General features: G+C 55.2%; 3 protein-coding genes and 1 long non-coding RNA gene across 4 annotated transcripts; 1 reads left to right on the forward strand and 3 right to left on the reverse strand.

Annotated features, from left to right (window-relative positions):
• Nucleotides 1-8215: 8215 nt before the first annotated feature.
• On the forward strand, nt 8216-11198 carry LOC133356995 (unconventional myosin-VI-like). The gene is made up of 2 exons (XM_061574741.1): nt 8216-8857; nt 9522-11198. The coding sequence occupies exons 1-2, from the start codon at nt 8644-8646 to the stop codon at nt 9719-9721; spliced, it is 414 nt and encodes a 137-aa protein (XP_061430725.1). The 5' UTR covers nt 8216-8643; the 3' UTR covers nt 9722-11198.
• Nucleotides 8754-11708, reverse strand: LOC133357001 (uncharacterized). The gene is made up of 3 exons (XR_009756920.1): nt 11561-11708; nt 10090-10254; nt 8754-8890 (listed from the first exon to the last, which is right to left on the reverse strand). It is a non-coding gene; the product is annotated as an uncharacterized LOC133357001 (long non-coding RNA).
• A 19881-nt stretch (nt 11709-31589) lies between these two features.
• On the reverse strand, nt 31590-40778 carry LOC133356957 (mRNA decay activator protein ZFP36L3-like). The gene is made up of 3 exons (XM_061574680.1): nt 38012-40778; nt 36706-37027; nt 31590-33161 (listed from the first exon to the last, which is right to left on the reverse strand). Exons 1-3 carry the CDS (start codon nt 38846-38848, stop codon nt 32953-32955), a joined length of 1368 nt encoding a protein of 455 aa, XP_061430664.1. The 5' UTR covers nt 38849-40778; the 3' UTR covers nt 31590-32952.
• A 1253-nt stretch (nt 40779-42031) lies between these two features.
• LOC133357023 (uncharacterized) lies at nt 42032-49132 on the reverse strand. The gene is made up of 4 exons (XM_061574763.1): nt 48657-49132; nt 48131-48187; nt 46293-46525; nt 42032-42088 (listed from the first exon to the last, which is right to left on the reverse strand). Exons 1-4 carry the CDS (start codon nt 49033-49035, stop codon nt 42032-42034), a joined length of 726 nt encoding a protein of 241 aa, XP_061430747.1. The 5' UTR covers nt 49036-49132.
• Between the last annotated feature and the right edge of the window lie 21406 nt (nt 49133-70538).

Here is a 70538-nt window from a genome sequence, read left to right on the forward strand (position 1 = left end):
GAGCCCAATGTGTAGTGTGCAGTAGTGTAGTAGTGTATAATGTAGTGGAGTGTATAGGGGTGTAGTGTATAGTAGAGTAGTGCCTCCATAGAGCCCACTGTTATCGCTTATCGACCATTCCCCTGTTAATGATGGGCTGTTGTAGCTACAGTAAATATTATTTAATGCTATGATTAACCGTGTTTCTTTTAACGGTACGTGTTTATAATGTTGTTAGTATCCTTATGTATTAATATCCATTGTTTACATATTATGAAGTTCCTTTTTTTGGGTGAAAAAGTGTAACTTTCGATGCTATTGGAATTAATTAAGCCTCAGAAGTGGATTTCCCATACTCTCTTAACGACCGAATCACTTAATCAGCGGTTTCGTGGAATCAATTGCCGTCGTTAAGAGGGCGTTTCTGCTGGACGTTTATTTTAATTTTGACCGGGGCGACACACTCGGGAGACCTGTGGATGGCTCTCATTTGCAAAGAGAGACCTAGGGCCATGAGTTTGTCAGTCTGTGGGGGGGGGGGGGGGGGGGGGGGGCAATGATCGATCGCTTCTAGATGTTAACTACATCGTCTGGTGTACAGGAGGTCGTGGGTTCGATCCCGACCCTTTTACCCCTGCTGTATATTTGGAGTTTGCGGTCACTCTCTTAATCATCATCATCATCATCACGGTGGCTAGGAGATGTTAACAACCTCGTCTGCTATGCATTAGGTCGTCGGTTCGATCTTAACCTCTGGCGCCTGTTGTATATTTGGAGTTTGCGTGTCTCTCTCTCTAATCATCATCATCATCATGATGGCTAGGAGATGTTAACTCCCCCGCCTGGTATGTAGGATGTCGTGGGTTCGATCCTGACCTCTGGCGCCTGCTATATATTTGGAATTTGCATGTCTCTCTCCCCGTGGTCGCGTGGATTTTTCTCCGGGTCCTCCGGCTTTTAAACCTCAAAAAGTATTTGGCTGCTGTAGATTTCCACGTGATGACGATAAGCCACTTTGTTGAGCTATCATTTCTGGTGGCCAGGTCACTTTTCTTTCGAACATGTGTCATTTTTCAACGGTGGCAAAGTTTTCCATCAACTCTTGCGAATGACAGTCACAGGCATCTTTTGACGTCCCCGCCGCGAGCCAAGCGGATGACGCGTTGGTGCATGCCCCGTTACTAAGTTAATGGCGCGCAACCGCAGCGTTAACCGGGGCTGCCTGCTGGAATTCGAACGGCGAACCGCTACAAAGAGCGGCGAATGCGCTACCTGCCGCTGCTGGGGCCAACGCGTCACCGCGTCACCATCGGGTCGTTGTGTGTGTGTGTTTGTGGTGCCGGCATTTGTGTGTGTGTGTGTGTGTGTTAGCGGTGCGGGCATTTGTGTGTGTGTGTTAGTGGTGTGGTCATGTATGTGTGGTGCCGGCATTTGTGTGAGTGTGTGTATGTTAGTGGTCTGGGTATTTGTGTGTTTGTGTGTTTTTTAGCGGTGTAGGCATTTGTGTGTGTGTGTGTGTTGGTTAGCAGGGCGGGTATTTGTGTGTATGTGTTAGTGGTGTGGGTATGTGTGTTTGTGGTGCCGACATTTTTGTGTGTGTATGTATGTTAGTGGTCTGGGCATTTGTGTGTGTGTGTGTTTTTTAGCAGTGTGGGCATTTGTGTGAGTGTGTTAGTGGTGTGGGCATGTGTGTGAGTGTGTGTGTTGGTTAGCGGTGTGGGCATGTGTGTCTATGTGTGTGTGTTAGTGGTCGGGCATTTGTGTGTGTGTGTTAGTGGTGTGGACATGTGTGTGTATTAGCGCTGCGGACATGTGTGTGTGTTAACGCTGCGGGCATGTGTGTGTGTGTTAGCGGTGCGGGCATGTGTGTGTGTATGTATTAGCGGTCAGGTATTTGTATGTGTGTGTTAGTTGTGGCTGGGTGTTTGCGTACGTATGCTGTACGATTTGTTTGTGTCACTTAGCGTGCGTTGTGTTCGTGGCTGCATGCATGCGTACGTGTCAGCGTGAGTATATTCATGGCTAAGGTAGCTTGTTTGTGTTTTTGTGTAATTGGCTCCGTGGATGGATGTGTGCTTGTGTGTACGTGCGTAAATATTGTACACACAGATATATATACACACACGCACACGCAGGGTGCAGTGCTAGCACAGGGGTTCGCATGCTGCGCTACGAACGCGACGACCCGAGTTCGATTCCCGCTCACCGCTAACACCGGTGACGATTATCTGAATTGGTCCTTGGCCTCTCCTAGGTCAACTCAGCTTCAAATGAGTACCTGGTGCGGTGTGTAAACGTCGCCACTGGGGAGACAAAGGCGGCCGCGTGTGGTGATGGCCACCCACCCCACCGTGTGCCATGCCGTCTACATCGGTGCTATTCGCTAACAGCACTTGCCCCAACAGTCTGTTGAGGCTATACGGGGTATTTTTGTCTTTTTAGATACTGTACACACGGATGTATACACACACACGCAGGGTGGAGTGGTAGCATAGGGGTTAGCGTGCTGCGCTACGAACCCGGCGACCCGAATTTGATTCTCACTCACCGCTAACACCAGTGACGATTATGATTTGAACCGGTCCTGGGCCTCTCTAGGTCGACCCAGCCTCAAATGAGTACCTGGTGCGGTGTGTAAACATCGCCACTCGGGAGACAAAGGCGGCCGCTCGTGGCGATGGCCACCCACCCCCTCGTGTACCACAGTGCTGACCTTCATAGGTGTTCTTCGCTAACAACACTTGCCCCAAAGCTTATTCAGGCTACACGGGGGAGGTGGTGGGGAGGGTGGGGGGATCTTTGTCTTGTTTTGATTGCACACTCCTCTGAACAAGCTCCGAATCGCCCACCTTCAGCGCCCGCAAAACCCAGAGCCAATCATCTGCCGTCACTCACTCGGCCGCGGAAATCCCAGCTCAACAAACGCAGCGGCGCACGGGCCACGGCCGTGGCTTTGCCGTCGCGTAATTGCTCGCGACGCGATGTCAAATTTGACGATGCTGACGGTTGTTGCGATGTTGGGGCGGCAGGGCGACAGGGTGGCAGGAGGCATTGCCGCGGTCACAAGGGAAGGGGGGCCTGGGTTTGATATTCTGCCTTGGGTGCTGCCCTGTGTGGAGTTTTGTTTGTTCTCTCTCAACCCTGTCGTGTGTGGATTCCCTCTGAGGTCTCCGGTTCGCCCCCCATAGCAAAGAGCAAAGATAAAGATCCTCCGTATAGCCTTAACCGACTGATGGGGCAAGTGCTGTTAGTGAGTAGCGCCTATAAAGGTCGGCACGGCGCACGAGAGGGTGGGTGGCCAGCACCACGCTCGGCCTCCTTGGTCTCACCAGTGGCGATGTTTGCACACCAGGTACTGATTTGAGCCTGAGTCGACCTAGGGGAGGCCCAGGATCGGTTTAGATTTAATCGTCACCGGTGTTGATCGTGAGCGGAAATCGAACTCGGGTCGCCGAGTGTGCATAGCGCAGTGCGCCAAACGCTACGCCACCGCTCCCCACGCGCGCACGCACGCACGCACACGCAGCGTAACAGATATTGGCCCAAAACATCCCCGATGCCAAGGCAATTACCCGCAAGTTACTCAATTGGGATTAAGCGTAGCAACTGAATCCCAACCGCTATTTTTTTTTCGGTAAGCTCCCCAACACGGTGGGGGGAGGGGGGCGGGAATTTGTGACCAACCATCAATTGCATGCGGCGCCTGTTTTTTTAAGCAACGGCGAGAAAAATCCCAGAGGTGTAACCCCACGGAGGACAGGGGGGCGCGGGGGCGAGTGGGCGATGGAGAAGAACAAACTGGCCCACGGAGAGAACGGCGTCCTGGGCTGGGAATCGAACTCCCCCGTGGATGGGCCCTGCGTTTGTGCCATGCCACCGACAAAGCGACGGTTCGCGCCGCCGTACCGCCGGCAAACCCCTCCCCCCCCCAACCTGCCCCCCCCCCCACCGTCCTTCCCCATCTCTCACAGAGTCTCCGTGCGTGCGTGCGCGCGCACGGGGAGAAGAGGGAAAGGCGTCGGCTTCTCTCGCCCAAGGGGGCGTTCGAGGTCGGCCTGTGGGTCGGTGGGTGTCCGGTCGTTAGGGGAGAGCGCCCGCGAGCTCACACAGGCCCCGGGGTGGGGGGGCGGGAGTGGGGATTAAAGGCAGAGCGGATAGCCCCCCGATTTAGACGCATGTGCTGTGCGGGGTCGGGGCAAAGGTCGTGTTTGCTCAGCGGGGTGAGTGTGTGCGCGCGTGCGCTTGGGAGTGTGGGGTATTGTTGTTGTTATTTCCCAAACCCACTCCCCCCCCCACAGTGTTATCCCCACCGTGCTTCTTGCGTGGTCACGAGATGAAGGATCCGTTCGCCACGTCGCAGATATTTTTTGTGTTTACGTGACAAACCTCACTAATTGGCTGTGTCGGGTGGTGGCGGGTTTCACGACACGTGCATCTTTACACGATCTCACCCCGGAAAGAACCATCTTTTTTCGAGAGATTTTCGTGTTGTTGGTTCACAACCTCTTCTGTATGGCACCCCCACCCCCCTCCAATCACGACTCGTGCTCCCTATGTGTGCCCCCCCCCCTCCCGCCCACCCTCCCACTGGTCACCACAATAACCCGCAGATCACAAGTCCACGCCACTGGCCAATGCGGTGTTAGTCAGGCATTTCGCCTGGTATACAGGAGGCCGTGGGTTCAATCTCAACCTTGACGCCTGCTGCTGTATATTTGGAGCTTGAGTGTCTCTATCATGATCATCACGGTGGTGAGATGTTAACTACCTCGCCTGGTATGCAGGAGGTCGTGGGTTCTATCTGTGGTCGCGTGGATTCATCTCTGGATCCTCTGGGTTTTCCCTCCACGTTTAGAATCACCATTTGTCAATAGCCAATGTCGCTTCTGAGAAAAGAGATACAATGTAGCTGAGCTACAATGTAGCCGAGTGGGCCTTACCTGTTTAGGAGAAAATAGTATTATTACGATGATTGAGTGTAGTACAGCAAGTAAGCACGAATCAATATCCCGCCGAGTCTCCACACGTGGGGGGTGATGTTACGGGGGGGTGGGGGGGGGAGGCATCGACCGTCCGCGACGATGCCGGCAGCGCGTCCCAACCCGCTCGCCCCTCCCGTCGTTATTTAACTCTCGTCTCCGACGCGGAAGGGGTGCTCGCACTCATCTCAATCAAGCCGGAGAGAGGAGAAGGGGTGGGGGGGGGCAGCGGGGTGGGGTGGGGGCAGGGGGGGGGTTGTAGGGCAATTAGTGTGAAAATAACCATTGATTATAACCGCGCTCCAACGTAATTGATTACGTCTACCGATCTGCGTGTACAGAGCCCTAATTATATTGTTGCCAATGCTCTTCACAGGCAGTCTCGGTGGTGAGATGTTAACTCCCTCGCCTGGTGTGCAGGCGGTCGTGGGTTCGATCCCAACCCCCGAGGCCTGTTGTGTCGCTGTGCGTTGCTCCGCGCGCAATGTCCGACGTTTTGCTCTACGGTGCTGGCGAGCTTTTTCCTGAGTTGGGGCGCCGTGGTGGTGAGATGTTAACTCCCTGACCTGGTATGCAGGAGGTCGCGGGTTCGATCCTGACCCCGACGCCTGCTGCTGTATATTCGGAGTTTGCATGTCGCGTGGATTTTTCTCTGGGACCTTTGGTGTTTCCCTCCAACATTCAGAATCAGTGTAACACGCTGAGACTATTTGGCTGATGTAAATTTCCACGTGATGGTGTATATTTTAAAAGATATATTTAGTTTATTTCATATATTTTGTATTTCAATCGTTCTGGCCTCCTGATACTGAACTCCCTAGGGGGTTCGATTCTGCAGTCTTTGAGAGATGTTTTGGTTGAGACAGAGGGGGGGTGGTGGGAGGAGGGGGGTATTGGTGGATCACATACTGATGGAGCCAGAGCAGTGGTGACGATGTCGCATGGAGGAATAGCAAAACATACTTTGCTAAGAGTGTGATGTGAAGTTTTGACATCCAGTCAAACACCTTCTGGACCTTCTGGAGATGCGGAGGGAATCTCAGAGGTGGTTTCCGGGGAAACGCGGACAGATGGAGTCTTCGTGAGCTGGAATATGCACGCACACGCACACACACACACACGCACGCAGTACAGCAAGTAGGCCACCGACTCCCTCAAACAGCAAGCAGCGGGATCAGTTTTTCATAACAAAGATAGGGATTCTCTGTGTCGCCCACACAGACTGTTTGGCAAGCGCTTTTAGCGAGCGTCTATGTGTTGCCATCACCACGCCGGGGTTGGCTTCGTCTCCCCAGTGCTGATGTGTACATATTCTACTGGGTACTCATTTGAGGCCGAGTCTACCAAGAGGAGGCCCGGGACCGGCCCAGACAATCGTCACCGGCGTTGGCGGCCGTGACCGGGAATCGAACTCGGGCCGCCGGTTTTCACAGCCGGGGCGCGCGCTCACCTCGGCACGCGCCGTTGCTTCCCCGCGCATGCACGTACACATCACGTCCGGCCGGACAAGACTCACGCGATCAATTACCCAAATAATTGATTGTATCATAATGACCCGATCAAGTGCGGTTACGTGGGGGGGGGGGGGGGGGGGGGGAGCATCTAATCCGTCATTCAATTAATCAAGTTAATCACCCGAGCGCTATCTCTACGGTGGGAGACGGGACCTCTTCTGGCCTTTTATCGCGAGCGCACCATTGCCGAGCCTGGCTGCTCGCACGGAGCGGGAAGGGTACACGGCCTCAAGAGATGGGGAGAGTTCAAATCCCGGCGGGGTCAAACTGACTCTGCCCCCCGGTCACCTGTCGTGTAATCATCGTCGTCGTCCAGAGGTCGCAAACAGGTTTTGATTCCCTACCCGTACCCGGCCGCACCAGGGTCGCAAATGGGGTACCCGTTCCCTACACGTACCCGTACCCTACCCGAAATGAGTGACAAACGGCTACTCACCAGTGACTCACGGCCTACCCGTACCCGTACCCGTACCGGGCCGCACCAGGGTCGCAAACGGCTACCCGTACCTGGCCGGGTACGGGTAGCCGGGTATCGGGTAGGGTACGGGTATCGGGTAGGGTACGGGTATCGGGTACCCGGTTGCGACCTCTGCCGTCGTCATTGCGCGTAGCAGAAGTTCCAGACGCCGTCGACATGCACGCTCATCGTCACACGTAGGCTTCCGCGACCAATTTAATTAATCATAGAGGTTTTTGGATTGGACCGTGTAACCCAAAAAACGATATAACCCAAAGACCTTTATTATAAACATCACATAATCACCAACATCACCACCATCACCACCACCACCATTTGGTGGGAAAGTCAACAGTAGTTGTCCCTTGGTAATACAGGCCCTTGCCATAGGAATGTGTAATTTCCACCGATGGCTTGGGACCACCAGCAGTACTGAGTATCGCCTCGGCTGTTCACCCATCCGCCACGATCAATCCATTGCTGGATGACGGCCTCCCTCCCAAGCCGTCGCCAATTTCTCACGGTAGCTGCGATGTGAAATTCTGCGTGTTTTGATTATTTAGATTTGGCTGCTGTAATTGCCACTTCGTTGAGCTGTCATTTGTGGCCAGCTCGGTTCTGAAAAACAAGCTAATAGCTCAGTGGGCCTTAACTGGTAAAATAAATTTGTTTTAGTTTTTTTTTTCGTTTAGTATCCTGGGTCCCGACTTGCGTGGTGAGGTCTCACAGCAGAGAAGATCAACTTCTGCCAAGCCTCTGTCTAGCCTGGAGACATCGTCGCAGGTTAATGACCCGAGAAACGAATTTGTCCTGCGCAGTGGCAGCACTGGCGTGCGTGCTTGCGCGTATGTACGAGCGAGGAAGTTGATGGTGTGTTCAGCAAAAAGCGCGCGCGCCGCGCTTGCCATGCCGTTGATTTGCCGGCCGTGAATGCACATCGCTGGTGGCAATTACGGTCTCGAGCTTCCCCCGAGTCAACGCCGTCTCAAATGAGTAGCGTCTGGTTTTCACGCCAGCGCTGTCAGCGCGGTCACAAGAGACCGCGTTTGCGCGGGAGCGCTGTGTGTGTGGGTGTGTGTGTGGGTGCGTGCGTGTGGGTCTGTGGGGAGCAGTAGTGCGCTACGAACCTGGTAACCCGAGTTTCTGCTCACGGTCAACACCAGTGACGATTATCTGAACCGGTCTTGGGCCTCCGCTAGGTCCACTCAGCCTCAAATGAGCGCCTGGTGCGACGTGTAAAAACGTCGCCACTGGGGAGACAAAGGCGGCCGGGCGTGGTGGTGGTGGCGACCCACCCCCTCGGATGCATTGTCGGCTTTCATAGACGCTCGCTAACAGCACTTGCGCCAACATTCTGTAAAGGCTACACGGGGGATCTTTGTCCTTATCTGTGCCTGTGCGGCGCACACTGTGGGGGGAGCGGCGGCGCAGCGGTTTGCGCGCTGCGTTACAACCCCGGTGACCCGGCTGTGGCTCGGCATTGGTGGCGAGCGATGTCCGAACCGGTTAACCACGGGCCTCTCCCCTTGGCCCATCGCAAGACCGTGAGCGGCGGTGATGGCTTGGGGGCGGGGGGTCGGGGGACAGGGTGCTGGGGGGAGTTGTGGATAACGCCTAATGATGATGACGACGACGACTTGCACATGCATCTGTAGATCTGTGTGTAATCTCACGTGCGTGCGTGCGTGGGTTCCGGTGCGGAGCAGCGGAGCAGATGAGCGCGGTGCCGCCGGTGCCCCCGCGCCAGCCGCAGGCGGCACAGGGGCGGCCCCAGCGCTACTTCCGCATCCTCTTCATCCGCCCGGCCGACCAGTACAAGGACCCGAACAACAAGAAGAAGGGCTGGTGGTACGCGCACTTCGACGGCCAGTGGATCGCCAGGCAGATGGAGCTTCACCCCGACAAGCCGCCCATCCTGCTCGTCGCCGGTGAGTGTTGGGAGGAGGGGGACGGCGTCGCCGCTGCGTGAAGACCGCCGGGTGGGGGCGGGGGAGGAAGAAGAGGACCATGGAGTTAGGCGGCGGGAGGATTGGGGGGTAAATTTTGGGTTAAACTGGCACAGGCCGCAGGCCAACGCAACCTCAGGCCATCCCCTGACCCCTTCCGTGAGCCGTGCCGGGCTGAGTAGGTGCTCGCTAACTCCACTTGCCCCCCCCCACCCTCGCAGTCTGTGACCGTGGCGGTGTCGAGATCTCGCCCAGTGCGGTCTCGTGGCACGGTGGACGGTGAGGATCGCGTGACGTTATTTGGAAAAAATAAAAATAGGCGTCTTGTTCCAAATTAGATAAATGACACCGCAAATTGCCTAATTGGGAAGCCCCATAGCAACGTCGCCCATTAGGGGCAGGCTAATGCTCGCTCGCAGCCCGGTGTCTGCCGGCATCGCGCTCCAAATTCAGCTAAATTTGAAAATTACACGAAAATTACTAAAGCGGGGAATAACCACTGTGCAGTGTCGTCCCCAACTACGACAGTGCACGGCTCCCTCCCTCCCTCCCTCTCCTCCCTCCCTCCCTCCCCTCCCTCCCCTCCCTCACCGCCCCTCCCCCCGCCACAACCGTTGCCGTGTGCGTGTCCGTCCGGCGCGCGCAGGCAAGGACGACATGGAGATGTGCGAGCTGAGCCTCGAGGAGACGGGGCTGACGCGCAAGCAGGGCGCCGAGATCCTCCCGCGCGGCTTCGACGACGTGTGGGAGCAGTGGGGCGGCGTGGAGTACCTGCGGCGCGCCGTCGAGAACAAGCAGGCCCGCCCCACCTACGCCACCGCCACGCTGCAGGCCAAGCGATCCTAGCCTAGCGCTCACGGCCACCCAGTAGACTCCCTCCCGCAACCCCCGGCCCACACGCTCGGGCCTCCTCTTAGCCTAGTCTAACCCGGACCTTTGTTAGCCCGGTTCGGCCTACTCTGTTACAGTCTAGCCCGGACCAGGCCAACGCAGTTTAGTTCCAGCCCGCTCGCCCTAGCTCACACGCCCGAGCATCGGGGCCTTCCTGAGCCGGACCTGGCTCGGCCTGCTCTGCACCGCTCTGGCCCGCACCAGGCTAACTCAGTTTAAATTAAGCACAAGTGGACATATTGCCGCAGTCCGTCTGTCCCGCGAGGGTCACCCGGTAGCGTCTGCTGCATCGTCATCCAGCGTGGTCGCCTGCTCTAGCCCACCTGCACCCGCCGCGTTGGTCTGGGCCAGGCTGCCGCAACACTCGCACACAGCCCACGGAAATGCTGTGCGTGCTGCCCGCTTGATCGGCCCTTTCACACGAGTGGTACAGCTCCCACCCGGCCTTCGTCCCCAGTGTGTGTAGGTTAGAGCTGTTCCATTTGTTCCTGGTAACGGGGGGGGGGGGGGGGGGGGGACGGGTGGAGGTGGGGAGGGTTGGTGATGTTAGTTTTTTTGCTCGCCCCGTCGAAGGCGGGGGCCAGCTGTTGCTGCTTAGCTGCATGTGGTGGGAGTTTGTAATTGCCGCGGTGGGAGTTTGTAATTGCCGCACTTTGCGTTACTACCCCGGGATAATGTTAACGCTCGTGTACGGACTTCGATGAGGCGTTTGTCGTAGTGAATTGCCTTGTGGTGCCGTGGTGCTGTTCGTAATACCTCTCTCGAACACAGCAGCAGCAGCAGCTGATGATGATGATGATCACAGTGAATGTCACCGAGTTAAACAAATAACTGATACTGTCACACTACGACGCACTCTCTCAAGCATTTCTCCAGAAGCGTGTCACATTCCCGGGTTCTGATTGGTTGGAGTTTCTGTCTTGAATCCTGATTGGTTGATTGTCATGCCTTAAGTTGATTTTGTTTTCACATATTAATCTCTGATTGGTCGGTTCTGACACCTTATTCCTGATTGGTTGGTTCTGAGCACTGTCAATTTGTATTGGTTGGTTCTTGTGTTGCGCCTCTGGTTGAATGTTTGGCCCCTTGAACCCTCATTGGCTGGGTTTTGGGCTCTCGGAAATTGACGGCGCGATCGAGTTGCTTTCTCGTCCTGATATCTAATTGGTTGAATGTCGTATTTAATATCGATTGCGTACCACCCTTGGCTCCGATTGGTCAGTTGTTCTCACATCAGCTGGTCTGACCGGGCCAGGTTGCAAACGTCACTGAGCTGCTTCCCACCCCGAGCTCCCGATTGGTTGCTCGGTCACGCTTCTCGCCTCCGATTGGCAGCCTCTCACGCGGCCACGAAGTCGCACACTGTCGCATCCGTAGTCCGAACTCGTCTCGCAACTTGAACAATAAAATTAATAGTAATATAAAACCTCAACTCGAAATCGGGAATCTGTGCTTGGCGATCGGCAGCTCGCGGCGTCGACGGTTGACGGCGGCCGACGGTCGTTTGTCGCGGCGTCGACTTGGGCGCACGGCGCGTGCCGCGTGTCCGGGATCTTTGTGGAAATCTCGCCGAGATCCGTGGCTGTGAGACCGCTTCCACCGGCCACGTTGGTGCCGAACGCGGTACCGGTGTTCAAAGGGCCCAGCCAATCCAAAAGGAGACGATGCCCCCCCACCCCCCCCCCCAGCTTTTGAGTGCGCAGCTGAGCCCCGATTAAACCGCGAGCGCGTCTCTCTCGCGTGTCTCTCTTGCGTATATCGGGTGGCAGTGCAGGGGGGGGGAGAGGGTTTTACCCTCTTGAAGCAGTGTGGCACGCATTGGGCGTGTCGGTGGTAGCACCGGATGCGGCTTCGCTGAGACGGCCGCCCCCGTTCCCTGCTGCGCCACCGCCGGCCGGGGTCCCACAGCGAGCCGGATCGAGGTCACGTGGGCGTCTCTCTGCGTGTGTTGAATCGGAGGCGTGGTGGGGTGGGGGGGAAGACAACCACCTAAACACAACAACAGTTCTGAAGAAATTAGTTTGACAATCTAGATGATGATTTAAAAGTGCACGGCTCCCCAGTGGCTTCCCAATATCGGAAGGAAGACATCACTTGCCCCTGGCGTTTCGCAAACTGTTTTGGCCCACGGATGCACTCGGCCGATGCAAACATTTCTGCCGGACCGCCCAAGCCGGCACCCTACTCCTGGTGACAACACGCATTCACTTCTCTCTGTAAATACCACTCGCACAACGTGATTCGTATTACCGGAACATTTTATTTTTTTACGCATCAATAAGGCGAGGGGGAGGGGATGGCATTTAGAGCTTCAGGTTAGGGTAAGTTTAATCGGTGTAGTTTACCCAACTTCATTTTTAAATTAAATATCACGAGTAATGCATTAATTAACGTCCGAAACAAAAGGTGTTAAACGTTCACCATTGGAACCTCATTTGCCAGTAGCAAAATATGATAATAGTTTTTTTTTACCCTTTTATCTGGCAACAAAACTGACACCTTTTTTTACAAGGAGTCATGTTTGCATTGGCCACAATACCTGCAGTCGGAATGCAAACAAAAAACACAACTCTGATAATGTATGCATTCCGACTGCAGGTATTGTGGTCAATGCAAACATGACTCCTTGTAAAAAAGGTGTCAGTTTTGTTGACAGTTAAAAGGATAAAAAAACTATTATTTTGTTAAACGTCATGACTTTTCTGGATCAAGCTGCGTTGGCATCGCAGCCCAACGGACCACCGGTGGTCCGCTGGTGGTCCACTGGTGGTCCACTGGTGGTCTACTGGTGGTCTCTACTGGTGGTCTCTACTGGTGGTCTACTGGTGGTCTACTGGTGGTCCACTGGTGATTCACTGGTGGTCCACTGGTGGTCCACTGGTGGTGTACTGGTGGTCCACTGGTGGTCCACTGGTGGTCCACTGGTGGTCTACTGGTGGTCTACTGGTGGTCTACTGGTGGTCTACTGGTGGTCTACTGGTGGTCCACTGGTGATTCACTGATGGTCTACTGGTGATTCACTGGTGGTCCACTGGTGGTCCACTGGTGGTGTACTGGTGTTCCACTGGTGGTCCACTGGTGGTGTACTGGTGGTCCACTGGTGGTCTACTGGTGGTCTCTACTGGTGGTCCACTGGTGGTCTACTGGTGGTCTACTGGTGGTCCACTGGTAGTCCACTGGTGGTCCACTGGTGGTCTACTGGTGGTCCAGGGACTTTGAGCACCACTGCTCTAACACTGCTAACACTGCTCTAAGACACTTTAAGAACCACCGCTCTAACCCCAGCGTGAGCACCTCTTTGAGGGCACGAGGCCACCTTGAAGAGAACCCCCGGTGGGGAGCCGGGGATGCTCGGTGAAACCCCCGCAAGACCCCCGCAAGACCCCCGCAAGACCCCCCCAAGACTCCCCCAAGACCCCCGCAAGACCCCTCCAAGACCCCCGTGAACCATCGACGGGTTTGCAAGTTTTGCTGTTTTAATCTGGAGAGAACTCCTCGCAAAATATCCAGTGATTTGCAGATCTGCTCGGCTTTTGAGTTGTTTATTTTGCTCCGGTGTCATTTCGATCGGGAAACAAGAGCGGGCTATTTATTTGGGCGCAGCCGGGCGCGATGGAACGCCCGCAGGTAACCGGGTCTTGGAATTGCCGATGCCGTTTGAAGAGCTGGATGCAAATGGACTTGCTGCCACCGACGCTGCCTTCGAGGCCAGAATCTTGGGATGTCCTGCCGTGATCGGGAGGGCAAGTGTGGGACGGCGTTTGAAATCGCGGTGTTGGAGGCCTTGCGGGGGGTGGTGGCGGGGGGGACTGTTGAAAGGTTTGTTTGTATCTCGAGGCTGATTCTGCTTTCGCAAAGCGTCGCTCCAACGCTCGTTGATTGTCCTCATTGAGTGACACTTTGCCCTTTCGCCCGTGGTGCCGGAACGTGGTCCGTGGTGACTTTCACTGCACATGCTCCACCACGCGTGCCCACGTTGTGCCACACGTGCGTTGCTCGGTGCGCGATGTGCGACCTTTCGCTTGCCCCACGGTACTGGCGGGTTTGTTCGGGAAACCCGCGTTGGGGCCCCGCAGTGGTTCAGAGATGTTAACTCCCTCGCCTGGTATACAGGAGGTCGTGGGTTCGATCCCGACCCTGACGCCTGCTGCTGTATATATTGCGAGTTTACATGTTCGCTCTCTCCCCGTGGTCGCGTGGAATTTTCTCCGGGTCCTCCGGTTTATCCCTCCGCATTTAAACTCAACGTCACGCGGTCAGAGTATTTGGCCGCTGTGCATTTTCCGTTCGATGACGTTGAGCCACTTCGTTGAGCTCTCATTTTATGGCCAGGTCGCTTTTGGAAAGGAGCTACATAGCTCGGTAAGCCTCACACCTAGTAAAAAAAATATTAACATTTTTTTAAAAACCATTTTACTCGTTCTGGCTACTGAAATCTCCTCGGGAATTCGACCCTGCAGTCTCTTGAGAGCCGTTTCGATTCAGTCTCAACTCCGTTCCTTGACCAGCAGCAGCAGCAGACTGCTCGCGGCATTCTCTCCACGATGGTCCGATGCCGCCGTTTATCCGGAGGGAGACCCCCGGAGTGCCCCCCCCTGAGAGAGAAATCTCCGGACGCGGAGCGACCGGCGCGGCAGGAGCGCAACCGCCAGCAGCCTCGCCGTGGCCTGCAGCACGATGTCTGTCCCTCTGCCGCGTGTACCTGCGTATGCACGTTGAACTTATTTCGCACCATGCCTCGCCAATCGGAGGTGCAAGCATCAAGCATCACAGCCGCACTAATCGGGCACTTGAGGGAGTGTGTGGGGGGGGGGTGGCTTCGTCCCTAATCGTAGCAGTCCTTTCGTCACGGCGGGATCTGCGTCGACGCGTGCGCCTTGTGGGTGTTCTTCCCTTCGAGTTTAATCGGATTACACTCTAAGGCGAGCGCGCGTGCGTGCGCGTGCGTGCGTGGGTGGGTGGGTTACTCGCCGTGGTTATTTTCAGAAGTCGTCTCTATCCCCCACCCCCCCTCGCCTCTCCTCGCCCCCCCCCTCTCTCTCTCCCCCTCGGTGGCGAGGAGGAAGTTTTGCCCTGCCCTGTGCGGCGCTACTGACTCTGGGATGCGATCATGGGCGACTTTGTCGCTTGCTGGGGATGGGTGGTGACGCTCGCGGGGTGCCGAGGGAGGGTGGAAGCGCTCATGGGGTGCTGGGTGGCAGGCCCCTTGCAACTAGGCCTCGGCAAGGCAAGGTAAAAGTGTAAAAACAACGAGCCTACCTTTTACCCTACCCTTTACCCTTACCCCTTGGCATGTCGACACCTTTACCTTTACCCTTTGACCCGGTAAAAAAGGTACAATTACCCTACCGTTCCGAGGCCTACTTGCAACAGCTTTTTGCCCACCCAGCCTCGCTCACTGCTTGTCGGTACAGACAGGCAATCTTGATTTGAAGTTTTCGTGGCTGCAGGAATCCATACTCTTTGGTTCTTTCGGTAAAGTCACGTAGGTATACCTACCTACGTGACTTTACCGGTACAGGCAATGTTATGGTACCCCCCCCCCCCCAAAGATCCCCCGTATAGCCTTAACAGACTGTAAGGACAAGTGCTGTTAGTGAGCACCTATGAAGGCCGGAACGGCACACGAGGGGCTAGGTGGCCAGCACCACGCCCGACCGCCTTTGTCTCCCCAGTGGCGATGTTTACACACTGCACCAGGTACTCATTTGAGGCCGAGTCGACCTAGGGGGGAGGCCCAGGACCGGTTCAGATAATCGTCACTGGGTGTTGGCCGTGAGCGGGAATCGAACCCGGGTCGCCGGGTTCATAGCGCAGCGCGCTAACTGCTACACTACCAGGGTCTGCCCCCCCCCACCACCTCCAACCAGGGTCTGCCCCCACCACCTCCAACCAGCCCCCCACTACGGACAGACTCCCCCTACCGCCACACAGGGACGGATACGTCAGCGGGGGTTGGGCGGGCGAGGGGGGGTCCACCCTTGGGCTGCCGAGGCGAGTACATTCGTCACGAATGCAAATCCTCAACCCTCGTGAGAGGGGGGTGGGGGTGCCTAGTCGATTCCACAATTAATTCATTTTCTGCTTCGTTTCGTTCCCCGTATCCTCCGTGCTCTCCCGCTCCCACCACCGTCCGTCTCGCACCATCCTCCCCGTATCCTCCGTGCTCTCTCGCTCCCACCACCGTCCATCCCGCACCATCCTCCCCGTATCCTCCCTTGGCTTGCCCAACGCTCCGGGCCTGGCCGTCGAGATTGGGACTGGGCCACCAAAAAAGCCTTGAGAGTTGTGTGGGGGGGGGGGGGGGCATTGGCCACGATCATTTTAACACGAAGGCTTTCGCGACCAATATTCATAGTTAAGGGTTTTTAGGGTTTTATATATTGCGTAAATGTAATTGTGGCGGTGAGTTAACGACAACATTTATATTTGCGCGATCTAACCCAGACACTTTTATTATTCCCCTTCATTGGTTCTTGTTCCACGAATGGCGTATCGGTACCATCCAAGGTGGCAAGTGCTAACGCTGATTTCCCTAACGCCGTTTATCTCGAGATCACGACGGTGTATGATAGCAAGGTCGGCGTGGTCGCGCTTTAGGACAGGCTTGTTAAATGAAGGTGTAGTACTCTATAGAAGATTGGATGACATTAACACAAATGTGAAACATTGGTGGAACGTGAGAATGAAGCTTTCTACCCACGCTGGACAGACACTTGACATTTGCCACCCTGAGGTGGTACCGACCAAACCCCATGGCCCACATGCTCAAGTAAGCAGCGTCAAGAGCACAGCGCAGATGTAGAGGGACGGGGAAACATCATGAGTCAGCGACGGAGTTTTCCTAATGGTCCAGACAAACGCGCACGTGTGCGCGGCCCGTTGGTGTCAATCCACTGCTGGATGAGGGCCTACCCAGAGGCCTTGCGGGGATCCTGAGGGATCTGTGACCGACGCTTCCCTGCGATGAGCATCGTGTCTCATCGGCACGTGATGGTCTCATCGGCACGTGGTGGTCTCATCGGCACGTGGTGGTCTCATCGGCACGTGGTGGTCTCATCGGCACGTGATGGTCTCATCGGCACGTGGTGGTCTCATCGGCACGTGGTGGTCTCATCGGCACGTGGTGGTCTCATCGGCACGTGGTGGTCTCATCGGCGCGTCGTGGCCCATTTAAGACACCGCTTCCGATGGGGTCACCCCGGAGCTGTAGACGCGCACGCCGCTCTGCATCGCCGCTTGCGCGGGAACACCCCGCGAGCTATGCATACCAATTCCCGGTGATTTCCTGCGAAATTGAATAAACTCCGCGGCCTATTTATCTTCACGGCTCTCTGCGCACCGTGCGCAGAGAGACGCGCGGGGTGCGACTGACTGCGGGCTTACTACGGCAGTCGGCGTCTGCGGAATGAGACCAACGCTAATCGCGTGTGAACGGAATAACGCGCTGGGGGTGGCAGGGCTCCGGGGCAGGGTTCGCGGGACGTTAGGCCCCCCTCCCCCGACCCCCTCCGCGCGCCGCATGCTGCGCGCGAGAGAGGGACCCGGAGACTCTTCGTGAAACGACACGAACTCTCCCTCTGTGCTGAAGCCTTCTCGCAGCAGCAGTAGCAGCAGTAGCAGCAGCAGCAAGGAACTCAACATTGGCATCGAAATCATGGACAACAACATCTCACTTGATACAGCTATCGTGCTGTGACGGTTACACCTGAAGACGGAAGCTTGTGTTGCCTCCGAAACGTCGTGATTTTTATTTTACTTTCATTAATTTTAATTTCTCTCACTTGATACAGCAATCGTGTTGTGACGGTTCCACCTGAAGACGGAAGCTTGTGTTGCCTCCGAAACGTCGTGATTTTTATTTTTTATTTTACTTTCATTAATTAAATTTTTCACCTACGTGACTTTACCGAAAAAACCTAAGAATATGAATCCTTGCAGTCACGAAAGCTTCAAATCTAGAACAGCACTGCTGCCGCCGCTGCTGCCATTGTGCACAAGGGCAGCTCACGGACCCAGACTCGGCTGAATCACTCCGCAGGTTGTCGCCCACTCGACTCGGGCGACGACTCGCCGTGAGTACGTTGAGCGAAAATAAAAAAAAAGATCAGAATAATAATAATAAACATGCGACGAGTTTAACACCGGCGGCGTGGGGAGGTGAAGCGGTGTTCGTCGAAACGGAGGTGGTGGTGGGGGGGCGGGGGTGGTGGGGGGGGGGGCAGGTGGGGGGGTGCGTGAGGTGTGGGGGAGCAGGGGGGTGAGTAATGCGACGAATGCGCAGAGCTCCGTCGGGACGAGCGCGGCAGCTGGCGCGAAGAAGAGGCGAGTGGGCGGGAGATGATGACGATGACGGCGGCGCTCACTCTGCACCGCCGCCGTCTTCAATTTTGTTCTGAACCCCCCACCCCACCCCACCCTCCAAAAGCCGCCCACTGCGGGCCCCCCACTCCAACCCCCCACTCCGACCCCCACTCCGACCCCCACTCCGATCCTCCATTCCAGGGCCTGCCATTCCGGCCCCCCACTCGAGCCAGCCACACTGGTCTCCCCACTCCGGCCCCGCCACTTCGACGCCCAACTCCGGCCCCCCCACTCTGGCCCCCAACTACCCCCCCCCCCCCACTCCGGCCCCCCCACTCTGGCCCCCCGCTCCGGCCCCCCGATCTGAACCCCGAGAACTGGGCGGCTGCTTTGCGTCTCTCACAACGAGAGCCGAATGCAAATTGGCCGCGGTAATTGGATGAGGCTTGGGACGTCCTGGTAATTACGCACGCGCGCCAACGGAGAGAGAGAGAAAGAAAACAAATACAACACAACAACAATTATTACAATTACACAAAGGGGGGGGGGGGGCGGGGGGGGGCGCGAGTGGCGTGTGGGGAAGTCTGCGGCATCGCTGCCAGCTGTGCAATGCAATAGTCGTCTCGTCCAGGGGTTGTACGATGTCTGGCGGGTCGTGGTGGTGATGATGGTGGTAGCAGCTGATGCTACTGCCGCCAACGCTGTGCGTGGGAGGGGGGGAGGCGGTTGTGGGCTACGGTGGAGGCAGCGTCGCTGCTGCCGAGCCGCGTTGTGCGTGCGGCCACACGCCGTGACCACGACGCTCTGCGTAACGCCACGACACACGCACCATGACACACTCGCACCACGACGCTCTGCGTAACGCCACGACACACGGACCACGACACACTTGCACCACGACACACGCACCACGACACACGAACCACGACCCTCGCCGTGACCACGACGCTCTGCGTAACGCCACGACACACGGACCACGACACACTCGCACCATGACACACGCACCACGACACACGAACCACGACCCTCGCCGTGACCACGACGCTCTGCGTAACGCCACGACACACGGACCACGACACACTCGCACCATGACACACGCACCACGACACACGAACCACGACCCTCGCCGTGACCACGACACTCTGCGTAACGCCACGACACACGCACCACGACACAGTCGCACCACGACACAGTCGCACCACGACACACGCACCATGACACTCGCACCACGCCACACGCCGTGACCACGACACTCTGCGTAACGCCACGACACACGCTCCATGACACACGCACCACGACACTCGCACCACGCCACACGCCGTGACCACGACCCTCTGCGTAACGCCACGACACACACTCGCACCACGACACACGCACCACGACACACGCACCACGACGCTCGCACCACGCCACACGCCGTGACCACGACGCTCTGCGTAACGCCACGACGCGCGGGTCCCGCGTTTCCGCTGCTGCCGACGGCTCTCAACCGTGCGCGCTGTTTTGGTCCCACCGTGCAGTTTTGCGCGCACGATGTCCGAAGTTTCGCTTCCCCGCTCCACGTGCTGCTCGGAGGCTTGAAGGAAACTGAATTGAGTTGTCCGGCACGGACGGGCGCGCGAGCTAAACGTCGGACATCGTGCTGTGGTCGATTCGGCGCGTGGTGGTGGTGGTGGTACGACCCGAAAGCTCCCGTCGGCGAGCGATACCAGCAACGGTGATTTGTTGACCATCAAGAGAAGCCCTCCCTGCGGATGTCAACAGCGTCCGATGGAATCTTCGGTCGCCTTGCCGTGAAAGCGGATGACGGATCCCTGTCAGATGTCAACCGCTGTTGTCAATTTTACCGCGCAGAGCCCCCTGGGCAGAGGTCGCGAACGGGTTTTGATTCCTTACCCGTACCCGGCCGCACCAGGGTCGAAAACGGCTACCCGTACCCGGCCGGGTACGGGTAGCCGGGTATCGGGTAGGGTACGGGTATCGGGTACCCGGTTGCGACCTCTGCCCCTGGATGAGCCCTCGGTTTTTATTTTTTTATTATCGCGGTGTGCGTTTCATCGCCCTGCCAATCGCCACGGTCGGCTGTGTGGGAGGGAGGCAAAAAAGTTGAGCGAATTAAAAAAAAATCACAATTAAAAAAGCCACGCGCACGCCCCGTAAAACGCCGCGGTCGAGATGATGTGCGAGGATAAATCTCGCCAAACGTATTGAGCACGGGCGGTGTTGGCTGTTGCGTTGCGTTGCCGTCGAGAGAAGGGGCGGTGGGGATGCCGCGTGGGTTAGCGGCGGCATCGGTCGAACCCGTCCGCGCTCTCCATGCCCACGTGGGGGGAGTCTGGTGCCAGACAAAAGTTTTCTCTTTTCCGCTCGTGCAAATGAATAGGGTTTGACAACCCCAGAGGTACAAACAACAACAACAACAACCGTGGGTTAATGCCATGGGAAGCAGCAGCAGCAGCGGGCTACTGTATCTTGCATAACCACAAGAGAGGAGAGGTACACGAGAAAATATATTACCTTGAGTGGTGAATGGTTTTTGTTTGTTATTACAACTCGCACAAACCAGGGCTGGTAATATCCTGGGACGACTTCGCAGCAGCAGTAGCAGCATCAACAACAGCAGCAGCAGTAGCAGCAGTAGCAGCATCAACAACAGCAGCAGCAGTAGCAGCATCAACAACAGCAGCAGCAGTAGCAGCAGTAGCAGCAGTAGCAGCAGCAGCAACAACAGCAGCAGTAGCAGCAGCAGCAGCAACAACAGCAGCAGCAGCTGTGGTGGCCTCCTCGGCAAGAGGACGATGCCCACTGCGTGGGTGTTGGCGGTCGTGCACCTAGCCTGGCACGAGCGCCGTGGTGACGTCTCCGCCACTCGGTGGCGGGCAGCTCCCCCACGCCCCACGTGTTTTGTTCGCGTTGTGCCGCTCACGGTGCTGTTTGTCGTGTTGTCCGACGTTTCGCTGCGCATGCATTGCCCCTGCGAAACTGAACTTTGTTCGCTGTGGAGGAGTCTCTCCCCGGCGCGCGGGTCTCAGCATTTCTTGAGGTGGCTCACGGCTTTTATCGGTGCGATGTCCGACGTTTCGCGCCGCGTGCTGGTAGCTTCCTCGGGAACCGACTGTTTGGCTGGGCCGCACAGTGCAAGTGTGTGCGTGTGTTGAACTTCTTTCACACCGTACGTAGCCAAACCGTGCCCATCGGAGGTGCGGCGGGAAGGACAACGAACTGAACGCAAAAAGCGGTTCTAAATAAATTCGTTTGTCAATCGAGGTGATGATTTAAAATGTCACAGCTCCAGTGGGCTTCCTAATGTCGGAAGGAAAGAGCGTTCCAGACGGCCGCAGAAGCGCATCTGAAAGCGCCGCGCGACGACGCGTTGACCACCACCGCCACCACCGCCACCACCGCCACCACCGCTACCACCGCCACCACCGCCACCACCGCCACCACCGCCAACACCGCCGCCACCGCCGCCACCGCCGCCACCGCCGCCACCGCCGCCGCCGCCGCCGCCGCCGCCGCCGCCGCCGCCGCCGCCGCCGCCACCGCCGCCACCGCCGCCACCGCCGCCACCGCCGCCACCGCCGCCGCCGCCGCCGCCGCCACCGCCGCCACCGCCGCCACCGCCGCCACCGCCGCCACCGCCGCCACCGCCGCCACCGCCGCCACCGCCGCCACCGCCGCCACCGCCGCCACCGCCACCACCGCTACCACCGCCACCACCGCCACCACCGCCACCACCGCTACCACCACTGCCACCGCCACCGCGAGGGTGACGTGGTGACGATTTTTACGCCCCTTGACGAGAACAGCAGCGAGGTGTTGGTGGCTCATTCTGTGCGGCGAGCTCCCTTGGCGGCTGTCGGCGGACTTTCCCGCGCGGCAGACGCGAAGCCCTCTCATCGGAAGCGTCGACCTCGTGATCGGTGGAGCCAAAGCCGGAGAGTGCGCGGCTAAGCGCGGAGGGGCTGGGAGAGCGAGGGAGATGGAGGGAAGCGATCGGAATTTGCACTGAAGAAACGGGGGGGGGGGGGGGGTGAGCGCGACAGCGAGTGGTCTCGCGTTAGCCGAGACCCGTCCCTGGTCTCCCGTGACTTTTCGCCTGGCCCCACGAAATCAACTTGAAGATTGAAACTTGATCGGAGGGAATATGGGGGGAGGGTTTAGGTTTTCGAGACGTCATGCAGCTTGGGCAGGACCCCGCCGGCTATGAGCGACGTTCACGGTGGCCAAGGAGGCGGCTCGCTACGGAGTGGCTCCCGCCGTGCGGAGGCGGCGGTGGATCGTGGCGGCACACGGGGAGCGGTGGCGCTGCGGTTAGGGCACTGCGCTACAGAACCCGGCGAGCCGAGGCCGACCCGAGCCTCCCCCTCCCTCCCCCGCTCACGACCGACAGAGATGACGGCGTTTGAACCGGTGCTACGGCTCTGCCCTAAGTCTACTCAACATCGCCACTGCGGAGCAGAGGTCGCAACCGGGTACCCGATACCCGTACCCTACCAGATACCCGTACCCTACCCGTACCCGGCTGGGTACGGGTAGGCCGTGAGTCACTAGTGAGTAACCGTTTGTCACTCATTTCCCAACGTCTTGTCTCTTCTCACAATTCAAGTTCCTAGAATCAACCCACCCGCGCCTGCAACATGGCTTCATCCCAGAGGTCGTAATCGGGTACCCGTACCGTACCCGATTCCCGGCCGGGTACGGGTAGGCCGGGTATCGGGTAGGGTACGGGTACCCGTTTTCGACCCTGGTGCGGCCGGGTACGGGTACGGGTAAGGAATCAAAACCCGTTTGCGACCTCTGCTGCAGAGACAAAGGCGGCCGGGCGTGTTGCTGGTCCCCCTCTGCAGCTTCGTGTGCCGTGCCGGCCTTAGTCGGTGCTATTCGTGATCAGCACTTGCCCCAAACAGTCTGTTAGAGCAGCGGTCCCCAACTTTTTGGCACCAGGGACCGGTTTCGTGGAAAGCAATTTTTTCACGGACCGGGGGGGGGGGGGGGGGGGTCATCATTGGGTCTTTCCCCCTTTTCAAAGAAGCTCTCCAGCGACGTTTGTTTTTTTACTCATTGTGGCTACTAGGGGTTAGCAGCTTGTGGGCTCACCAACACCGTGACTGAGACAAGTGCTCAGTGCGGGAAAGAGGTAAATAAAATAATGGGGGCGGGCCACGCACGGACTCACCGCTCACCTCCTGCTGTGTGGCCCGGTTCCTAACAGGCCACGGACCGGGGGTTGGGGACCCCTGTGTTCAAGGATACAGAGGGACGGGGGGAGGTGATCTTTGACTTTAATGTTTCGCGTGACCGTGAGGGTTGGTTATGGCTCTGGGGGTGTGGGGAGGGGGTGTGGGGTGCATGGTGGGGGGTGGTGGGCGGAGACCTTCGGCCTTTATCCAGAAGTGGATAGATCATGGCTGATGAATTGACTACTGTTCGTGTGCTCATGAATGTACGTTGAACTTCTTTCGCGCCGTACGCAGCAGCAAGCCGTGCTAACCGGATGTGCGGGTAGAGCGGTGGAGCCGGTGGCGCTTGTGCCTTGCTGCCCGAGTTGGACTCCCGGCTACCATCAGTAGCGAGGGATGTCTGAACCTGGGTGCGTGCGTGGGCTGGTGACCACCACCGTGCACAATAAACAGGTGCAGTAGACGTGGAGGGCGGTGCGGCAAAATACATTCTTATCCTGCGGCTGCCCTCGACTTGATCATTGGTTTTTTACCCTTCCATCTGGCAACAAAACTGACACCTTTTTTACAAGGAGTCATGGCGTCATCTGGTCCAACCCATGTGAGACGAGGCTCTAAGGAAAGCTGTCTCGGGTGTGGACCAATCAACTTCAAGGACAGTGCACATTATCAGAGTTATGTTTTTTGTTTGCATTATGACTGCATGTATTGTGGTCTATGCAAACATGACTCCTTGTAAAAAAGATGTCAGTTTTGTTGTCAGATGGAAGGGTAAAAAACCAATTATCATATTTTTTACTGGCAAAAGAGGTTCCAATGCCCTCGACTTCCCGCACTAACCATCGTGGTTGAGGTGTATGTCCTCACTCTACGGTTCTTTCGGTAAAGTCACGTAGGTATAAAATAAATAAAATAGTGATTTGTTTTATTTTATACCTACGTGACTTTACCGAAAGAACCATAGAGTATGGATCCCTGCAGTCACGAAAACTTCAAATCTAGAATGTATATGTCCTCTTCTTGGTTCTTTCGGTAAAGTCACGTAGAAGGGAAATAATAAAATAATAAAAATAAAACATAAAAAAATAATTATCACGACGTTTCGGCCACAACGCAAGCAGCCGTCCTCAGGTGAAGTTTCAGACGCTGTCTCCCCGACAGACCTGGTCTTCACCTGAGGACGGCTGCTTGCGTTGTGGCCGAAACGTCGCGAGAATTATTTTATTATGTTTTATTTTTATTACTTTATTATTTCCCTTCTACGTGACTTCACCGAAAGAACCAAGAATATGAATCCCTGCAGTCACGAAAGTTTTAAATCGAAAAAGTATATGTCCTCATCAACTCCCGTGCCTGACACTGCGTGGTTGAAGACCTTCATCCAGCGGTCGATTGGCATATGGCCGCTTGTACATTACCGTCGTCGTCATCGTTATTGAACGCAATTCGCTTCCTTCCCCGCGTCTCCAGGTGTTCTCAGGGCTCGCGGGTGAGATGGTGAGAGATGATGGGGATGGGGTGGAGTGCTGGGACACACGTGGTGCCTGCCTGGTCCTCTCCGTTCGTTGTGTTGGATGGGGGGGGGGGGGGGGGGTTGTGGGGTCTTCGTTTGTGTTCACTTGAGGGCCGAGGGTCAGAGCGATAACAACCTCCTTCGCTGTGCTCGCAAGCCTCCACGATGCTTTTTAAGTTAGATTTCGATTTAAAGCTTTCGTGACTGCAGCGATTCATCTTCTTGGTTCTTTCGGTAAAGTCACGTAGAAGGTGAAGACCAGGTCTGTCGGGGAGACAGCGTCTGTCTCCCCGGCCGGGTACGGGTAGCCGGGTATCGGGTAGGGTACGGGTGTCGGGTACCCGGTTGCGACCTCTGGTGTCCTGCCTCTCGCTGCGCCTCGTCCGACGGCGTCGCCGACTCCACGAACTCCGTGATGTGGGGGGGGGGGCTCGTGGGGGGGGGGGGGGGGGGCTCGTGGGGGGGGGGGGGGCTCGTGGGGGGGGGGGGGGGCTCGTGGGGGGGGGGGGGCTCGTGGCGGGAGTGGCTGGCGGTGCTTAAGGGCCGAGATCTGCACAAACGACAAGACGCGTGCCGATTGTGTTGGGAATTGTTGTAGTATTTTTCGATTTGAAACTTTCGTGACTGCAGGGATTCATCTTCTTGGTTCTTTCGGTAAAGTCACGTAGAAGGGAAATAATAAAATAATAAAAATACAAAATATTTTATTATGTTTTATTTTTATAATTTTATTATTTTCCTTCTACGTGACTTTACCGAAAGAACCAAGAACATGAATTGTTGTAGTAGTCACGCCGTCTCGTAAGCGGCTAGCGGTTTGTTCCGAGTCTCGTGATATTTTTCTTCTGTTCCCTCTTGTTTTTTTTGTTTGAAACTGATTCGAGACAATGGCAGGTGCGTTTTAAAATGGTTTTGCGTGTAGTTCAATAAAACTGAGAGGGGAACCGCAATCTCGGCTCCGCGTGCGTGGTGGGTGCGAGCGTCCTCAGCGTGGTAGCACGCTGAGCTACGAACCTCGCAACTCCGAGTTCGATTCCCGCTGACGGTCACCAACACCGCTGACGACTATCTCACAGCATCAAATGAGTGTCTAATAGTAGAAGTTTTACGTTTTTTTATTTTAATTTTATTTTTGTAAACGGAACAAGTGCCCGGTCCAAGGCACAAGACTGCCACAAGCGAAGGAGGGGTACCGGTGCAGCGCTAACCGCTGCGCCACCGCTCCCCCCTCACTCCACGCACGTAAGATGCGAGGGGAGGAGGGAGGGAGAGGAGGAGGAGGGGGAGACTTCAGTGAAATCCCGGAGACAAAGGCGGCCGGGCGTGGTGCTGGCCACTCAACCCTTTCGTGTGCTACAGTGCCGGTAGCCTGCGTAGGTGCTGCTACTCGCTAACAGCGCTTGCCCCAACAGTCTGTTACAGGGTGTACGGAGGGGGGGGTCTTTGTTTTGTAAGTGAGTGAGTGTAAGCGTGATGCTACTGCTGATGCTGCTTCTGATGCTGCTGCTGATGCTGCTGCTGTACATCACCGTGATGATGATGATGAGAGAGAGACACGCAAACTCCACATATACAGCAGCAGGCGTCAGGGTTGGGATCGAACCCACGACCTCCCGTATACCAGGCGAGGTAGTTAACATCTCCTAGCCACCGTGATGATGATGAGAGAGAGACACGCAAACTCCACATACACAGCAGCAGGCGTCAGGGTCGGGATCGAACCCACGACCTCCTGTATACCAGGCGAGGTAGTTAACATCTCCTAGCCACCGTGATGATGATGAGAGACACGCAAACTGCACATACACAGCAGCAGGCGTCAGGGTCGGGATCGAACCCACGACCTCCTGTATACCAGGCGAGGTAGTTAACATCTCCTAGCCACCGTGATGATGATGAGAGAGAGACACGCAAACTCCACATACACAGCAGCAGGCGTCAGGGTCGGGATCGAACCCACGACCTCCTGTGTACCAGGCGAGGTAGTTAACATCTCCTAGCCACCGTGATGATGATGAGAGAGAGACACGCAAACTGCACATACACAGCAGCAGGCGTCAGGGTCGGGATCGAACCCACGACCTCCTGTGTACCAGGCGAGGTAGTCGACATCTATCCACCGCGGGGTTCAGTGTTGGCCTCCCACTCCCCACGCGTGAGCTTTCTCGGGGCACTCCGCTTTTCCCCAACTTTGAAATAATCACTCGGAGTGGAGTTGGCCTCAATGTGTCAACAATAGAAGACCACAGATCTTGGGCAAAGTGTTGGGTCGCGCCGGTTCTGGCTGGTGCACATCAATTGCTCGTTATAACAACAACACAACAACAACAACACAACAACAACACTCGTTGTGAATGGAGTTGGCCATACATCTCAATATAGGATGACAGATCTTGGGCAGATTGTTGGTCACGCCGGTTCTTGGCCGCCTTCAATTCCCGCTTCGTTTGCGGCTTCCTGGCAGTGCGTACGTGCTGCGTGCGGTGTGTGTGTGTGCTGTGTGTGCTGTGTGTGTGCTGTGTGTGTGCTGTGTGTGCTGTGTGTGTGCTGTGTGTGCTGTGTGTGTGCTGTGTGTGTGCTGTGTGTGCTGTGTTTGTGTGCTGTGTGTGTGCTGTGTGTGCTGTGTGTGCTGTGTGTTAGCTGTGTGTGCTGTGTTTGTGTGCTGTGTGTGTGCTGTGTGTGCTGTGTGTGCTGTGTTTGTGTGCTGTGTGTGTGCTGTGTGTGTGTGCTGTGTGTGTACTGTATGTGCTGTGTGTGTGTGCTGTGTGCTGTGTGTGCTGTGTGTGTGCGTGCTGTGTGTGCTGTGTGTGTGTGTGCTGTGTGTGTGTGTGCTGTGTGCTGTGTGTGTGCTGTGTGTGTGCTGTGTGTGTGCTGTGTGTGCTGTGTGTGTGTGCTGTGTGTGTGCTGTGTGTGCTGTGTGTGTGTGCGTGCTGTGTGTGCTGTGTGTGTGTGTGCTGTGTGTGTGCTGTGTGCGTGCTGTGTGCGTGCTGTGTTTGTGTGCTGTGTGTGTGCTGTGTGTGTGTGCTGTGTGTGTTGTGTGTGCTGTGTGTGTACTGTATGTGCTGTGTGTGCTGTGTGTGTGTGCGTGCTGTGTGTGCTGTGTGTGTGCTGTGTGTGTGTGTGAGCTGTGTTTGTGTGCTGTGTGTGCTGTGTGTGTGTGCTGTGTGTGCTGTGTTTGTGTGCTGTGTGTGTGCTGTGTGTGCTGTGTTTGTGTGCTGTGTGTGTGCTGTGTGTGCTGTGTGTGCTGTGTGTGTACTGTATGTGCTGTGTGTGTGTGCTGTGTGTGTGTGCTGTGTGTGCTGTGTGTGTGTGCTGTGTGTGTGTGTGCTGTGTGTGTGCTGTGTGCGTGATGTGTGTGTGCTGTGTGTGTGCTGTGTGTGTGCTGTGTGTGTGTGCTGTGTGTGTGTGTGCTGTGTGTGTGCTGTGTGCGTGCTGTGTGTGTGCTGTGTGCTGTGTGTGTGCTGTGTGTGTGTGTGCTGTGTGTGTGAGCTGTGTGTGTGTGCTGTGTGTGTGCTGTGTGCGTGCTGTGTGCGTGCTGTGTGTGTGCTGTGTGCTGTGTGTGTGCTGTGTGTGTGTGCGTGTGCTGTGTGTGTGCTGTGTGTGCTGTGTGTGTGTGCTGTGTGCTGTGTGTGCTGTGTGTGCTGTGTGTGTGTGTGCTGTGTGTGTGTGTGCTGTGTGTGTGCTGTGTGCGTGCTGTGTGTGTGCTGTGTGTGTGTGCTGTGTGTGTGTGCTGTGTGTGCTGTGTGCGTGCTGTGTGTGTGTGCGTGCTCTGTGCGTGAAAATAAAACACCACCGCCGCTGTTGCTGCTGTTGTTGTCACTACGACAACAACAGCAACAACAACACCACCACCACCAGCATCATTAAACACTTGGGCTCTCCGGGTCCTCCACGGCACCCTAATCTGAGTAAATCTCGCCTCGCAAACTCCCCCATCCCCTTACACCCGGGAGGACAACAACTACAACACAACAACAACACAGCAACACAACAACAGCGGCGGGGGGGCGGGGGGAATGGGGGGTGGGGGGGCGGGGGGGATGGGGGGCGGGGGGAATGGGGGGGCGGGGGGGATGGGGGGCGGGGGGAATGGGGGGTGGGGGGCGGGGGGGATGGGGGCGGGGGGAATGGGGGGTGGGGGGGCGGGGGGGATGGGGGGCGGGGGAATGGGGGGTGGGGGGGCGGGGGGGATGGGGGGCGGGGGGAATGGGGGGTGGGGGGGGCGGGGGGGATGGGGGGCGGGGAGAATAGGCTCTAAGGAAAGCTGTCTCTGGTGTGGACCAATCAACTTCAAGGACAGTGCATATATTATCCGAGTTATGTCTTTTGTTTGTATTATGACTGCAGGTATTGCGGTCTATGCAAACATGACTCCTTGTTAAAAGATGTCAGTTTTGTTGCCAGATAGAAGGGTAAAAAAACAATTATCATATTTTTACTGGCAAATGAGGTTCCCATAGAGTGAGTATCTTCTTGGATCTTTCGGTAAAGTCACGTAGAATGGATATAATAAAATAATAAAAATAAAACATAATAAAATAATATTTTATATTATATTATTTTATGATATTATTATATGATATTATTTTATGTTTTATTTTTTATTATTTTATTATATCCATTCTACGTGACTTTACCGAAAGAACCAAGAAGATGAATCCCTGCAGTCACGAAAGCTTTAAATCGAGGAGTGAGTATGTGTGTCTGTGGGTGTTGGGATTCTCTCGTGCCGGAGCGGTGGCGCAGCGATTAGCACCACGCTGTGCCACGAACCCTGGCCACCCGAGTTCGATTCCCGCTCGCAGCCAACAACCAGTGACGACTGTCTAAACATGGTCCCGGGCCTCCCCTAGGTCGACTCAGCCTCAAATGAGTACCTGGTGCGGTGTGCAGTAATCATCGCCACTGGGGAGACAAAGGCGGCCGGGCGTGGTGCTGGCCACCCATCCACTTCGTGTGCCACAGTGCCGGCCTACATAGGTGTTGCTCGCTAGCAGCACTTGCCCCTACAGTCTGTTCAGGCTATGAGGGGATCTTTGTCTTTGCTTTATCCCCCATGGTGACTCCACGTGACCCCCGTGGGTGCCCACGTGATCCCCGCCCACGTGATCCCCGGCCACGTGGCTCCGGTGAGCACAGCAGTCGCGTTTAGGACTCTATCAACCGGACCATATTTTGTTATGTCGGTATCAGAATTACGAGAAAAATAAATAAACGTTTCCATTTCAGGGAAATAACACAGGAGTTGTGTTGATGCTAATTGGAGGATGGGTGAGTGTTTGTGTGAGTGACCATGTGAGTGGGTGAGTGACTATGTGAGTGGGTGAGTGACTGTGTGAGTGGGTGAGTGACTATGTGAGTGTGTGAGTGACTATGTGAGTGGGTGAGTGACTGTGAGAGTGGGTGAGTGAGTGTGTGAGTGTTGAGTGACTATGTGAGTGGGTTAGTGACTATGTGAGTGGGTGAGTGACTATGTGACTGTGTGAGTGACTGTGTGAGTGATTGAGTGACTGAGTGAGTTAGTGACAATGTGAGTGTGTGGGTGAGTGACTGTGTGAGTGGGTGAGTGCCTGTGTGAGTGGGTGAGTGACTGTGTGAGTGACTGTGCGAGTGGGTGAGTGACTGTGTGAGTGGGTGAGTAACTATGTAAGTGGGTGAGTGACTGTGTGAGTGGATGAGTGACTATGTGACTGTGTGAGTGACTGTGTGAGTGGGTGAGTGACCATGTGAGTGGGTGGGTGACTGTGTGAGTGGGTGAGTGACTGTGTGAGTGGGTGAGTGACCATGTGAGTGGGTGGGTGACTGTGTGAGTGGGTGAGTGACTATGTGAGTGTGTGAGTGACCATGTGAGTGGGTGAGTGACTATGTGAGTGGGTGAGTGACTGTGTGAGTGGGTGAGTGACTATGTGAGTGTGTGAGTGACTATGTGAGTGGGTGAGTGACTGTGAGAGTGGGTGAGTGAGTGTGTGAGTGTTGAGTGACTATGTGAGTGGGTTAGTGACTATGTGAGTGGGTGAGTGACTATGTGACTGTGTGAGTGACTGTGTGAGTGATTGAGTGACTGAGTGAGTTAGTGACAATGTGAGTGTGTGGGTGAGTGACTGTGTGAGTGGGTGAGTGCCTGTGTGAGTGGGTGAGTGACTGTGTGAGTGACTGTGCGAGTGGGTGAGTGACTGTGTGAGTGGGTGAGTAACTATGTAAGTGGGTGAGTGACTGTGTGAGTGGATGAGTGACTATGTGACTGTGTGAGTGACTGTGTGAGTGGGTGAGTGACCATGTCAGTGGGTGGGTGACTGTGTGAGTGGGTGAGTGACTGTGTGAGTGGGTGAGTGACCATGTGAGTGGGTGGGTGACTGTGTGAGTGGGTGAGTGACTATGTGACTGTGTGAGTGACTGTGTGAGTGGGTGAGTGACTATGTGACTGTGTGAGTGACTGTGTGAGTGGGTGAGTGACTATGTGAGTGGGTGGGTGACTGTGTGAGTGGGTGAGTGACTGTGTGAGTGGGTAAGTGACTATGTGAGTGGGTGGGTGACTGTGTGAGTGGGTGAGTGAGTGGGTGAGTGACTGTGTGAGTCTATCAAGGCCGTAGCCATGGAGTCAACATTGGGGGGGACCAAATCTTCCAGGGGGTCTGGGGGTCCCAACCCAGAAAAATATCGAAATTTTACAACTAATTTCCTGCCTAAAATATATTTTAAAAAGTCACTAACACATGGGATGGACTTTTTATTTATTTTGACAATAATGTCTAATAGTGTATTGTATTACATTGCTCTGTTTTTACTTTTTAAAAATTTCTTCAATCATTGAATGTAATGGCAGAGATTATGGATTAATAAAATATAACTATAACCACAATCCTATAAACAGAAATCTATGTATTGATTTCTATGAAGACAAGTCCAGATATTTTGGCCAAGTTTTAGCAAATTGTTATTTTTATTTACACAGCATAGCAATTCTTTATTTTTATAGCAATATATTGGGGGGGGGGGGGCATTTTGAGCATATTTGAATATTGGGGGGGATGTCCCCCCCCCCAATTTCTATTATAATTACGGCCTTGGAGTCTATGTGTATACGTTGAACTTCTTTCGCACCGTACGTAGCCAACCATGCTTATCGGAGGTGTCGGGAAAGTACAATCAAAACTAAGCACAACGTGACAAAGTTAACACGAGAGATGTTCAAACAGCTATTGTCACTTACACGGCATCATCAAGAAGTCCGCATTAGCCACACACACCATACTTGTGCCACAACGTGCAAACGAACGTGCTCTGACAATGACGTCACGCACTGCCTTTGAAACCGATTGGCCCACAGCAGAGCTACGGCCTCGCGTCACCATCGACGTCAGAGAATAATGGCCGACAAGGCGAGCAGCACAAAGGGAATTTATATATGAAAGCGTTAATCGCTCGGGCTGAGCACATCTACGGGGGACCAATTCTTTTTTGCGCGGCGTCCAATTTGGCGTTTGAACGTCTTCAACAGCCTCCTCGTATTGTCGCCCGAAAGGGTACGAAGCCGCGTTGCATTTTTCATGCGTTTCGCGCTTAATTCGGGGTTTCGTTTCATCTCGCGGCGACGCGCAACGGAGGAGTTCGGCCCGGCGTCAGCGGAGGGGAGAGAGGGGGGAGAGTGGAGGGGAGTGAGGAGAGAGAGAGTGGGGAGCGAGGGGTGAGAGAGGTGAGAGTGGAGAGAGAGGTTAGGAGAGAGAGGAGAGAGAGGAGAGATTTGAGAGTGAGGAGAGGTGAGAGAGGTTAGGAAAGAGGTGAGTAAAGAGGTGAGAGAGGAGAGGTCGTCACGCCGAGTCGTTAACATTGGTGGTGGGGGGGGGGGGGGTGCCACCCGCTCCCCGCTCACTGACCCCCAGTATTCTCAGCTCAGCCAATCAGTGAACTCAATTTGTTTTGTATATAGCCACAACGAACGGCCAATTTGCCGCGTTGGTGGTGGTCTCCCGGCTGTAGCGAACAATGTCGGTCCGCGACCCGAGTTCGTCTCGTCACGGTCCGTCGCGCGCCGGTTGTGGTCATCGTCACGCTCGGTGGCTCCCCCGTCACGTTCACCACAGCTGTCACCGCCACCGCCAGCGCCGCCGCCACCGCCGCCACCGTCACCGCCGCTGCCACCGCCGCCACCGTCGCCACCACGGCGGCAGTAGGGGTCACCGGCATGGCTAGCGGCTTCTGGCGGCGCACGAGTTCTCCGGGCACTCCCTCTGGCACGGAGGTCCACCGCCGACATCCACCGCCGGCACCGCCACGTAGCCCGGCCGGCACTCGCACCGGGCGGTGCGGCCGTCGGCGCTCACGCGGCACCGCGACGTCTCGTCGCACCGCACGAGACGGCACGCCTCCTCCGGCTCCTCCGGCTCTGTTCCTGTGTCTGTTGGGAGAGGAGACGCACGGTGACGATGTGCGGTGATGATGTGCGGTGACGATGTGCGGTGACGATGTGCGGTGACGATGTGCGGTGAAACTCGGCTTGATCGCACCGGTGCAGATGCGTGAAGGAGAAAGCTCGAGATGAGTGGGACAGCATGGAGGGAGGGCAGTTCGAGAGAGTTGGCGGCAGCTCCTGGGAGACTTTCATCCCACAGCGGAGAGATCACCGCTGACCAACAAATCTAGACCTCAATGTCGCAGTGGCCAATGCAGCCGGGGGGTTGATTTTGTTCCTCTGCTCAGGCTGATTTTGTAGCGAATCCAAAAAGCAGAGATGCTGACCGCAGCGGTGGAGCGACACTGGGCATCGCACTGGACCCGCCACCCCACGGGTCACCGGTTAGACTCCATCTCCCGGCACGGCAGTTGAACCGCAACGGAGCAGGTTTCTTAAATCCTCTCTCCCGCCACCACCGCCACCACCGCCACCACCGCCACTGCCACCACCGGCACCACCAGCTGCACCACCACCACCGTTGCCTCCACCACCACCGCCACTACCGCCACCACCGCCACTACCAGCTGCACCACTACCGCCACTGCCACTACCGCCACCACCAGCAACACCGCCACTGCCATCACCGCCACCACCAGCACCACCACCACCACTGTCGCCTCCACCACCATCGCCATTACCACCACCACCAGCATCACCGCCACCGTCACCACCGGGACCACCACCACCGCCACTGCCACCACCACCAGCAGCACCACCGCCGCCTCCACCATCGACGCCACCACCGCCGGCACCACCACCTCCAACACTGCCACCACCACCTCCAACACTGCCACCACCACCACCACCACTATCATCGCCGCCTCTGCCACCACCACCACCACCGCCACCACCACCACCACCGCCACCACAGTCGGTACGTATCGCAGCGCCCTAACCGCTACCCCACCGCTCCCCACACCACCACCGGTGCCACCCCACGTGACGTGCCGACCGTGGGCTCCCTGTGGTTAACCCGTTCACGCTGCTGGGTGGACAGAGCAGGTGGTGGTGGTGGTGGGGAGGAGGAGGAGGAGGTGGGACGGGGAGGGGATTAAAGAAACTGGCTCCGTCGTGTCGACCGCCAGGAGATGGAGTCGAACCCGGCGACCTCTGGGTCTCCACCCTGTGGCAGCAGCGATGGCAGTCTACATGTGCAGCAGCGTGCAGCAGGATGCACTATGCAGCAGCTAGCAGCAGTGTGCAGCAGGCTGCAGCGGGGGCCGCAGCAGTGTACAGCAGCGTGCATCGTGCAGCAGTGCAGAGCGTGCATGGTGCAATGTGCAGCAGGGTGCAGCAGGATGCACTATGCAGCAGCTTGCAGCAGCGTGCAGCAGCGTACAGGGTGCATGATGCAGCAGGGTGCAGCAGCGTGCAGCAGTGTACAGAGTGCATGATGCAGCAGGGTGCAGCAGCGTGCAGCAGTGTACAGGGTGCATGATGCATCAGGGTGCAGCAGCAGCAGCAGGGTGCATGATGCAGCAGGGTGCAGCAGCAGCAGGGTGCAGCAGCAGCAGCAGGGTGCAGCAGCAGCAGGGTGCAGCAACAGCAGCAGGGTGCAGCAGCAGCAGGGTGCAGCAGCAGCATTAGGGTGCAGCAGCAGCAGCAGGGTGCAGTGTGCCAGACGACGCGGAAACCTTGGCAAACTCCCCCCCGTTGATGAATGGCCGGCGTGGAGAAATCATTTGGGTCCATTAGAATTTTTTTTCTTTCCGCTTTTCTCATGAATGCTGCACGAAGTTAATTCGTGACTGTAATTGATGTTGAGCGGATTTAACTCGGCGATTAATACTCCACTGCCTGAGAGGCACTGGGCAAACCGAGCCGATGAGAGAGCCTCTCTCAGTGCTTCGATTTAAAGCTTCTTTCGTGACTGCAGGGATTCATCTTCTTGGTTCTTTCGGTAAAGTCACGTAGAAGGGAAGTAATAAAATAATAAAAAATAAAACATCATAAAATTTCGATTTAAAGCTTTCGTGACTGCAGGGATACATCTTCTTGGTTCTTTCGGTAAAGTCACGTAGAAGGGAAGTAATAAAATAATAAAAATAAAACATCATAAAATTTCGATTTAAAGCTTTCGTGACTGCAGGGATTCATCTTCTTGGTTCTTTCGGTAAAGTCACGTAGAAGGGAAATAATACAATAATAAAAATAAAACATAATAAAATAATAATAGTAGGTTTTTACCCATTTAAACTGGTACAAAACTGACACCTTTATTCAAGCATCATGTTTGCAATAACCACAACACAAGTAGTCAAAAAAGCAAACAAAAAGAAGCAACTCTGATAATGATAATCATATGCAATGTCCTTGAAGTTGATTGGTCCACACCCGAGACGGCTTTCTTTAGAGCCTAGTCCCCATTGGTGTTGGACCAGATGACACCAGAAGGCGTACAACTCAAACACAGTGCAATATCAGAGTCTTGAGAGCTCGGGGTAAGCATTTACACAATGAGATCTCATTGCCACTGGTAAAAGAGATCTCATAGTGATAATAAAATAATTCTCACGACGTTTAGGCCACAACGCAAGCAGCCGTCCTCAGGTGAAGAACAGGTCTGTCGGGAAGACAGAGTCTGAATGAAACACCCCAGGCTTGGAGCGTATATTTAAGCTGAGGTTGGAGGGGGAAGAGCGCCTTGACAAAATAATTTGCATATCAAGAGGAATTTAGCATATTTATGGGAAATGCAGATATGGGATTAGTACTACTTGTGAAATGCGTAGGAGGTGGGCAGGGGTTTTCAAAGTCATATTATGCCCGTGCATTATGCAGGATTAGCATAATGCACGGGCATAATAATCCTGCATAATGCATGGGCATAATATGATTTTATTATTTCCATTCTACGTGACTTTACCGAAAGAACCAAGAAGAAGCCTCTCAGCGCTTCAACTAAGCATTTTTATTTTACTCGGTGGAATGCCCCGCGGAGCTACGCAGTTCTTTTATTAGAAGCAACCTGGCCATCACAAATGATAAACCAACGGAGTTGAGGGACTCCACATCATCGTGTGGACATGTATAGCAGGAGGCAAATACTCTTAAACGCGTGACGTCGATTCTTCATGTGGAGGGGGAAAAACCGGAGGACCCGGAGAAATATCCACGCGACCACGGGGAGAGAGAGACACGCAAACTCCAAATCTACAGCAGCAGACGTCAGGGTCGGGATCGAACCCACGACCTCCTGTATACCAGGCGAGGTAGTTAACATCTCCTAGACACCGTGATGATGATGAGAGAAAGAGAGAGACACGCAAACTCCAAATATACAGCAGCAGGCGTCAGGGTCGGGATCGAACCCACGACCTCCTGTACACCAGGCGAGGTAGTGAGGGGCAGGGCCGCTGATGTTGGCCGTGGTTGCTAGTGGTGCTGCTAGCGGTGTTGCTAGTGGTGCTGCTAGTTTTGCTAGTGGTGCTAGTGGTGCTGCTAGGGTGCTAGTGGTGCTGCTAGGGTGCTAGCGTTGTGCCACCACCTCCTCCGTCGTCATCGCCGCCCACGTCGAGCGAGTTGCGGTCGATGTTGATGTCGGCGCTCGCCGGCGCGGCGCTGCACAGCTCCCGCAGCAGGCACAGCAGGGTGGCACGCGGCGTGGCGGCTGCACCGGCGTCACCAGCGTTACCGGCGTCACCGGCGTCACCGTCACCGGCGCCGGCGCTGTGGCGGTGGCGGCGAAGGCGCACGGTCGCCCCCCGCGCCAGCGTGACGCGGCTGCGCACCACCACGCTGCCACGCTCGAAGCGCACGATCTCCAGCTGCTTGAAGCCCTCCAAGTTGGCGCCGATGTAGGGCACCAGCTGGGGGCGGGAGGGGAGGGGCCGGAGTCAACGTCGGTGGAGGGGTGGAGGAGACGTGCGCCGTCGCACTCACAAACAAGACACGCGCGCGTCATCGTTAAGCCCACTGACCTTGCGTCATCATCGTCGTCATCGTCAAGCCCACTGACCTTGCGTCATCATCGTCATCATCGTCAAGCCCACTGACCTTGTGTAATCATCGTCATCATAGTCGTCATCATCGTCATCAAGCCCACTGACCTTGCGTCATCATCGTCATCATCGTCATCAAGCCCACTGACCTCGTGTAATCATCGTCATCATCGTCATCAAGCCCACTGACCCTGCATCATCATCGTCATCATCGTCATCATCAAGCCCATTGACCTTGTGTAATCATCGTCGTCATCATCAACAACAACAAAAGACCCACTACGTCTCTCGAGATGCGGTGGGGTTTTTGCAATGATTGCTTTTCTCTTCATCTGCCGCGCGAGGTACACTCCACATCACGGCTACCTCTCGTTTTACGCGGGGGTTGTGTTCTTGTAAAACGGCGCCTAACTCAAAATCGCATGGATTAAAACGTAAAGTTTTTTCCCCATAAGAAATCAAGGAAACGTTTGGGGTTAGGGGAGGGCATGCTCTTACATCTATATATTTCCTTGCTTACGGCAACATATTATATTTACGATAGTAAACAGAAGATTTAAAGAAAAAAAAATAAGTGTAAATTAATAAAACGTACGCCCACTTTAAAAATCGCATCACGTAAATGCGGGTAGAATGCGAGCCGGACGGTTTTTTGCTATTGGCTTCTCTCATCTTTGGTGGAACGCAAACCCCAGGTCGGTGACTCCACTCCAAATGTGACTCTTTCTACCCCCCTCCCATCCTGCGCCCCCCCTCCCGAGTTCCATCGAGTACTCGCGCCCCCCCCCCCCTCCCCTGCGGTTCCACGACACAGAACGGACCCCGACCGGCGGACTCGACCCCAACCCTTACCAGGTCCAGGAACTTCTTCTCGAGGTCCCTGTACTCGACGGACTCCCTGTCGAAGAGCGCCTCGCTGAAGCGCATGTTGGTGACGCGCATGCTGAATAGCACCAACACGTCGCCCCCCGCAGCGTCCGGGGAGCCCCGTGGCTCCTTCGCCGAGTCGGTCGTTACGTCCGCTCCGGGTGCCACGTCCGCTGGAGGTGCCACGTCTGAATCAGGTGCCACGTTCGCTTCAGGTGGTGCTACGTCCGCAGCAGGTGACACGTGCGCTTCAGGTGCTATGTCCACTCCAGGTGCCACGTTCGCTTCAGGTGCTACGTCCGCTCCAGGTGCTACGTCTGCTCCAGGTGCTACGTCTGAATCAGGTGCCATGTTTGGTTTTGGTGCTACGTCCGCTGCAGGTGACACGTTCGCTTCGGGTGCTACGTTCGCTTCAAGTGCTACGTTCGCTCCGGGTGCCACGTCTGCTCCAGGTGCTACGTCCGCTGCAGGTGCCACGTCTGAAACAGGTGCCATGTTTGGTTTGGGTGCCACATCCGGTTCGGTCGCCACATCCAGTTCAGGTGCCATGTCTGCTTCAGCCGCTACGTCCGGTTTGCCGCCGCCACCGTCAGCACCACCAACACCACCGGCGGCGAGAGAAGGAGGTTCAGGAGAGACGCCGAGGCCCTTGATGACGGTGGGACGTCGAGACAAGACGTGGAGACCCTCGACGGCGGCAGGAGGTTGAGGAGACGTGACGAGGCCTTCGTGAACTTCTCCTCGTGCTGTGGGTTCGTGTGACGCATCCGGGCCTTCCATCAAGGCTGCAGGTTCAGGAGATGTGTCAGGGTCTTCTACCATGGCTGGAGCTTCAGGCGAAGGGTCCAGATCGTTGATAACGGTTCCAGATTCAGGTGAGATGTCAATGCCTATATCTGCTGCAGGTTCAAGTGACTCATCTATTCCTGCTTCAGGTGCTGGTGATTCATATATTCCTGCTCCAGCTGCAGGTTCAGATTCAGGTGACTGATCTACTCCTGCTGCAGCTGCAGGTACAGATTCAGGTGAGTGGTCTACTGCTGCTGCAGCTGCAGGTTCAGATTCAGGTGACTCGTCTACTCCTGCTGCAGCTGCAGGTTCAGATTCAGGCGACTGATCTACTCCTGCTGCAGCTGCAGGTTCAGATTCAGGTGACTCGTCCACTCCTGCTGCAGGTTCAGATTCAGGCGATTCGTCTACTCCTGCTGCAGCTGCAGGTTCAGATTCAGGTGAGTCATCTACTCCTGCTGCAGCTGCAGGTTCAGATTCAGGTGATTCGTCTACTCCTGCTGCAGCTGCAGGTTCAGATTCAGGTGAGTCGTCTACTCCTGCTGCAGCTGCAGGTTGAGATTCAGGCGACTCATCTCCTCCTGCTGCAGCTGCAGGTTCAGATTCAGGTGATTCATCTACTCCTGCTGCAGCTGCAGGTTCAGATTCAGGTGAGTCGTCTACTCCTGCTCCAGGTTCAGATTCAGGTGACTCGTCTACTGCTGCTGCAGCTGCAGGTTCAGATTCAGATGACTCGTCTACTCCTGCTGCAGGTTCAGATTCAGGTGACTCATCTACTCCTGCTGCAGGTTCAGATTCATGTGACTCGTCCACTCCTGCTGCAGCTGCAGGTTCAGATTCAGGGGACTCGTCTACTCCTGCTGCAGCTGCGGGTTCCGATTCAGGTGACTCGTCTACTCCTGCTGCAGCTGCAGGTACAGATTCAGGTGAGTCACCTACTCCTGCTGCAGCTGCAGGTTCAGATTCAGGTGACTGATCTACTCCTGCTGCAGCTGCAGTTTCAGATTCAGGTGACTCGTCCACTCCTGCTGCAGGTTCAGATTCAGGTGACTCGTCTACTCCTGCTGCAGCTGCAGGTTCAGATTCAGGTGAGTCGTCTACTCCTGCTGCAGCTGCGGGTTCAGATTCAGGTGACTCGTCCACTCCTGCTGCAGCTGCAGGTTCAGATTCAGGTGAGTCGTCTACTCCTGCTGCAGCTGCAGGTTCAGATTCAGGTGAGTCGTCTACTCCTGCTGCAGCTGCGGGTTCAGATTCAGGTGACTCGTCTACTCCTGCTGCAGCTGCAGGTTCAGATTCAGGTGACTCGTCCACTCCTGCTGCAGCTGCAGGTTCAGATTCAGGTGACTTGTCCACTCCTGCTGTTGCTGCAGGTTCAGATTCAGGTGACTCGTCTACTCCTGCTGCAGGTTCAGATTCAGGTGAGTCGTCTACTCCTGCTGCAGCTGCAGGTTGAGATTCAGGCGACTCGTCTCCTCCTGCTGCAGCTGCAGGTTCAGATTCAGGTGATTCGTCTACTCCTGCTGCAGCTGCAGGTTCAGATTCAGGTGACTCGTCTACTCCTGCTGCAGGTTCAGATTCAGGCGACTCGTCTACTGCTGCTGCAGCTGCAGGTTCAGATTCAGATGACTCGTCCACTCCTGCTGCAGGTTCAGATTCAGGTGACTCGTCTACTCCTGCTGCAGGTTCAGATTCATGTGACTCGTCCACTCCTGCTGCAGCTGCAGGTTCAGATTCAGGTGACTCGTCTACTCCTGCTGCAGCTGCGGGTTCCGATTCAGGTGACTCGTCTACTCCTGCTGCAGCTGCAGGTACAGATTCAGGTGAGTCATCTACTCCTGCTGCAGCTGCAGGTTCAGATTCAGATGACTCGTCCACTCCTGCTGCAGTTTCAGATTCAGGTGACTCGTCCACTCCTGCTGCAGGTTCAGATTCAGGTGACTCGTCTACTCCTGCTGCAGCTGCAGGTTCAAATTCAGGTGAGTCGTCTACTCCTGCTGCAGCTGCGGGTTCAGATTCAGGGGACATGTCTACTCCTGCTGCAGCTGCAGGTTCAGATTCAGGTGAGTCGTCTACTCCTGCTGCAGCTGCGGGTTCAGATTCAGGTGACTCGTCCACTCCTGCTGCAGCTGCAGGTTCAGATTCAGGTGAGTCGTCTACTCCTGCTGCAGCTGCAGGTTCAGATTCAGGTGAGTCGTCTACTCCTGCTGCAGCTGCGGGTTCAGATTCAGGTGACTCGTCCACTCCTGCTGCAGCTGCAGGTTCAGATTCAGGTGAGTCGTCTACTCCTGCTGCAGCTGCAGGTTCAGATTCAGGTGAGTCGTCTACCTCCTGCTGCAGCTGCGGGTTCAGATTCAGGTGACTCGTCTACTCCTGCTGCAGCTGCAGGTTCAGATTCAGGTGACTCGTCCACTCCTGCTGCAGCTGCAGGTTCAGATTCAGGTGAGTCGTCTACTCCTGCTCCAGGTTCAGATTCAGGTGACTCGTCTACTGCTGCTGCAGCTGCAGGTTCAGATTCAGATGACTCGTCTACTCCTGCTGCAGGTTCAGATTCAGGTGACTCATCTACTCCTGCTGCAGGTTCAGATTCATGTGACTCGTCCACTCCTGCTGCAGCTGCAGGTTCAGATTCAGGGGACTCGTCTACTCCTGCTGCAGCTGCGGGTTCCGATTCAGGTGACTCGTCTACTCCTGCTGCAGCTGCAGGTACAGATTCAGGTGAGTCACCTACTCCTGCTGCAGCTGCAGGTTCAGATTCAGGTGACTGATCTACTCCTGCTGCAGCTGCAGTTTCAGATTCAGGTGACTCGTCCACTCCTGCTGCAGGTTCAGATTCAGGTGACTCGTCTACTCCTGCTGCAGCTGCAGGTTCAGATTCAGGTGAGTCGTCTACTCCTGCTGCAGCTGCGGGTTCAGATTCAGGTGACTCGTCCACTCCTGCTGCAGCTGCAGGTTCAGATTCAGGTGAGTCGTCTACTCCTGCTGCAGCTGCAGGTTCAGATTCAGGTGAGTCGTCTACTCCTGCTGCAGCTGCGGGTTCAGATTCAGGTGACTCGTCTACTCCTGCTGCAGCTGCAGGTTCAGATTCAGGTGACTCGTCCACTCCTGCTGCAGCTGCAGGTTCAGATTCAGGTGACTTGTCCACTCCTGCTGTTGCTGCAGGTTCAGATTCAGGTGACTCGTCTACTCCTGCTGCAGGTTCAGATTCAGGTGAGTCGTCTACTCCTGCTGCAGCTGCAGGTTGAGATTCAGGCGACTCGTCTCCTCCTGCTGCAGCTGCAGGTTCAGATTCAGGTGATTCGTCTACTCCTGCTGCAGCTGCAGGTTCAGATTCAGGTGACTCGTCTACTCCTGCTGCAGGTTCAGATTCAGGCGACTCGTCTACTGCTGCTGCAGCTGCAGGTTCAGATTCAGATGACTCGTCCACTCCTGCTGCAGGTTCAGATTCAGGTGACTCGTCTACTCCTGCTGCAGGTTCAGATTCATGTGACTCGTCCACTCCTGCTGCAGCTGCAGGTTCAGATTCAGGTGACTCGTCTACTCCTGCTGCAGCTGCGGGTTCCGATTCAGGTGACTCGTCTACTCCTGCTGCAGCTGCAGGTACAGATTCAGGTGAGTCATCTACTCCTGCTGCAGCTGCAGGTTCAGATTCAGATGACTCGTCCACTCCTGCTGCAGTTTCAGATTCAGGTGACTCGTCCACTCCTGCTGCAGGTTCAGATTCAGGTGACTCGTCTACTCCTGCTGCAGCTGCAGGTTCAAATTCAGGTGAGTCGTCTACTCCTGCTGCAGCTGCGGGTTCAGATTCAGGGGACATGTCTACTCCTGCTGCAGCTGCAGGTTCAGATTCAGGTGAGTCGTCTACTCCTGCTGCAGCTGCGGGTTCAGATTCAGGTGACTCGTCCACATCCTGCTGCAGCTGCAGGTTCAGATTCAGGTGAGTCGTCTACTCCTGCTGCAGCTGCAGGTTCAGATTCAGGTGAGTCGTCTACTCCTGCTGCAGCTGCGGGTTCAGATTCAGGTGACTCGTCCACTCCTGCTGCAGCTGCAGGTTCAGATTCAGGTGAGTCGTCTACTCCTGCTGCAGCTGCAGGTTCAGATTCAGGTGAGTCGTCTACTCCTGCTGCAGCTGCGGGTTCAGATTCAGGTGACTCGTCTACTCCTGCTGCAGCTGCAGGTTCAGATTCAGGTGACTCGTCCACTCCTGCTGCAGCTGCAGGTTCAGATTCAGGTGACTCGTCTACTCCTGCTGCTGCTGCAGGTTCAGATTCAGGTGACTCGTCTACTCCTGCTGCAGGTTCAGATTCAGGTGAGTCGTCTACTCCTGCTGCAGCTGCAGGTTCCGATTCAGGTGACTTGTCTACTCCTGCTGCAGGTTCAGATTCAGGTGACTCGTCTACTCCTGCTGCAGCTGCAGGTTCAGATTCAGGTGACTCGTCTACTCCTGCTGCAGCTGCAGGTTCAGATTCAGGTGAGTCGTCTACTCCTGCTGCAGGTGCAGGTTCAGATTCAGATGACTCGTCCACTCCTGCTGCAGGTTCAGATTCAGGTGACTCGTCTACTCCTGCTGCAGCTGCAGGTTCAGATTCACGTGAGTCATCTACTCCTGCTGCAGCTGCAGGTTCAGATTCAGGTGACTCGTCTACTCCTGCTGCAGGTTCAGATTCATTTGACTCGTCCACTCCTGCTGCAGCTGCAGGTTCAGATTCAGGCGACTCGTCTACTCCTGCTGCAGCTGCGGGTTCAGATTCAGGTGATTCGTCTACTCCTGCTGCAGCTGCGGGTTCAGATTCAGGTGACTCGTCTACTCCTGCTGCAGCTGCAGGTTCAGATTCAGGTGAGTCGTCTACTCCTGCTGCAGCTGCGGGTTCAGATTCAGGTGACTCGTCTACTCCTGCTGCAGCTGCAGGTTCAGATTCAGGTGACTCGTCCACTCCTGCTGCAGCTGCAGGTTCAGATTCAGGTGACTCGTCTACTCCTGCTGCTGCTGCAGGTTCAGATTCAGGTGACTCGTCTACTCCTGCTGCAGGTTCAGATTCAGGTGAGTCGTCTACTCCTGCTGCAGCTGCAGGTTCAGATTCAGGCGACTCGTCTACTCCTGCTGCAGGTTCAGATTCAGGTGACTCGTCTACTCCTGCTGCAGCTGCAGGTTCAGATTCAGGTGACTCGTCTACTCCTGCTGCAGCTGCAGGTTCAGATTCAGGTGAGTCGTCTACTCCTGCTGCAGGTGCAGGTTCAGATTCAGATGACTCGTCCACTCCTGCTGCAGGTTCAGATTCAGGTGACTCGTCTACTCCTGCTGCAGCTGCAGGTTCAGATTCACGTGAGTCATCTACTCCTGCTGCAGCTGCAGGTTCAGATTCAGGTGACTCGTCTACTCCTGCTGCAGGTTCAGATTCATTTGACTCGTCCACTCCTGCTGCAGCTGCAGGTTCAGATTCAGGCGACTCGTCTACTCCTGCTGCAGCTGCGGGTTCAGATTCAGGTGAGTCGTCTACTCCTGCTGCAGCTACAGGTTCAGATTCAGGTGACTCGTCTACTCCTGCTGCAGGTTCAGATTCATTTGACTCGTCCACTCCTGCTGCAGCTGCAGGTTCAGATTCAGGCGACTCGTCTACTCCTGCTGCAGCTGCGGGTTCAGATTCAGGTGACTCGTCCACTCCTGCTGCAGCTGCAGGTTCAGATTCAGGTGACTCGTCCACTCCTGCTGCAGGTTCAGATTCAGGAGAGTCGTCTACTCCTGCTGCAGCTGCAGGTTCAGATTCAGGTGACTCGTCTCCTCCTGCTGCAGCTGCAGGTTCAGATTCAGGTGACTCGTCCACTCCTGCTGCAGCTGCAGGTTCAGATTCAGGTGAGTCGTCTACTCCTGCTGCAGCTGCAGGTTCAGATTCAGGTGACTCGTCCACTCCTGCTGCAGGTTCAGATTCAGGTGACTCGTCTACTCCTGCTGCAGCTGCAGGTTCAGATTCAGGTGAGTCGTCTACTCCTGCTGCAGCTGCGGGTTCAGATTCAGGTGACTCGTCCACTCCTGCTGCAGCTGCAGCTGCAGGTTCAGGTGAGTCGTCTACTCCTGCTGCAGCTGCAGGTTCAGATTTAGGTAAGTCGTCCACTCCTGCTGCAGCTGCGGGTTCAGATTCAGGTGAGTCGTCTACTCCTGCTGCAGCTGCGGGTTCAGATTCAGGTGACTCATCTACTCCTGCTGCAGCTGCAGGTTCAGATTCAGGTGACTCGTCTCCTCCTGCTGCAGCTGCAGGTTCAGATTCAGGTGAGTCGTCCACTCCTGCTGCAGCTGCAGGTTCAGATTCAGGTGAGTCGTCCACTCCTGCTGCAGGTTCAGATTCAGGTGACTCGTCCACTCCTGCTGCAGCTGCAGGTTCAGATTCAGGTGACTGATCTACTCCTGCTGCAGCTACAGGTTCAGATTCAGGTGACTCGTCCACTCCTGCTGCAGCTGCAGGTTCAGATTCAGGTGACTCGTCTACTCCTGCTGCATGTTCAGATTCAGGTGACTCATCTACTCCTGCTGCAGGTTCAGATTCAGGTGACTGATCTGCTGCAGCTGCAGGTTCAGAATCAAGTGACTCGTCTACTCCTGCTGCAGCTGCAGGTTCAGATTCCTGATCTGCTCCTGCTGCAGGTGCAGGTGGCTCGTCAACTCCCGCGTGCGGCCGCCGTGACTCTCCCGCCGTCGCGAGCTCCGTGCTCGTGACGACGCCCTCCTGGGACGCCTCGAGCCCCTCATCCTCCAAGGCGCCCAACGCATCCTCGTCACCGTGAACCTCCTCCTCTTCCCCCTCCTGCCCCACCCCCTCCTGCCCCACCCCCTCCTGCCCCACCCCCTCCCCCACCTCCTCTTCCCCCACCCCCTCCTGCCCCACCGCCTCCTGCCCCACCCCCTCCTGCCCCACCCCCTCCCCCACCTCCTCTTCCCCCACCCCCTCCTGCCCCACCCCCTCCTGCCCCACTCCCTCCTGCCCCACTCCCTCCCCCACCTCCTCTTCCCCCTCCTGCCCCACCCCCTCCCCCACCTCCTCTTCCCCCACCCCCTCCTGCCCCACCGCCTCCTGCCCCACCCCCTCCTGCCCCACCCCCTCCCCACCTCCTCTTCCCCCACCCCCTCCTGCCCCACCCCCTCCTGCCCCACTCCCTCCCCCACCCCTCCTGCCCCACCCCCTCCTGCCCCACCCCCACCCCCTCCCCCCACCTCCTCTTCCCCCACCCCCTCCTGCCCCACCCCCTCCTGCCCCACCCCCACCCCCTCCCCCACCTCCTCTTCCCCCACCCCCTCCTGCCCCACTCCCTCCTGCCCCACTCCCTCCCCCACCTCCTCTTCCCCCACCGCCTCCTGCCCCACTCCCTCCCCCACCTCCTCTTCCCCCACCCCCTCCTGCCCCACTCCCTCCCCCACCTCCTCTTCCCCCACCCCCTCCTGCCCCACCCCCACCTCCTCCTCCTCTTCCCCCACCTCCTCTTCCCCCACCCCCTCCTGCCCCACTCCCTTCTCCTCTGCGGACGGAGCGAGGATAACGAGCAGCTCTTCGGCGGATCCTTCAAGGCCGCCTCCGTCTGGCGGGGAGGAGAGGAACGGGTCGGGGTTGATGGTCGTTGTCGTCTTCCTCGTCCCGGCGGTCCGCACGTCCTCGCCCGTCCGGTCCGAGCGAGAGGCGGGCACCGCTGGCGCCCACTCGTCCAAGAGCGCGACTGCCGGAGGACCTGCAGGTAGACTTAAATATAAACTAAGATATACACTAAACTAGAAACTTAAATATAAACTAAGCCATAAACTAAACTATAAACTTAAATATAAACTTAAATATAAACTAAGCTAGAAACTAAACTATAAACTAAACTATAAACTAAGCTATAAACTAAACTGTAAACTAAACTGTAAACTTAAATATTAACTAAAATATAAACTAAACTATAAACTAAAGCATGAACTGAACTATAAACTTAAATATAAACTAAACTAAACTATTAACTAAACTATAAACTAAACTATAAACTAAACTATAAACTAAACTAGCAACTGAACTCTCAATTCAACTAATAAACTAAACTATACACTAAACTATAAACTAAAATATAAACTAAACTATAAACTTAAATATAAACTAAACTATAAAATAAACTATAAACTAAGCTTTAAATTATAAAATAAACTATAAAATAAACTAGTAACTGAACTCTCAACTAAACTATAAACTAAATTATAAACTAAACTATAAACTAAACTATAAACTAAACTATAAACTGAACTAATAAACTATAAACTAAACTACCAAACTATGTTGTATTTCATCAGGTAAAGCTCCACTGAGCTGCGAGAAAACCCTTTCTCAGTAGCAACCTGCTCATGAAAAATTATCGCTCAACGAAGTGCTTTCTTCTTCTTGGTTCTTTCGGTAAAGCCACGTAGAAGGGAAGTAATAAAATAATAAAAATAAAACATAATAAAATGATTCTCACGACGTTTCGCCCACAACGCAAGCAGCCGTCCTCAGGTGAAGACCAGGTCTGTCGGGGAGACAGCGTCGTGAGAATTATTTTATTATGTTTTATTATTTTATTACTTCCCTTCTACGTGACTTTACCGAAAGAACCAAGAAGATGCTTTCTCATCGTTGCGCGATTATAAATCAACCGGAGGAGGCCGTAAAGATGAGATGAGTCGACCAGAATACGTCTCCGCCGCTCACTCGAGTTGGGGAGGCCCCTTCCGCCAGCGGCGGTGGCGTTCGTGAGCGCGCCAGCGATTGCAGGAGCTGCGCCTTCACCCGCGAGTGACGCAGAAGCAGAGGTCGCAAACGGGTTTTGATTCCTTACCCGTACCCGTACCCGGCCGCACCAGGGTCGCAAATGGGTACCCGTACCCTACCCGAAATGAGTGACAAAGGGTTATTCACCAGTGACTCACGGCCTACCCGTACCCGGCCGCACCAGGGTCGCAAATGGGTACCTGGCCGGGTACGGGTACCCGTTCCCTACCCGTACCCGTACCCTACCCGAAATGAGCGACAAACGGTGACTCACCAGTGACTCACGGCCTACCCGTACCCGTACCCGGCCGCACCAGGGTCGCAAACGGGTACCCGTACCTGGCCGGGTACGGGTAGCCGGGTATCGGGTAGGGTACGGGTATCGGGTACCCGGTTGCGACCTCTGCGCCGAAGGGTGAGGTGGCTGGGCCGTGTGTCCAGGTGAGAGAGGGGCTGGTTGGTGAGTGCGTGCTCCGACATCAAAGACAACGTTCTGTTGGCGAGCAGCAGCAGCAGCAGCTGTGCAGGCAAGCACCACCCCTGACCCGCGTCGCCTTACCTGAGGACATCTGCAGGTCGTAGTGGATGGCGTCCGCGGGGAGGTCCGTCAGGAATTCTGCAGCGCGCACAAACACAAGTTTAAGTTTATTTATTAGGTATAGCCCTGTGAGCCATTCGGCTCTTGAATCGGGTGCAACCGCAACAAACAAAAAACAAAAACATGAACAAAAAACTTCTTAAAGTTAATATGTGACTGAGTGCAAACAGAAAATCCAAGAAAAGACAGCAAAATATTGCAGGAAAAAACACCGCACACCAAAGCTGTGTGCCAAAAATCCCAGTGGGATGCAAGTCAAACAACAACAACAACAAGACAACTTAGATTAAGGCCATCAGTCTAACTCTGTACTACAACAAACAAACATGGCTAAACCAATACACTTTTCGAAATCACCAAAATAAAGCTATGAAAGCAATGAAAAAGCAATCATAGGAACTGTGACGGAATTTTCACACGCCGAAGACAAAGATGTCCCATATACACAACACACACACACCACGCAGCAGGTCACAGCGGGACTCACCGCGCGTCAGCTGGAAGGAGTCGGGATCGATTCCCGTCAGCTGCTGCTCCTTAGGCTGCTGCTGCTGCTGCTGCCGCTGCTGTCTGTGCAGAGCGTCCGAGACCATTTGTGGCAGAGCCTGGATGGACCCTGGCATGGCCCACCCAGCCTCCCGTTCCTCCCGTGGGTCATCTCCATCTCGTCCCCCCTTGGCTCCCGGAGCCAAGGCGAGGTGCTCGTCCCGTTCGGACTCGTGGGTCTCCTCCTGCTCCTCCTCAACGTCCAGGTCTTCCTCGGAGTTGGCAAACTCATCAAGGCCACGGCGATCACCGGAGGCATCATCGACCGAACCTGGATTCCTCCCTGAACTGCGGAAGTCATCGGAGTCCACGGCATCCATCTCCTCCTCTCGCGAGATATTCGGCTGATCCGTCTGTCCATTCAGCTGCGTCTCCTCGACAAGGCCTTCGCCTCCTCCTCCACCACCTCCTCCACCATCTCCTCCACCTGCTCCTCCACCATCTCCTCCACCATCTCCTCCACCTGTTCCTGCACCATCTCCTCCACCAGCTCCTCCAACTGTTCCTACATCATCTCCTCCACCTGTTCTTGCACCATCTCCACCACCTCCTCCGCCTGCTCCCAATCCTCCTGGTCCGAGCTCACCCCCCGCTTCAGGACGAGGGCCGGCTGACAGCGGCGGTGGTGGAGGAGGAGGGAGGCTGCCGCCCGCACCCTCCACCTGGTTGGTCTCCATAGCCACGAGCTTGGCCTCCCCGTTGCTGTTGTTGTTGTTGTTGTCGTTGTTGTTGTTGTGCTGCCCCTGCTGGTGCCCGGGACGACCGCCCTGGAAGACCGCGGCGTAGTGCACCACCTTGTTGCCACACCTGCGTTCGCACGGACGCACGTGGGGCAAGAGGGGAGAGGAGGTGGGTGGTTGGTGTGGGTGGGTGAGTCGTGGTGGGTGGGGAATGGGCAAGCGGTAATTGACAGGAACGAGCGACGCCATCGGGGTTGGAGTGGCACGGTGGTCAGAGCGCTCGGCACGGTTTAACCCCGTGTGCTTGTACAGGGACATTGAGTCTGCAGGTCCACGCGGCGAACAGCAGGTTCAATACGGGCAGAGAAATGCGTATTTGTTTATTTGTTTGTGTTTCTCCCGTGTGATGGGACTTTGTAGGATGAACGTTGAGTATTATAAGGGGCACGGTGTGACCAATGAGGTCTGAATTGGTCTGTAATAAGGTAGGCACAGATACGGGGTGGACAGGTATGAAGTATGTATGTGTGTATGTGTTAAAAGGGATAAATAAAAATGTGTGTACATTTGTTGAACTTATTTCGCGCCGTACGTAGCCAAACCATGCTAATGGGAGGATGGGTTAGTGTGTGGGTGAGTGACTATGTGAGTGGGTGAGTGACTGTGTGTGTGGGTGAGTGACTGCGTGAGTGGGTGAGTGATTGTGTGAGTGGGTGAGTGACTGTGTGAGTGGGTGAGTGACTGCGTGAGTGAGTTAATGACTGTGTGAGTGACTGTGTGAGTGGGTGAGTGACTGTGTGAGTGGGTGAGTGACTGTGTGAGTGGGTGAGTGACTGTGTGAGTGGGTGAGTGACTGTGTGAGTGACTATGAGTGGGTGAGTGAGTGACTATGTGAGTGGGTGAGGGACTGTGTGAGTGGGTGAGTGACTGTGTGAGTGGGTGAGTGACTGTGTGAGTGACTATGAGTGGGTGACTATGTGAGTGGGTGAGTGACTGTGTGAGTGGGTGAGTGACTGTGTGAGTGGGTGAGTGATTGTGTGAGTGGGTGTGTGAGTGACTATGTGTGTGGGTGAGTGACTGTGTGAGTGGGTGAGTGAATACGTGAGTGGGTGAGTGACTACGTGAGTGGGTGAGTGACTGCGTGAGTGGCTGAGCTGATGAGTGACTATGTACAGCAGTGGATCGATCGTGGCCGATGATGACGGTGATGATGATGGAGTCTTTGTGTTGCGTAGCGGTGGTGGTGATGTGTGCCGGGGTAGGGTTGGGTGAGATTACAAAGTGTGCCCAGACCGCTACAAGTCTCCCCCCCCCCGCCCCAGTGGGAAATGAGATCGTACGTCTCAGTGGGGGGCACGCGCTCTGTTAAGTGAATGACGCTGAATTTTAAAAGGGTCCCTTACGACTCAGTCAGGGCCCCGGAGAGAGACTCAATGCCTCGCGCGCTCTCTCTCTCTCTGTCTCTCCTCCGTTCTCTCTCGATTTCTCACCCACTGTCTCTCTCCTTTGCTCTCTCTCTGTCTCTCTCCTTTGCTCTCTCTCTGTCGCTCTCCTTTGCTCTCTCTCTGTCGCTCTCCTTTGCTCTCTCTCTGTCTCTCTCCTTTGCTCTCTCTCTGTCTCTCTCCTTTGCTCTCTCTCTGTCTCTCTCCTTTGCTCTCTCTCTGTCGCTCTCCCTCTCTCCCCCTCTCTCCCTCTCTCTCCGGAGAATGAAACAAATTCTCGGGTTTGCACAATGTGATGACTTCAAAGGCGTCGCCGTTGACATCGCGCGCGCGCACGCACGCGCATACATGCACGCACATACACGCACGCACATACACGCACGCACATACACGCACGCACATACACACACGCACATACACACACGCACATACACACACGCACATACACGCACGCACATACATACACACGCACATACACACGCACATACACACGCACGCACGCACGCACGTACAAAGATCCCCCGTATAGCCTTAACAGGCTGTAAGGACAAGTGCTGCTCGCGAGCACCTATGAAGGCCGGCACGGCACACGAGGGGATGGGTGGCCAACACCACGCCCGGCCGCCTTTGTCTCCCCAGTGGCGATGTTTACACATCGCACCAGGTAGTAATTTGAGGCTGAGTCGACCTAGGGGAGGCCCAGGACCGGTTCAGATAATCGTCACCGGTGTTGGTCGTGAGCGGGAATCGAACCCGTGTCGCCAGGTTTGTAGCGCAGTGCGCTAACCGCTACACTACCGCTCCCCACAACACACGCGCACACGCACGCGCCCGCACGCACAAACACACACGCGCACACACACGCATGCACAAACACACACGCGCACACACGCGCACACGTACGCACAAACACACACGCGCACACACACGCACGCGCACAAACATACATGCGTGCACACACGCGCATGCACAAACACACACGCGCACACACGCGCACACGCATGCACAAACACACACGCGCACACACACGCACGCCAACAAACATACACGCGCGCACACACGCGCATGCACAAACACACGCACGCACACGCGCACACACACGCACGCCAACAAACATACACGCGCGCACACACACGCATGCACAAACACACGCACGCACACGCGCACACACGTGCACACGCACACGCGCGCACGCGATGTTTCTCAAATGTGAATTAATCTCTGTCGCGCAAACACCGCCTCTCCGCTCCGCGTGGCTGTGTTTTGGCGTTTGCTCGGTGGAGTCACCAAGGCTCTTTCCTTTACTTTTCATTAAAATAAAAAAGCTAAACAAACACGCACACACACGAGCACAACAACAACAACCGCCATTTGCCACTAAGTGGCGGTGATGTCACCACGACGCTTGTGCCAGGCTATGTGCATGTTGAGGCTACCACGTGAAGTGTCGAACGCCCGCTCGCAGGAGGTCACGCGGGCACGACCTCTTGCAAACCAGGTGAGGAAGTTAACATCTCATAGCCACTGCGGCACACCTTAGGCAGGACCCTCCTGGAAACGAGTCTTGAAACTCGGTGTGAGGCTCGCCTGGCTGAATGAGGGCAGTAATAACAATACTAATGTTTCACCTGAAGACGGAAGCTTGTGTTGCCTCCGAAACGTCGTGAAATTATTGTTTTGATTTTTATTAATTAAAATTTCATTTTTTACCCACGTGACTTTACCGAAAGAACGAAGAGTATGAATCCTTGCAGTCACGAAAGCTTCAAATCTAGAAATACTAATGTCTCCTTTGGTGTTGGCCACCCACCCCCTCGCGTGCCGTGCCGGCCTTCATAGGTGCTCGCTAACAGCACTTGCCCCAACACTCTGCCACGGGCTATACGGGTGACTTTTGTCTTTGTTGTCACTCAGTTTGCGATGCGCCTCTTCTGCCTGATGACCACCCCCGCAAGTGATGTCTCCATGACCTAATTTTGTAATTGTCCTGCGATCGGTCTGAAAGGTGATCCGCGCGAGACGGGGAATGTAGCGCTTCACGTTGATCGATGTCTCGCGCGGACACGGCGGCGGTTGCGTTTGGGGCCGGTTTCTATCCAAATCTTGTCTTTGTTTGCCGTGCGTACATTAAAAAAAAAATTCGGATTTGATTTGAGTTGTGTTTTTGTTTTTAATCATAGTGGGTCACAGTTCCTACGATTGCGTTTTCATTGCTTGCATAGCTTGATTTTGGTGATTTCGAAAAGTGTATTGGTGTGGCCATGTTTGTTTGTTGTAGTACAGAGTTAGACTGATGGCCTTAATCTAAGGTGTCTTGTGGTTGTTGTTGTTGTTGTTTGACTTGCATCCCACTGGGATTTTTGCACACAGCGTTGGTGTACGGTGTTTTTTTCTGCAATATTTTGCTGTCTTTTCTTGGATTTTCTGTTTGCACTCAGTCACATGTTCACTTTAAGATGTTTTTTTGTTCATGTTTTTCTTTTTTGTTTGTTGCGGTTGCACCCGATTCAAGAGCCGAATGGCTCACAGGGCTATACCTAATACATGAACTTGAAACTTGAAACTCTTGCAAATGAGACTCCTGGGTTTCCTTGCTGCCTCACCTGGTCACAAATAAAAAATAATCGTCCGCTCTTATAATAATCATCATCATCATGATGATGACGATTATTTGCCTTTTGGCGTTCTCTGGTCTGACACTGGTGAGACGAGGCCCTAAAGAAGGCTGTCTCTTGTGTAGGCCAATCAGTTGCAAAGACAATGCCATACATTTCGATTTGAGACCCCCCCCACCTCCTACGCATTTCACAAGTAGTGACTAATCCCATATCTGCATTTCCCATAAATATGCTAAATTCCTCTTGATATGCAAATTCATTTGTCAAGGCGCCCTTCCCCCTCCAACCTCAGCTTAAATATACGCTGCCAAGCCTGGTGGTGTTCATTCAGACGCTTTCTTTCCGACAGACCTGTTCTTCACCTGAGGATGGCTGCTTGCGTTGTGGCTGAAACGTCGTGAGAATTGTATTTTATGATGTATTTTATAATTTTATTATTTCCCTTCTACGTGACTTTACCGAAATAACCAAGAAGATGAATGCCATACATATGTAGAGGAGTAAAATGGGGACGTGACGAAAGCGGGGTCACTGTGGGAACGGGTAGAGTAAGCAGGGTGAAGAGGGAACCAGTGGGTAGAGAGAGGGATCGAGTGGTGAGTCTGGGGAGAAGCCGGTGGTAGCCGTAGAGGTGCTTCTCTCTCCGCTCGGTGGAGTCGGCAGAGTCCCCGATCCGACACGAGAGAGAGAGACCGGAGCTAGCCGGCAGGGACCCGACTCAGAGTAGGAGCCCTAGCCCCTGGGAGTTGTGTACCCTGCTGTGGTGTTATTGTTCACCTTTAAGAAACCCTGGCGAAAGCCCATAACTTACCTCCGCCTCCGAGTGCGTCCGTGGGAACTCCTCAACACATATTTAGAGAATTCAAATATGGGACCCTTCTTGGGTGTCAAGATGTTAAACCACCAAACAGAAACCTTTTGCAAGGAGTCCCGTCTGCATTGACCACACACGGTGCTTGTGGTGAACACGCAAACACAAAACATTCTCTGATAATATATGCATGGTGTGGACCAATCAGTTCCAAAGACAATGCAAATATTATTAGAGAAAGTACGTGTCGTTAATGCAGACAGGATTCCTTGCAAAAGGTTTCTATTTGGTTTTTAAACATTTTAACACCTCCTGTTTTTTTTGCCAGAAAGAGTAAAACACCCTTTTCTTATCAACATGATGATAACTTTGTACATAAGAGCTTTTTTTGGGGGGGGGGCGGGGGGAGGGGGGCAGATCGTGTAAATATAAATGTGTCGTCATTACCGCCACCGCCACCCCGAGGCGGCCAATCAGGAAGGGGTTTGTCACGGAACACAACATTTGCCCAACTAGTTACTGGATCAGCAACTTCCCGCTATTTGTATATTTCCGCCATTTTACATAGCGGCCACCATTAGTATAGTCTGCCAATGTAGGCGGCAGAGCGTTAGGTGGTCGGGTGGATGGGTGGCGGTCATCCGCCGTGAATAGCGAGGATATTCTCCGTGTGGGGGGCACTCATAGTTGGGGGGGGGGGGGGTGTGGTTATGTGGAAGTGGGCAGGGCTAACAGAAAAGCTGGGCGAGGGGGGCGCTGTGAGCCTGTGGTCACGGGACAGACCCAGTAGGTGCCATGGGTTGACTGAGTGAGATGTGCCAACTCGATGCGTTTTAGCCGCCCCAGAGCTCCGTTCGTTGTTGTGAGCATCGCTCCTCTGCCCTCCGTTGTTGCCGGAGGGCGACTGCCTCCAACTTCCCAGTAGCAGCAGCAGCGTCCTTCACGAGCCCTATCCACAGAGGCCGATCGTGACACCGCTGACCTCCGTTGACTCGGCAAAGTCCCCTCAGCTCCACATCCTCCCCCCCCCCCCTGTACCCCCACCGGCTTCCACCTCCTCTCTCCGGCCCGCGTCACAAAGGCGCCGTGGTGACGTCACCGTCACTCGCTGTGGCGGCACGTGGCGGGCGTCGTCGTGTGTGCCGCCGCCACCCCGCCACGCTGAGCCTCCCACGGGCCCCCTTCGTTGGCTTACCGGAACCCCAGGACGTGCAGCTTCTTATATCCGGGCATCTTCTCGAACACGGGCAGCATCTGCGCGTGGTAAGACGAGGGGCGGGGACAGTCGACGAAAGGGGGGAGGGGGGGGAGGACTTCAATTCGAGCGAGAATCAACGCGGTGTTCACGTCGGCCCGTGCCAACCGTGGATTTCCCCGCTTGGGGCCCGAGTCCCGGTGGTGCCACCACAGCCGCGTCTTCCACACCCCTCACCCATTTCCTCTCTTAACAACGCCATTAAGATGGCCCACAATTCCCCTCTGCCCCCACTCCGGGCGTAAAACTGGGCCGGCTAAATCGTCACGATCGTCATCATTGTGTTCAGTTTGTTGTCCATCCCCCACCACCCTTTCCCCCCACTCCCGCGCATTCGGTTAGCACGGTTGGCAAGGTACGGTGCGAAAGAAGTTCAACATACACACACACATAGACTCACATAGTCACTCACCCACTCACATAGTCACTCACCCACTCACACAGTCACTCACCCACACACACAGTCACTCACCCACTCACATAGTCACGCATTCACTCACATAGTCACTCACCCACTCACACAGTCACTCACCCACTCACATTGTCACTCACCCACTCACGTAGTCACTCACCCACTCACACAGTCACATAGTCACTCACCCACTCACACAGTTACCCACTCACATAGTCACTCACCCACTCACACAGTCACTTACCCACTCACATAGTCACTCACTCACTCACACAGTCACTCACCCACTCACATAGTCACTCACCCACTCACATTGTCACTCACCCACTCACGTAGTCACTCACCCACTTACACAGTCACTCACCCACTCACATAGTCACTCACCCACTCACATAGTCACTTACCCACTCACATAGTCACTCACCCACTCACATAGTCACTCACCCACTTACACAGTCACTCACCCACTCACCACTCACATAGTCACTCACCCACTTACACAGTCACTCACCCACTCACACAGTCACTCACCCACTCACACAGTCCCTCACCCACTCACATAGTCACTCACCCACTCAGACAGTCACTCACCCACTCACATAGTCACTCACCCACACACTCACCCATTCTCCAATTAGCACGGTTGGCTACGTACAGTGCGAAAGAAGTTCAACATATACACTACTGTACAGTACACTATACACTACACACCACTAATATACACTACACCACGATACTACACGACTATACACTACAATATACACTACACTATACACCACTAATAAACACTACACACCACTAATATAAACTGCACTATACACTACACTAATACAAGCTACACTACTATAAACTACACTACACACTACACTAATATACACTACACCATACACTACACTAATATACACTACACTACTATATACTGCACTAATATACACTACACTATACACTACACTAATATACTCTTACACCACGATACTACACGACAATACACTACACTACACACTACACTAATATACACTACACTACTATACACTAATATACACTACACTATACACTACACTACTATACACTAATATACACTACACTATACACTACAGTAATATACACTACACTACTATACACTACACTAATATACACTACACTATACATTACACTACTATACACTAATATACACTACACTATACACTACACTACTATACACTACACTAATAGACACTACACTACACACTACACTAATATACACTACACTAATATACACTACACTATACACTACTATACACTACACTATACACAACAGTAATATACACTATACTACTATACACTACACTAATTTACGCTACACTATACACTACACTACTATACACTAATATACACTACACTATACTATACAGTAATATACACTGCACTACTATACACTACACTAATATACGCTACACTATACAGTACACTAATATACTAATATACACCACGATACTACATCGACAACGCTCACTCTGGCTGAAGGAGTGGCAACGACTTTCGTCACCCTCGCCCCCCGCTCTCTCCGCGAGTGGGGGGGGGGATGCCGTGAGCCGTCTCCGATGACGTACACGGGAGAGAGACAGGGACGTACGCAACATACGTCATCGGAATGGGGATTCGGAAGAAAAACTGATGACTTGTACGCACGGCCATCGGAACTCGAAAAGGGATTTTAACCGGCGCACGCTTGCTGACTCTCACTCGCTCACCCTCGCTCACCCTCTATCACTCACCCACGCTCGCTCACACTCACTCGCTGACCCTCGCTCACCCTCTATCGCTCACCTACGCTCGCTCACACTCGCTCGCTGACCCTCGCTCACCCTCTATCGCTCACCCACGCTCGCTCACACTCGCTCACTGACACTCGCTCACCCTCTATCGCTCACCCACGCTCGCTGACCCTCGCTCACCCTCTATCGCTCACCCACGCTCGCTCACACTCGCTCACTGACACTCGCTCACCCTCTATCGCTCACCCACGCTCGCTGACCCTCCTCACCCTCTATCGCTCACCCACGCTCGCTCACACTCGCTCACTGACACTCGCTCACCCTCTATCGCTCACCCACGCTCGCTGACCCTCGCTCACCCTCTATCGCTCACCCACGTTCACTCACACTCGCTAACCTCTATCACTCACCCACGCTCGCTCACACTCACTGACCCTCGCTCACCCTCTATCGCTCACCCACGCTCGCTCACACTCGCTGACCCTCGCTCCCCCTCTCTCGCTCACCCACGCTCACTCACACTCGCTCGCTGACCCTCGCTAACCCTCTAACCCTCTAACCCATGCTCACTAACCCTTTAACCCACGCTCGCTCACCCTCTAACACTCGCTCACTAACCCTCTAAACCACGTTCGCTAACCCTCTAAACCCACGCTTGTTAACCCTCTAACTTTTGCTTGCAAACCCTATAACCCATGCTCGCTAACCCTTAAACTCTCGCTCGCTAACCCTCTAACCTTCGCTCACTAACCCTCTAACCCACGCTCGCTAAACCTCTAACCCACGCTCGCAAACTCTATAACCCACGCTCGCAAACCCTATAACCCACACTCGCTAACCCTTTAACCCACGCTCGCTAACCCACGCTCAACGTTCCCGCGTCGAGCGGACGAACTTGGGGGCGGCCGCGATTAAGCTCATTACGAAGCGCGCGGCCTCTCATCCGCGCTCCCATTAATCGGGGACGGGACACGGCGCCTCGCACCCCAGTGACCGTCGCTCCATCTCGCTAATTGATGCTACCGATCATAACCGCGCGTGCTCGACCGACGTAATTGGACGGGAGTGGCGACGGGCGCATTCGCCAATTTGCAGGCCCCTTAAATTGACGACGCGCCGCTTGGCTACGGCCGCGACGTTCGCTGGGGGTGGGTCGCGCAGCGCGTAGCTTCGAAGGCGCAATGATCATTCCCGTGCGCCGCTTAAGACCTCCCAAATAAAATCAACGGTAATTAGAGCGCGACCCGCCGATGCATCAACCCTCCGCCCTCCCGCCCCCGAACTACCGCATCCGCGTGCACGCGCGCGAACCCGAACGCGACTCGGCAATTGCGTTCGGAGTGACAAGCCTGCCACAGCCACCACCACCACCACCAGGGTAATAAGCCATCGTTTGTGATGGGCCAGGGTCCCTTCTGAAAGAGGAGGAACAAACAAAGGAGCCGTACAGCTCAGTGTTGCGTGGACCTTGCCTGGCAAAGGAAACTAAATAAAATCACAGTTTTGGTGTCGGTGACACGGTGAGAGGCGCGCACCGGATTGCAGCGCAGAATCGGTCCACGGTTCGACTCCATCTCCTCCGGTGGGCAGTTGAAAAACAACGGAGGGAAGTTTTATAAAATCACCCGCCACCCCCCTCCCACGCCCAGCCGCTACTGCTTCTGTCCACCACCCGGCAGGTGCGGTCCACCGCGGTTAGTCAACGGCGGGCAGGTTCGCGTGCGGCGGCGTCCCGTGGCGGTGGCACTGGTGGCGTAAAACGTGGGTTACCCTCTAAGCGGCGCCTCCGCTAGAGCGGCACCCCTACGCGGAGGCCACCTTCCTACTGGCGGTGGCGAGAGCAAAGCACTTGCAGCGGAGGGGAATGGGAGGGGAAGCTGCGCCTTTGCCCTCCTCCAAAAAAATAAATGCTGGATAAAACGTCTCCTCAATTCGACCTCCGCTGGAATGCAGGCGTGAATCCGCGGTGCAAAAAACCCGACGTATAATTAATTCCGCTCTCAGTACCTCTGACTAACGACCACCCCTTCGCACGCGACCTTCGCCGTGACCTTCCTGTTGCCGGGGGGAGGTGGGGGGTGGTTTCCGGGGCCGGGAAGGTTGGCCGTGGCCGGTGGAAAGTTGTTGAGTTCTATGTATTTGTCGCACCAAGCGGAGGACTCCGGACGCCAGGGGTTAGTCGGGTCGTCCCCTGTGTGGGCGAGCGAGGGTGATCGAGCCGCGGCGGTCGTCGTCGGATGCGGCGGCAGAGAACGTGGAGATCGAATCGAATCAGAGCAGGGTAAAGCGGTGACGTACGTTTAACTTCTTTGGCACCGTACGTAGCCAACCGTGCTCATCGAAGGACGGGAGAGTGTGGAAGCGAGTGACTGTGTGAGTGGGTGAGTGACTGTGTGAGTGGGTGAGTGACTGTGTGAGTGGGTGAGTGACTGTGTGAGTGACTGTGTGAGTGACTGTGTGAGTGGGTGAGTGACTGTGTGAGTGGGTGAGTGACTGTGTGAGTGACTGTGTGAGTGACTGTGTGAGTGGGTGAGTGACTGTGTGAGTGAGTAACTATGTGAGTGGGTGAGTGACTGTGTGAGTGGGTGAGTGACTATGTGAGTAGGTGAGTGACTATGTGAGTAGGTGAGTGACTGTGTGAGTGGGTGAATGACTGTGTGAGTGTGTGAGTGGCTATGTGAGTGGGTGAGTGACTGTGTCAGTAGGTGAGTGACTGTGTGAGTGGGTGATTGACTGTGTGAATGGGTGAGTGTCTGTGTGTCTGTGTGAGTAGGTGAGCGACTATGTGAGTGAGTGAGTGACTATGTGAGTGGGTGAGTGACTGTGTGAGTTGGTGAGTGACTGTGTGAGTGGGTGAGTGGCTATGTGAGTGGGTGAGTGACTATGTGAGTGGGTGAGTGACTATGTGAGTGGGTGAGTGACTGTGCGAGTTGGTGAGTGACTATGTGAGTGGGTGAGTGACTATGTGAGTGGGTGAGTGACTGTGTGAGTGGGTGAGTGACTATGTGAGTGGGTGAGTGACTGTGTGAGTGGGTGAGTGACTGTGTGAGTGGGTGAGTGACTGTGCGAGTGAGTGACTATGTGAGTGGGTGAGTGACTGTGTGAGTGACTGTGTGAGTGACTGTGTGAGTGGGTGAGTGACTGTGTGAGTGGGTGAGTGACTGTGTGAGTGACTGTGTGAGTGACTGTGTGAGTGGGTGAGTGACTACGTGAGTGGGTGAGTGACTGTGTGAGTGAGTAACTATGTGAGTGGGTGAGTGACTGTGTGAGTGGGTGAGTGACTATGTGACTGTGTGAGTGACTGTGTGAGTGGGTGAGTGACTGTGTGAGTGGGTGAGTGACTGTGTGAGTGACTGTGTGAGTGACTGTGTGAGTGGGTGAGTGACTGTGTGAGTGGGTGAGTGACTATGTGAGTGGGTGACTGACTACGTGAGTAGGTGAGTGACTGTGTGAGTGAGTAACTATGTGAGTGGGTGAGTGACTGTGTGAGTGGGTGAGTGACTATGTGAGTGGGTGAGTGACTATGTGAGTAGGTGAGTGACTGTGTGAGTGGGTGAATGACTGTGTGAGTGTGTGAGTGGCTATGTGAGTGGGTGAGTGACTGTGTGAGTGGGTGAGTGACTATGTGAGTGGGTGAGTGACTATGTGAGTAGGTGAGTGACTGTGTGAGTGGGTGAATGACTGTGTGAGTGTGTGAGTGGCTATGTGAGTGGGTGAGTGACTGTGTCAGTAGGTGAGTGACTGTGTGAGTGGGTGATTGACTGTGTGAATGGGTGAGTGTCTGTGTGTCTGTGTGAGTAGGTGAGCGACTATGTGAGTGAGTGAGTGACTATGTGAGTGGGTGAGTGACTGTGTGAGTTGGTGAGTGACTGTGTGAGTGGGTGAGTGGCTATGTGAGTGGGTGAGTGACTATGTGAGTGGGTGAGTGACTATGTGAGTGGGTGAGTGACTGTGCGAGTTGGTGAGTGACTATGTGAGTGGGTGAGTGGCTATGTGAGTGGATGAATGACTGTGTGAGTGGGTGAGTGGCTATGTGAGTGGATGAGTGACTGTGTGAGTGGGTGAGTGACTATGTGAGTGGGTGAGTGACTGTGCGAGTTGGTGAGTGACTATGTGAGTGGGTGAGTGACTATGTGAGTGGGTGAGTGACTGTGTGAGTGGGTGAGTGACTATGTGAGTGGGTGAGTGACTGTGTGAGTGGGTGAGTGACTATGTGAGTGGGTGAGTGACTGTGCGAGTTGGTGAGTGACTATGTGAGTGGGTGAGAGACTATGTGAGTGGGTGAGTGACTGTGTGAGTGGGTGAGTGACTATGTGAGTAGGTGAGTGACTGTGTGAGTGGGTGAGTGACTGTGTGAGTGGATGAATGACTGTGTGGGTGGGTGAGTGACTGTGTGAGTGGGTGAGTGACTGTGTGAGTGGGTGAGTGACTATGTGAGTGGGTGAGTGACTGTGTGAGTGGGTGAGTGGCTATGTGAGTGGGTGAGTGACTATGTGAGTGGGTGAGTGACTATGTGAGTGGATGAATGACTGTGTGAGTGGGTGAGTGACTATGTGAGTAGGTGAGTGACTGTGTGAGTGGGTGAGTGACTATGTGAGTAGGTGAGTGACTGTGTGAGTGGGTGAGTGGCTATGTGAGTGGATGAATGACTGTGTGAGTGGGTGAGTGGCTATGTGAGTAGGTGAGTGACTGTGTGAGTGGGTGAGTGGCTATGTGAGTGGATGAATGACTGTGTGAGTCTATGTATGTATGTTGAATTTCTTTTGCTCCGTACGTAGCCAACCGGACCATGCCAATGTTCTGACATTCCGGACTGTTCCGGACCGTGCCGACGTTCCGCTCCGTTCCGGTCCGTGCCGACTGTTCCGACGTTCCAACGTTTCGGACCGTTCCAGACCGTTCCGGCTGAAATAAATTTATTTTTGACACCGCAGGTCGCACGCAGTGGCGGCGGAGGAGGCGGTGGGGTAAAGCGTGCGTACTCGCGGCCGCGAGCGCACCTTGCGTCGGAGTTGCTCGGTGATCCGGTGGAGCTGCGTGGAGCTGGGCGGAGCCACGCAGGGCACGGGCTGGGTCACGCGCACGCTAAACTCCACCACCTGCACCAGGGGGTGCTCCGGAACGGCGTTGGGAAGAGCCGGCTCCTGCGGGACGCCACCGTCGGCCCCCACGTTGCCCAAACACAACGCCACACAGCGCGAGCGAGGCTCTTGTCACGAATAGTGTTTTTTCTTTCTTAAACAGAAATCAAACGTTGTTTTTGCAGTTTCTCACACGTAGCAACAGTAGTAGTAGTGTACGGCTTTCACAACCAAATGTTATGCATAAGAAAAGTTATTATTTTTTTCCGGTTAGATCACGTAAATATATAAATCTGGTTGTTCAATCGGCCACCACCGACTAGTAAGGTTTGTCACGGAAACAAAAGTGCCCAATTCGTTACTAGTTCAGCACTAAGCGGTTGTGTGTCGTAGAGTAAACCCACAACAACGTTTACAATTCGAGTAGCCATGACGTTACAACAACTACCAGCATCATTAGGCGACAGCCAGAATTGTGGACATATCCTGTTTTGATTGCGCCTGCAAATTATTTAAGCTAATACTCTACCACTTTTTGACGACTGTGACGCCGCTTGCAGATCAGCTACTGATTCATCGCTAAGCATACTAAATGCGCTTCACCATTCTGCTCTGTGCTTTGCACTGGATGCACCGTACAGGATCCACCATTGTAGCCTCTACTTAAAATACGATCTCACATCACTTGGTGCAATAATAAATCTACATCGGGCCCTGCTCATCCATAAAATAATTGTTGGCAAATCTGCTCTATACTTAGCTAATTCAAATCCAAGAAGCCTATGACGTCCTTTGCCTGGTATACAGGAGGCCGTGGGTTCAATCCCCACCCTGATGCCTGCATATTTGGAATTTGTGTGTCTCTCTCTCCCCGCGGTCGCGTGGAATTTTTTACGGGTCCTCCGGTTTTTTCGGCCCACTTTTAGAATCAACGTCACGTGATGGTGATGAGCCACTTTGTTGAGCTATCATTTGCGACAGCCTGGTCGCTTCTGAAAAAGAGCTACAAAGTGCAGTGGGCCTTAGTTTTATATTTACACGGCATACAAAGCTGCAGATGCCGGCATTGTGCAACGGTCAGCACACACTGTATTTAACCTTCCTTGATACCAGGGACCCGTCTTGTTAAAGCCTATCCCACCTGAGCGGCTGCCTACACTGCAGTCGGGGTGAAGCGATGGATTCAACCTCGCGTGCAGATGGAGTGTGACGGCATTTGCCACGAGGGATGTCCGTGCCTCGAGGAGGCCTTCTTCCAGCAGAGGATAGACCACGGCTGGTGGTGTGGATGTCATTGGTAGTGAGCGTGTTTTACCGTGCCAGGCCCGGCCGAGCTGCCGATGATCTCGTTGGAGGAAGAGGCGTTCCCACTGCCACCGACATCACCTTTCCCCGACGCCGACGCCTCGGCTGCGCTACCGCCTTCTTCAGCGGCGCTGCTGCCCTCTTCAGCTGCAGTACCACCCTCTTCAGCGGCGCTACCACCCTCTTCAGTTGCACTACCGACCTCTTTAGTACCGCTACTGCCCTCTCCAACTACACTAACAGCGTCTTCAACGGCGCTACCGCCCTCTTCAGCAACTGTACTCCCCTCAGCTCCAGAACCACCCTCTTCAGCTCCAGAACCACCCTCTCCAGCTGCGGTACCACTCTCTTTAGCTGCAGCACGAACCTCTTCAGCGGTGCTACTGCCCTCTTCAACTGCGACACCATCCTCTCCAGCTGTAGCACCATCCTCTCCAGCTGTAGCACCACCCTCGTCAGCTGTAGCATCACCCTCTTTAGCTGCAGCACCACCCCCCTTCAGCTGTGCTACTGTCTTCTTCAGCGGCGCTACCACCCTCTTCATCTGCGGCACGAATCTCTTCAGTGGCTCTACTGCCCTCTTCAGCTGTGGCATCACCCTCTCCAGCGGTGGCATCACCCTCTTCAACTGCACTAGCGCCCTCTTCAGCGACGGCACCGTCCTCTTCAGCTGCGGCACCACCGTCTTCAGATTCTTCGGCTGCGGCACCACCCTCTTCAACTGCACTACCGCCCTCTTTAGCTGCACTACCGCCCTCTTCAGACGCACTACTGCCTTCTTTAGCTGGACTATCGCCCTCTTCAGCTGGACTACCACCCTCTTCAGCTGCACTACCACCCTCTTCAGTTGCACTACCGACCTCTTCAGTAGTGCTACTGCCCTCTCCAACTACACTAACACCGTCTTCAACGGCGCTACCGCCCTCTTCAGCAACAGTACTCCCCACAGCTCCAGAACCATCCTCTCCAGCTGTACCACCACCCTCTTCAACTGCACTACTGCCCTCTTCAGCTGTGGCACCACCCCCTTCAACTGCACTACTGCCCTCTTCAGCGGCGGCACCACCCTCTTCAGCTGTGGCACCATCCTTTTCAGCTGCACTACCGCCCTCTTCAGACACACTACCGCCCTCTTTAGCTGCACTACTGCCCCCTTCAGCTGCACTACCGCCCTCTTCAGCTACACTACCGCCCTCTTCAACTGCACTACCACCCTCTTCAGCTACACTACCGCCCTCTTCAACTGCACTACCACCTTCTTCAGCGGCGGCACCACCCTCTTCAGCTTCTTCGGCCGCGGCACCACCCTGTTCAGCTGAGGCACCGGTGACCTCGGGCGGGCGCTGGCATCCCGGCGTTCCCAACACCGGCGGGCGCCACCACCGTCGGCGTTTGGTATCGTCGTGGCGAAAAGCCCGGCAAACGCAGAGGTCACGACCCTCACGGCGGTCGAGAGGACAGAGCCGGCGACCCCCGGGGGGTCGTTGTTCCGGTCAAGGTCGCCGGTGGCGGCGGCGGAGTCTTAGGGGCGGCTGGGGGCGGCCCGGTGAGATATGGAGGCGGAGATTCTCGTGTAGTTCCTGCGGGGAGGATGAGGCGGGGGGTTAAGATCGCGAGGGGGTTAAGTGTGGACAACCTACGGGGTCCCAGGGCACCGTGGGAAGCGGAGCGGGTCGGTCGATAACAACGATCTCTCAACCGTCATCATCATTATCATCACAATAATCAGTCATTATCATCATTATAATCATAATTTGTTGTCATTCCCATCCTTTTATTGCTCAACCTTACTTCATCATCGTTTGCATGGAAATCATCAAGATCGTAATTTTTTCATGGTAATTTTAACGATCATCATCATCATCACCATTCGTCATCGCATCTCTGTGATTGGTTAAGCCAGCATCACCGCAAACACTCTCGTTGTCAGGCCCACGTGGTCAGGTAATCGTCACCCTACGGACAGACATTCCACTTTGCCTTGCCATGAGCACGTGGAATTGCCTCCCTGGCGCCAGCCAGGCAAAGGAGACGGATCAACGGTCCCATTTGGGAGGCGCCTCTGAGGCTCCTTGTAGACACCTCTGGGGAGAGTGGGCAACCAACGATAACAAGGGGAGACATTTAGCCTCGAATTCGGTCAAACAAGAAACTTAAAGACCACTCAACATTTCAAGAGAAGCACCGATGCACCCGTGGTGAATTCCCGGTAACGGTGGGCCCCTGAAAGAGTCTATGGGCAATGTAAGTCTATGGGCAATGGTGGGGGGAGGGAGCCTAGCTCTCACATACGGCTCTGGGCGGCATTCAGATCCCCGGGGAGGTCCTTCGTCCAGCAGCGGATTGAGCAAGGCACGGGGGCAATACGACGCGTGACGGAAACCGGCGGGGCGAGATCGTGACTACGAGAGGAGTTGGAAGAAAGACAAAAAAAAATTAAGAATAAAAAATGAATATTAATAAAATAAGTTAATATTGGGATGTGAATGTTAAAAGAAACCCGCTAAAATTTACTGACTAGGAAAATAAAAAATATCGAGTAAAAATAAAAGGTTAAAATAAAATGAAAGTCTCCACACAAAAATATCGCGAACATAAAGCAAACAGCGTGGAGGGATTTGTGACGCGGCTGTGCACATCAACACCGAGGACTGGCGGCAGAGGACAAACAATAACGAGTAGGTCGTGAGCAGCGCCATCATTCACACTGCGCACTCAAGCACCGTCAGAGCTCCCGCATGCCACCACCACCACCACTGCCACCACCGCCACCACTGCCACCACCACCACCACCGCCACCACCCACCACCGCCACTACTACCCGCCAACTACTACCCCCGCCACCACCGCCGCCACCATCGCCACCACCCGCCGCCACTACTACCACCGCCACCACCGCCACCACCACCACCATCACCCACCACCGCCACCACCACCACTACTACCACCGCCACCACCGCCACTACTACCACTGCCACCACCACCACCACCACCGCCACTACGACCACCGCCACCACCACCACCGCCACTACTACCACCACCACCACCACCACTACTACCACCGCCACCACCGCCACCACCACCACCGCCACTACTACCACTGCCACCACCACCACCGCCACTACTACCACCGCCACCACCACCGCCCCTACTACCACCACCACCGCCACCACCACCACCACCGCCACTACTACCACCGCCACCACCACCACCATCACCACCACCGCCACCACCACCGCCACTACTACCGCCACCACCACCGCCGCCGCCACCACCGCCGCTGCCACCACCAGCCACCATCACCGCCACCCACCGCCACCACCACCACCGCCGCCACCGCCGCCGCCGCCGCCGCCGCCGCCGCCGCCGCCGCCGCCGCCGCCGCCGCCACTATAATCCGTCTCGTCAAGCCGCCTGGAGGCCACCCGGGGACGCTGGCGGATTTCTCGCGCGACGGCGGCGGCGACGGCGGCGGTGACGGCGGCGGTGACGGCGGCGGTGGCGGCGGCGGTGGCGGCGGCGGTGACGGCGGCGGCGACGGCGGCGGCGGCGGCGGCGGCGGCGACGGCGGCGGCGACGGCGGCGGCGACGGCGGCGGCGACGGCGGCGGCGACGGCGGCGGTGACGGGCGGCGTGACGGCGGCGGTGGCGGCGGCGGTGGCGGCGGCGGTGACGGCGGCGGCGACGGCGGCGGCGGCGGCGGCGGCGGCGACGGCGGCGGCGACGGCGGCGGCGACGGCGGCGGCGACGGCGGCGGTGACGGCGGCGGTGGCGGCGGCGGTGACGGCGGCGGTGACGGCGGCGGTGGCGGCGGCGGTGACGGCGGCGGTGACGGCGGCGGTGACGGCGGCGGTGACGGCGGCGGTGACGGCGGCGGTGACGGCGGCGGTGACGGCGGCGGTGACGGCGGCGGTGCGGCGGCGGTGACGGCGGCGGTGACGGCGGCGGTGACGGCGGCGGTGACGGCGGCGGCGAGAGATTCATCATCGGCCGTCGCACGAGATGCGAGGCTCCCTCCCCCCACCGAGGAAGCAAGGTGTCAAAACCTCGAATTTTTTTTCTCTTTGGTTATGGTGGGGGGGGAGAGGAGGGGAGGGAGGTGGGTGGGTGGGTGGGGGGGCCCAGATCTTAACGGCGTGGGTTTGCTGAAGAGTGCCAGGGCGCGGGATACCGGCGCACGACGAGGCATGAGGTCGACGCAGAGGTCACCCTGCGGGACGATATATTTTCTGCATTTCCATCGCCGCGACGGCGGTCACCGCTCCCGTGAACGTCACTCGCCGGACTCCTCCTCCAGCCGTGTGGGGGACAGCGGCAACTTTCAATGACCTCAAATCCACTCTGAATCAAGACCTAAACACCATGGGGGGATATTTCCAGAAATGGAGGCTCAAGCCAAATCCCCAGTAAACAACAGCCACTGCATTTCATCTTGATAGTAAGAACGCCAAGCACACAGTGAAAGTGACTTTCTGCGGCAACACCGTGCGGCATGACCCCGCTCCGACCTATCTCGCCGTGAAGCTGGACCCGACGCCAACTTTCCATGACCACCGGAAACAGGAGGCTGCCAAGACCAAAACAAGGGTCGGGCTGGTCCAGCAACTGGCGAGCACCCTCAGTGCTAGGGGCATCAACGATGGCGCTTGTGTAGCCGAATACTGTGCACCAGCATGGACCAGAGGTAGTCACCACTCGACTCGATGATGTCCAACTGAACCCTCAAGTCGGCCCCGACACCCTGGGGATGCCCGTGCTGTCACCAAATCTCTCCCCCACCGCTGCAACCCACCGGGAAGCCCCTTCTCAATCATCGGGACCTCAACAACGTCCCACGCATTCGCTTCAAGTCACGCGGCAAAGCCCTTGAGGACCCATGGCGCTTCACCTTCAACGATGCGACTTCAACCCCCGGTGAAGCTTGGATAGCTGAATGGAGTTCAAAATAACTCACAGACATGTTGTTGTGAAAGACCCAACACAGAACTCCACTGGGTTTGCTGTTCCAATAAGCTCATGGTCCACCATATTCTTAGGTTTTTTCGGTAAAGTCACGTAGGTAAAAAAATTAAAATTAATAAAAGTAAAATAAAAATAAAATAAAAATCACGACGTTTCGGAGTCAACACAAGCTTCCGTCTTCAGGTGGAACCGTCACAGCACGATAGCTGTATCAAGTGAGAGAAATTCCAAGAACACAGTATTTGTATATATACTGGTTGAGGGTGGGGTATATTTCTAACAGTAATTGAGCAGTATTATTTATTTATTTACCTACATGACTTTACCGAAAAAACCTAAGAATATGAATCCTTGCAGTCACGAAAGCTTCAAATGATGGTCCACCCTAAATCGCACCCAGCACACAAACCAGGCTGCAGATGCGGATAGCTGATGCACAGATAGAAAATTAAAAACTCTCCAGGAGTGGTGCGACTGCGATCATCCAGAACAGATTTCATAACGTATGACGCAATCTCCAATCCACAAATACAAAGGAGACATCGCAGCGATGATGATGATACACTCCGCTGCTCCTGATGGAGTTGTCTGGCTTAACGCAACTTGAATGTTAAATTGTTTCTCTTAAACTACATCAGCCGTACGAAAGCAAAATACTTTCACCACCACCACTCACCACTCACTCACCCGCCCACTTCAGATCAGTCCCCACATCACTCACTCACCCGCGCACATCACAATCACTCACCCCACTCACATCGCTCACAATCAATCACCCACTCACTCACCCCGCCCACTCATCACTTCGCTCACAATCATCACCCACTCACTCACCCGCCCACTCAATCAGTCACGCACCCACAATCACATCATCCACTCACAATCACTCACCCACTCACTCGCTCACATCAATCACAGACTCACTCACCCGCCCACTCAATCAGTCACTCACAATTCTCACGCACCCACAATCACTCACCCACTCACGTCAACGCCACGTCACTCGCTCACAATCAATCACCCAATCACTCACCCGCCCATTCAATCAGTCATTCACATCACTCACGCACCCACAATCCACTCCCCACTCACTCGCTCATAATCACGTCGCTCACAATCCACTCACCCACTCACTCACCCGCCCACTCAATCAGTCACTCACAATTACTCACGCACCCACATCACTCACCCACTCACTCACCCACTCACTCGCTCACATCAATCACCCCTCACTCTCACTCGCTCACATCAATCACCCCTCACTCACCCGCCCACCCAATCACTCACGCACCCACAATCACTCACCCACTCACTCACCCACTCCACTCACCCCTCACCCACTCACACCACCACACCCACTCACTCACCCACCCCTCACCCCCCCACCCACCACCTCACTCCCCACTCACTCACCCAGTCACTCACTCACCCACTCACTCGCTCATAATCACTCGCTCACTCACCCAACCCCTCCACTGAAACCACAAGGCTGCTCACGTTGAG

The sequence above is a fragment of the Lethenteron reissneri genome, chromosome 56 (assembly GCF_015708825.2).
Source record: "Lethenteron reissneri isolate LAM-NWPU_2019-01 chromosome 56, ASM1570882v1, whole genome shotgun sequence".
Lineage (NCBI taxonomy): Eukaryota > Metazoa > Chordata > Hyperoartia > Petromyzontiformes > Petromyzontidae > Lethenteron > Lethenteron reissneri.

Excerpts from the sequence above, each read along its gene's own strand:
- LOC133356995 (XM_061574741.1), top strand. The coding sequence starts at position 8,644 with ATGAGCGCGGTGCCGCCGGTGCCCCCGCGCCAGCCGCAGGCGGCACAG. Across the intron at positions 8,858-9,521 it reads GCCCATCCTGCTCGTCGCCG|GCAAGGACGACATGGAGATG; the intron begins GTGAGTGTTGGG and ends CGGCGCGCGCAG.
- LOC133356957 (XM_061574680.1), bottom strand. The coding sequence starts at position 38,848 with ATGGTAGAAGACCCTGACACATCTCCTGAACCTGCAGCCTTGATGGAA. Across the intron at positions 37,028-38,011 it reads AGAAGAAGTTCCTGGACCTG|CTGGTGCCCTACATCGGCGC; the intron begins GTAAGGGTTGGG and ends TCCCGCCCCCAG. Across the intron at positions 33,162-36,705 it reads CGGCGATGACGACGGAGGAG|ACACAGGAACAGAGCCGGAG; the intron begins GTGGTGGCACAA and ends CTCTCCCAACAG.
- LOC133357023 (XM_061574763.1), bottom strand. The coding sequence starts at position 49,035 with ATGGATGCCGTGGACTCCGATGACTTCCGCAGTTCAGGGAGGAATCCA. Across the intron at positions 48,188-48,656 it reads CTCCTTCCAGCTGACGCGCG|AATTCCTGACGGACCTCCCC; the intron begins GTGAGTCCCGCT and ends TGCGCGCTGCAG. Across the intron at positions 46,526-48,130 it reads CGACCTGCAGATGTCCTCAG|GTCCTCCGGCAGTCGCGCTC; the intron begins GTAAGGCGACGC and ends GTCTACCTGCAG.